This window comes from Aspergillus foveolatus, assembly GCF_047715535.1.
Source record: "Aspergillus foveolatus strain CBS 279.81 unplaced genomic scaffold BDW70scaffold_68, whole genome shotgun sequence".
Lineage (NCBI taxonomy): Eukaryota > Fungi > Ascomycota > Eurotiomycetes > Eurotiales > Aspergillaceae > Aspergillus > Aspergillus foveolatus.
In genome coordinates, this window is record NW_027396132.1 from 1 (window position 1) to 65,833 (window position 65,833).

Here is a 65,833-nt window from a genome sequence, read left to right on the forward strand (position 1 = left end):
CTCGTCCTGATACGAAGTTGCAAGACGGGCGAAAAAAAAAAAAAAAAAAAAAAAAAAAAAAAAAAAAAAAAAAAAAAAAAAAAAAAAAAAAAAAAAAAAAAAAAAAAAAAGAAGAAGAAGAAAAAAAAAAAAAAGGAAGAAAAAGAAAAAGACAATGGAAGAGGAGAGAAGAATAGCCAACCAGGTTGTCAAACTTGTGAGGCCCGAAGAGAGCAGATGATTCGTTCAACTCAGTATCCCCTGGTATTGTTCAGCCTAATGTTTCCTCTTATCAAGATATTCCAGCATTCTAATCTGGACACGGTCACTGTTTCAAGGGGCCCAGATTCCCTTTGGCTGGGCTTAACTGGCGACATCACTGAGCCATCCCCTTTGTAGACTTTGTAGATGCTTCTCGGCAGCAGGGGTATACCCCGCCGTAGGAATCAGCTGGATCATCTTTCTACCAATTGATTCACAAACTTTGGTTAGTGCCGTCTCTTCTTAGTGTTCTGCAACCTGACCTTATTCTCTCCTCAACCCCATATTCAAGCGCAAATGCCCAAGTTGCATCGACAATGGACTAAGCTCTGGCTATCGCGGTAAGTGCTGGTATTAGAGCATCCCTTGAAGCCAGTTCTCACAGGTAATTGGGCTTTTTTTGTCCCCAACTTGTACCGAAATGCATCCCCTAATGTGTATGAGACGTTTCTGAAATACCCTGAGTTCCCATTGTCAAAGATTACTGGAGCAATACCAATGTTGGGCTGACACGGTGCATGGAAGACGTGACAACTCATCCCCGCCTACGACCAAGTCCTCGGTCCATGATCCTCTGCCTTGCTACTTTCTAATCGGACTGGTTCTGTACAAACGTATCTGCGTCATTGCACGCGACAGTGAGCCTCCACCGCCATTCCTCAGGAGACCTGCGGCGCCGACCAGTCCAGAAAAACATCAACCGCTGGCTCGATGGTGCGACTGCCATTGCGTGCGCAGCAACTCCTGGATGAAGGGCTGAGTCAGAAGGCAATCAGCAAACTCACTGTGCCGCTGCACAAACTCGCCTTATCCCTGAATGCAACCCCGTATCGCTCGCCGAGAGCGAGCCTCTGGTACTCAGTGGCGCTACTCTCCAGTGCTGACTACCAGCAGCATTTCTACGGACTGCGGTCAGACTGTGAATACGTGGCACAGCTGCTCTCCAGCCATTTCAAGCACAGTCCGTATTTTGAGGATAATGAACAGTTTCCTTGACGGGGCAGACATCTGACATTGGAAACGGAAGGAGGATCGCTGCGCCGGCGCCGGCGCCGCCATTATTCCACATCCAAGGCTAGATAGACGAGTACTCAATTGGCTCTCAGGCAGTTCACCTCTCTGCTCCCAATGGCGCTCTCGCTGTTACAGTGGTACGCCAGAACTATCCTAGCCTCCCATTTCTGATATGCGCATCAACCGCGCCGCAGCTGTCCTTTCCAGAACTGCGTCAGTTCTCAAACTATACCTTTGGGCCCAATATAGACTTTCGGCCTCTTCTATCTAGAGTAAACCACTTGGGCACCTTTGCTTCTTTTGCCGCAACTCTTGCCGTCTGCTGTTGGGTTCTACGCTCTGCAAGAGTGGCAAACCAGCCGGAAAGAAGTCATACACAACAGACAGTCAGCTGAGACAGTCAATCATTTCTGTGAGAAATGCGATTTTGAGTCAAGTACTGGATACACGCAGCCTCGCGTCGCTTCGGATGCAGGATCCCAGCATAATCTGACACCCTGCATGAACACTTGACAGATTACCTTCGGCCAATGCCAGAACAATTGCAAGGAGACAGTCAAAGACTCTAACCAGGTCTAGAGTCTGACCATTGGTACCACTATTCCAAGCGTTACCGCCTTCATTAAATTTTTCGGAGGTTTGCTGTCTGTACGAAAGGCAGCAGCTTCTACTCCCGACACCTAAGAAGCAAATGCCTGAGTACCATAATCGGCGGATGGTATTATGAAATAGGTATCCCCAACAATAGCATTACATCACCCAATGTGTAATATAAATCAGTTTGCTGGTCTCCAAATAGACAGAGGAACAGACATGTCGCTTTTGGTATCATTAAGCTTCCGAAGATGCAAGGCATAATTAGCTAATAGCAGAATACTCAGGTATAAACTACTGCTATTACTGCTACCCACTAAAGCGCAAGCGGCAGAGTACCGCTGGCAGGGACTGTACCACGCCATTGGTCTCACAGGAGTGCAATCTGGTTATAGGGAGGCATTGATACCTAAGTTGCCATGTTCAACCGCATGCTAATCCATGCGACGATAGTATATTTCAAATGACACAATACGCGTCGCAACGCGCCTCATCCGGAACTCTTCATCAATACATAGTGTCTGACTGGAGCTGGCCGCCAAATCACCAGGGTCATACCTATCAACTTGACCGCCTGTAAGATTTCTCATCCTGGTGGTGTAACTTCTTATACCTTCCTGCGGCATGGCCCATATCATGAAGGTTCCAGACCACCTGTGATGGCAATAAGCTTTTTATAACATCAATGTTTAGTATCCCTCTTGGGTTATGGTATTCAGAAGTTTAGACTGCGAGCTTCACTTGGACTTTGTGTTTGTCTGAAATGTTACATTGTGGAGTTCGTCATGAGAACCGTTCGAGCTCTATATATCTAGCGGTCTCCAAGCAGTCCATCACTTTGAAATTCGCATTCAACTCGTGATTCATTTGCCAACTTACGCTCAATGCGACTAGAAACCATGACGCGCTGGCATCTCACACATTGTCTGAGAAGATATTCCTGCGAACATATATATCATAGTAATCAATCAGTCCTGCTTGGAGTCTTTGCTTTGTCCGTTTGCTTGTTCCTGATAGGTAAATCCGATTCGTCAGATTATACCCATCCTTTAAATGCTTCCATTGCTATACCAAGAAAGTTTGCATGTAGTTTCCTTGCACTCGAGAAGATCATGGTAGTTGCCGCTATCTACTATTGATATTGGACGGCCATGGAAGCCATCTGAAAACCCAATTTGACCAGATCTGTAGCCAAGACAATATTCCGGTCTGCATGTTCCAAGTTCGTTGCACTTCTTACAACCGTATCATTGGTTGCTTTGATCTCTTGAAGCGAACATATGGAGGCTTTTCAAAAGTCGGACGCGGCTTGGATACCGCCATATCGACAAGCTTGACTCTTGAATAAATCATTTCGGAGCCGAAATAGCTGCCGAGTCATGCGGAGTGAAGGTCAGGTTCAAGAAGTAGTGTGGGATCCATTTGACAGTGAATTAATGGAATTGGTAAGACTCGTGCTGGTTTTTAATACCAGATGAGCCCTGAGCACAAGGATAAAACCTTTGTGTATCACTAAATCAGTAACAGAGTCTCTGTGGTCATCAGCAAAGTCCTTCGATGCTTGAGTGGGAACGGGCGGGAAATCTACATCTTGAATCTTCTCGTTTTGTTTGTTTACTTTCATTGATGTCGCGTGGTGGAATTTGGGGAGTCATATTTTGTAGTCTGAGATTGCTGGAATAATCAGGTATATCAGATATATCTTTCCTCTCCATTCACGTGTTATGCGATAAAACTGAATCAGAGTAATATACAACAGAATAAGTACATTCGCCGCCAGGATGTTCAACATCCCTCTTCTCAAAAATGAGGATTTGACTCCTCAGTCTTTCGCGCTCGTGCTGGGAATTCTAAAACTAGCTCCAGTGCAAAGGACGAGTTGCGCCATTCTTAATCACCCATTCACACTATGAGATGCTCTGGGGGTGGATGTATCGCGCGACGCCTACACATACTATTCACATTACCCCCCTACTCACCCCACGAGTTCACCTTGCGGCTTGGCTCGTGCGAGCTCAGGGCAGTTTTACTCACCTACTGAGAGAAGGTCTCTAGAGTATGTCCTCATGTTTCTTGCTGGGTACGCAAGAAGACGCTCGTCAACCTGTTTGGGCGATTCTCTCAAATACGCCCACCGTATGCTCCCACACCAGATCGACCATTTCCTTTTTCCGCAAGGTGTCCAGAAAGTCCAATGTCTCCATAGATACACACTCTCCATCCAATCCCACAGCGTACACCCCGCTTCCAAGTTTACCGTCTGTACCACGGATGACGTCGGCATCCGACACACCATCGCCATCCAACTGCACCAATCCAGCATCTTCATTCCTGGCCGGATACCGCGAACTGGTCAAAAGATATATGTGCCGCTCGCCGCTCTCAGTCGGGCTCATCCAGCCCCGGTACCGGACATGACTCTCCTCGTCAAGGGTGTGTCCACCGTGCCGGGATAGCTGTGGACAATGGAACTGAGGGCGCATGTCGAGCGAGAGCCTCCAAGTCGAGCGTTATGAGGGTTGCCACATGCCCGCGAACTTGTCTCGGAGCCACATCGAGGGCGCCAAAGTCCGGGGTGTCAATGGGTCCCTCGAAGCCAGCTGCGCCGACGGTCACCACGCGGCGGAGGCACGAGGCGGGCCCGAGAAGGGGCAGGAGTTTGGCAATGAATTGCGTGCGCGAGTAGTGGGCCAGTGCTGTCAACAGGTTTGGCCTTCGGGTGTCTCTGTTGCGACTTTTTAGCCGGGTACCTCTGAAGACAAAGGGCTCTGGGGAGTGTACTGTTGCGCTCCAGACTCGCAGTTCCCTGGCTCAAGAAGAGAATATCTAACCGCGTCTTCCTCGCCTTGATGCGCGCACGGACTTCGTCTACCGTGCGGATGAGGCCAATATCCGCTTCGATAAAGACATACTCGCCCCCAGGGTTAAGGGCCTTGCATTCGGCAATAATCGAGTCTGCTGCAGCTGGCAGCGACCGACAAAGTGCGCGCGGGGGACACCTTTATACTTGGCGAATGCCTATAGGGTTGCTGCTCCGATGCCGCTGGTGGCGCCACAAAGACGGCTACCGTATTAGGCCCGCAGGGAGGGAAGAGCGGATACCCGCATTGGGAGAGCATTGCTTGGAGGAGACCATTGTTGATTTAAATGGTATGATCGGCGCACAAGGCTGAATGTAATCGACGCGAGGAAAGCTTGTCTATAGGATAAATGGGGCTCCTGGGCTAATTGTACGGTTGACCATTGAACGATACACGCTTGTTTATTCGCACTTCATTTTGTCAGCATTCGTCCATGGATTAACGTAATCCACAAGCGAGCCGCACAGCCTGAGCAACCATACTGTACCTAGACATTTTGAAGCTATCCCCAACAACCAAAGCACGCGTATTTTATTAATTTCTATATAAGATTACGTGTAGGACATTTTACTCTAGTATGGCCTTGAATATTATATTCTGAGCAGGTTGGTGGAGCGCGTCTTGGCATGTCAGAATATAGATGTGTAGAAACCCTGACAGGCACCTCCTTGATAGTCTGAGCCTCATTTCTCTGCGCTATACGGTCCCTAGCTTCCTGTATAGATAGGCTCTGTTTAGGGGTCATCTGGCGTTTAGAATGTTGTTTTTACTGCCTTTCTTTTATATTTGCAGCCCGTAACTTGTTGACTTCATCTGTTAACTGCGCGGCACGTAAAGTGCTAGCTCAGCAGACTTTTCTAGCTGGTTTACAGCCTGTTTTGAATGTGATGATGGGCTTCGAGAGCCTTGCCTTAACACCTTTCTGAATAATGATGCCTTTTTCTTCAGTTGGCGAACTGTTCGGGGCGTTGCGAGCGCTAAGGAGCTTACAGAAAGTGTCCTACCACTCTTGGGGGTTGATGGAGCTGGCAGGCTGATATTTAGATTGTCAAGGACTCTCTAGGCATTTAATGGCTGTATTCCAGCTGCTGCAAAACTGCGCTGCATATTTTGAGATGTAAAGTCTTTGTGATGAGCTTCCATGTATGCTTTAAGAATGTCATGCTTGTCAATATGGTTGTATCCAAGCCTCATCCGGCCCTCAACAAGGCCTCCATATGCCCTCTTTAAGGGTCCAAATCAGCCAATATCAAGCAGCTGTAAAAGGTATGATGAACCTGCAGGCATGCAAAATGGAATAATATCTGCTTGACTGCAGACCTGGTCAAATTCAGGTGTTAGGTGGCTTCCATGGCCGTCCAATATCAGCAGGCAATAGCGGCCGACTTTACGGGCCTGTGATGATGGAATAAAGACCTTTTGAAGCCATTGGAGGCCTATCGCATCTGTTGTCCAGCCATTAGGGCTGACTTCGATCCTCTAATCTGGTGGTAGGTTGCTATTCTGGTACCAACCCTCCAGATGAAGCCTTCCTTTAAAGATGATTGTTGTGGGAAGCGCCTAACCACTTGAATTGATTCATTCAATTGTTGTCACCCATTCCTGATTGCCTGGCTGTACCTGTAACGGGCGTAGGTAGTATTGTTTTTAACTAGCTGTCCTGTATAAACGAGTATCACAAGCTTAGAGAAAGAAACAAGAGATAGAAGCGCAGATATCTTCCTCCTCCCTTTTATCAACCTTTCCCAATCATACGTCAAGACTTCCGACTTCCCGGACTTGCATGCCGACGGATTTCTTTCCCGAAGTTACGAGGACGGATCTCTTTTCCTACGAGGCCGCAATTCCGAGGCTGTACACTGATGTTGCAGAGATCTTATTTAGAACCAGGTTGAGGGCATGGCCGACAACCAAGATCCAGGCCATAGCCTGTGACAGTACGAGGCGCGGTTTGCCAGTTTCTTTGTGTTGTAATATAATCTTTGCAGTGGCCGCAATCCCATTGGCAAATCCTGTTTCATCAAAAATTAGATATTGTTATCTACAATGCCATACTATATCCGGACCTTCTGTAGCTGGTCAAAATATGCTTTAATAACCTTTGGATTCTCACATTCTGCCTGCCTATAGCTGATCTTTCGCGCAAAGCAGGTTTGCAAGTCTTTATGGCATCTGACAAAGTTGCCAACCCAGTTTACACCCACTGGTGTATATCTGGTAGGATCAGCCTCTCTAAGAAGCAGATCTGCCATCTCCTTGACCTGAGCATGTGTTGGGGCGCTCCGCGGCTATCAATTGATTGTATCCATTGTACTAATGCCTCCTCCTGGGTTTCAGATAGCTTATGACCATTGGCGCGTTGTTCGCTGCGATACTGGCGTCCTCGAAGTCGGCCACGGAGAGTTGACTCTGGGATATCAAAAACTGCTGCTGCTCGACGAATACTGGGAATTTCATTTGTTTTTTAGATAAAATTGCAAGTGCAATCCTCCCCTTTTGCTCAGCCAAATTTTGACGCGATTGGCCTTTTTTTGGAGTCATGATGACAGTTTGAATAACTTCAGTATGAAAGGTTGAGCGGGGTGTGCGGCTCACTTGTGGATTACGTTATTCAGACAAAAAGACTGCATTAGAAAAGCACGCGAGTCTGAAAAAAAAAAAAAAGGAAGGCTCTCGCAGAATCAAATAATGGCCTTGAATGATTTCTTATTTTTCCGTCTCATAATTAATATTACCAAGACCCTCTTGTAGGCTCCTCTGAAGGATACTCTACTGGAGGGCTCAACTAAAGACTCTACTGAAGGATTCATTGCCAGGAACCCCTTGATAGAATTTGACTACATTCTCAACATTCTAGACCCTAATCCCTGACCTCAGCCATCCCTAACCCCGCTATTGTGGACCTGTCCCTTTCGAATACCGAAAACTTTATATTGGTTTAGTTCACCGGTTAATGGAGTCAGACCAGCTGTCAACAGACTTGCTAGCAAAGATCCGCCGAAGATCAGCCTTCCACTGCCCAGCTGCTAGACTAATTAGGAAGTTCGGCAGCTCATTGGAGGAACAGAGCGCCGGTTGACTGTGTTCCGATTGGATGATGGGGAAGCCAACAATGCAGCCATCAATGTATTTGGAGATAGCATGCCCGTTACGTCAGATTCGCCAGCGGCAGTCACCTTGGGAGGGAATAAATGGTGGCTGGCTGTTCCCTTACTTCCTCCTGTATCTGATTCTTCAGGAAGCCGCCATGCCTCCCGGCTCCAGCAACGCCATTTCACTGCCGCGGAAGCGAAAGGTCAGCACTGCATGTACGAATTGCCAGAACTTGCGGATAAAAGTAATGTCTTCTTCGAACTGTTCTCGTTCATTCGGTTGGCTTACCAGGGATCATAACAATTATGGATAGTGCGCTGGACAGCAGGACCAGCCTTGCGCCAATTGTATCGATACCAACGTCGAATGTGTACGAAACCCTAGTCAAGATGGGCGCAGCAAGATTCCCATCAGGCAGAGGCTCAAAAGCCTGGAAGAAGACCAGGATCTCTTTTTTCGATTGCTCCGCACCCTACGTCATGACAACCAGCAGGTCGATAGCCTGCTCGAATACATTGTCAACGAAAAAGCTTCATTAAAAGAGATCAGACAGTATATGGATCATCACTTCCTGCCCGAAGACCTTGAAAGGAGCTTCGATCTACTGGAGATGGATGATGAAGAGGGTGGGTCTGGTTATCCTGCGACCATATCCACGCATCGAGCTCTAAGTATCTCTCGGCTCTGCGACATCCCGCCCTATACCGGACCCGCTTGTCCGTGGACGACGGTCACCGACGATAGTGGATTGGTCTCTCACCTCATCTCGCTCTATTTCACATGGAACCATCTCTTCTTTAACTGGATCGATCGCGACCTTTTCCTCCGAGACCTGAATTCCGGCAATGCCGACTCGCCCTTTTGTTCTCCGTTCCTGGTGAATGCGATCTTGGCGGACGCCTGTGTAAGTTGGCTCGCCCTGACCCAACGGGCTTTTACCGTGTTAACGGCCGTGTCCAGTGGTATTCAAGCTATCCGGAGACCTGTGCTTTGTCGGGTGATATCACCACCAAGGGCCAGCACTTCTGGGAAGAAGCTCGGCGCCTTCTCGATGCCCAGGGGGGCAAGCTGACCTTGCCAACGGTGCAAGGCATGGCGATCATGTTTCCGACGTGAGGGCAGCGCGCAGCATCATTTTATTGCAGACTAGTCTGACAAACACCCACAGGTCATGCGTCATGGGCAAAGATGAAGTGGGGTGGCTCTATGCTGTCCAAACATCCAATGCCATCCCAATCCTGCGCACCTATCTCGAAGATCCTTCCAACATCGATCTCCATAGAGAGGTAACCTCATCTATGCTAGATCAGCTTGAGATTGCATGGTTCAACACCGCTATGTAAAACCCAGCCAACCCTCTGCACCTGGCGCAGCAGGCTGTATGCTAACCACCAAAAAGCGCAAGATGTTTTGTCCTACGCCGGGAGCCCCTGGTGGACGTGCCCCTGTGTGCACGTCTCCCGGTCCATGGGAAGACCGACGAAACCTGGTTTCCATACCCCCAGCAAGTAGAGCCAGTCTCGGCCATTCATCGAAACTGCGTTCTTAATCACGCGGCTGGGTTGGGGGAGATCATTTGGCACCTGTGCGATGGACTCTATTCCAGCGGACAAGACGGCCGAGTACCAGGAGCGGATATTGAGCAGATCGTGAGCAAGGCTTATGATGATCTACTTCGCTGGCGGAAGAATGTACCCGCGTGCATCGAATACGATGAAGACTCTTTGCCGGACGTTTTGAGCTTGCAGTGAGCTGCTTCCAACCCTACTTCCAGCATCACCAAATCTCGTTCTTTTTCTTTTAGTCTCTTTCTGACTGTCAAAGCATGGACTACCACACAATCATAATCACAGCCGTGAGCTATCTCAAAACGTCCATTCCCAATACCGACTCAAACGTAGCGACGCAGGGGTCAATTGCGTCCATACAGGAAAGATGTATCGCCTCGGCCCACGCCATCAACAGACTCATCACAATTACAAAAACCGCTGGAGCTACAGATACCAAGCAGTGCACAACTTCCAGCATTTCCACGCCGCTCTCTTTATTCTCATGGAGGACTTGAATAATCCAGCCAGCCACGACGCATTTCTCAGTATTGCCAATACCTTTGCGCTCACATCTGGGCGCTGGTTACTTACCAGAGGAATGTTCAGACATGTCCAGATTGCGGCAGTACAGGGCAACAAGACCCTGTCGCCGGCAATTGTGAGGCTCTTTGAGAAATTTGAGCGCCGCCTATGGAGGCTCGAAGACCGGAGGAGGTTTAGCAACGCGTATCCAGGTTTCGCAGCTGTGCTGCTGCAGCAGGGCGACGGTGCGATGGATATTCTGGAGAATGGATGACCGTTTGGAAAGGAGAATCAGTCTCTGATTATGGCGGCTGGGAAGGGCAATACGGAGGCTATAGAGAGAAAGAAATAGCCTACACCCAGGCATATATGGCGCTGGAACAAACATTCGTTATCCTCCTCGTTTTCTGAACGAAGCTGTTTAAGGCTTTAGTCCCCTGTTCAGATCACCAGCCAGGGCTTAGTCTTGGAGTGACGGTCGAGAACGAATATTAACGGATGAGTGAGGGGCCACAATTGAGGGCCATGATACGGATGCGTACCCATTTGATAGTCGTGTCCTTCCAGAACACGGTCTCCCTCTCTGTCCTTAAACCTTGACAAATATCTCTTGATCAGGCTTCTGGCGAGGACGTGGCATCTGATGGCCATAATCCGGTTCAATTCTAATCTACGTCTAGACTGTTGCGTATGCAAAAAAATATATCTATCCAGTCTTAGACAGTGCAAAGAAATTTTAGGGTTATCATTGAAGTTCCAGCAGTTTTTCGGCTCAGGCTCATTTCGGCGTCGGGTCTGCCGTACACGTATATACCTGGGGAAACCTTGCGCAGCAATCGCAAGTCACCATCTGACCTCAGAAACCGCTCAATACTCAAACTACCGCAGATGCTGGATACAGTTCTCCTGCAGAGGCTTGACTACTAGTTCTGCAACCGACTTGCGGAAGACAAGATCATCCCAACGCGGATCTGGGTTGCTGGTCGCAAAGGTGTTCTCTATGCACCTCATAATCAGATCCCAGTGAACCTTGAGGATCAGATATCTGATCTCGTCCATCCAGGCTTTGGCCAAGTCGTATCGGGTTGCGCTGGCCGACAGACCCTTGTTCTGCGCGCCTTTCCCATACTCGTCTATCGTATTCCAATGCGCTATTTCCAGCAACAGGATCCCAAGCTCGAGCATGCACTCTTTGACGCCAGATTCAGAACATCCTGCACCTGTTGCAGTAGGTCTGCAGATCCGTTCTTCCACAAACGACTCCGGAATGGATGAAAGATCCAACATGGCTGAGTGTACAGCGCTCTTGGAGAACACACAGAGCTGCTGGTCAGAGGTGAGCGAAGCCACGGCGTTGAGACGAGTTGAAGCAGTGAAGACGCAATAGTGAGCGAAAGGGCTATCCGATGGTACGGCAGCCACGACGCGTCCGGCTCTTTCAGCAGCTGCTCCAAGGTCACAAACCCGTCCGGATCGGCCGCGAGGTGCATTGAATTGCTGTGGATGGAGGCCTGTGGGTAATAGTACATCAGGCGAGTCCCTTCCGAGACCTGCAAGTCGAATGCCACCTCTCCATCTCTGGCGAGCCGTATAACCTCGCACAGGTCATCCATCGCGGTAAGCCGGGGTTCGGCTTCTTTGGCGGAAGGGGTTGCTGAACGACTACCCTGCTGTTCGCCATTCTTTGCGTATCCCTAGTGGAAGAGTTAGCCGATTATCCCGCCAGCCTGTGAAGGGCTCCTACTGCTCATCCGGGCCGTCATCGCCCTTCGCCACTTTTATATCCGTCCGGTACAGATTCGTGGGACCTGAAGCCGATATTACTGGGGAGAACATCACTGTGAAGGTGAAATCTTTCCAGTGCTTCTCTTCCTCGGCCCGTTCGAGAAAATATGATCGACTTCGGAGAGCCAGTCGTGCTTCGTGGCAGGAATGACAATGGCTGGGATATGCGGCTGCCACCGCCGAGTAGAGGCGCTTCGCGTAGTTTTAGACGGTGCTCAACGCCCGTGTGAGTCTTGAAATCTGCCTCGACTTGGTTTTTGCAGGGAAATTTGGCTCGGAGCGCCGCCATGTTGTCGCTGATTCTCCTCAGCATCATGGTCGCACTGTCTAGGCCCTGTATCTGTTTATCTAGCTCGTCTCGCTTGAGGGTGAATCGGATAGTCTCTGGCAGCTGGCACTGGCCTCCGTACGTTCTCACAAGGCTGTCCAGGTTCTGTTTGTCCGCACCGTCATCCTTTAGCAGGAATTCCCAATTCTTAAACCCAGCTCAGTTAACAGCGTTAATTCAACTCACCGAGGCCGATCCGAGACCTTTGATCCTTCTCACCAGCGCGCGAGCACAGCGTGACACCTATCGACAGCCTGGAAGTACACATGGGAGTCGCTTCCCAGATACTCTTTGACTGCTTCCGCGATATTGTGGTCGCGGAAGAGTGCTGGAAGTCGGTCTGTGGACAACGTATCGTAGTTCACGCCAGCACCATGCAAGGTCAATCTGATGTCGCTGACAAGGTGGTAGTGCTGGTCTCTGAGAGACTGGATTAACCGTATGACATAGACCTCCTTGTGTCGAAAGGTAATGAGAGTTTTCCTTCACCGATACTTCTCGACATCCATGACGACGATTGGGATTGCACCTTGGACAACACCAAACGACCTCCAGTCCGCTCATCGTCGTAGTATAGCACCATGACAAGAGCGGTAACGAAAGAGATACGAGGCTGAGATGCTTTTTGTCCAGCCTTGTGGCCAACGGTTCGTAATCTATAGCTGATACTGACGAATCGAATGAGAGGGCTGAAGACCAGCACACCAACTGTTTGAGCCGGTGACCTCTCTTTTAGCTGTCTGCGATCTTTGTTCATCATTTTTCCGCACATTTCAAAAGTGATTTGAACACCAATTCCCCTCAATTGACGTCTTGAGGGTAGTGTGACTCCAGAATCGCCCCCAAATCTGCCAGCCCGTAGATATGGATGAAACTACAAACCCTCAATCTTCTCTTCGCTTGATTGGCAATAAAATAAGTGCACAGTTTTGCGTTTTGAGCTAGACCCTGAATACGAGCCATCTGCGACGGTTTCTCAACGAGGCTCAACGGTTCGATATATGGGCATCAAACCTGGGTGTTTTCCACGGTGGGCACAGCTCACTCGACTACCGGTTTCGAGACTCCTCCCCATTGTTTGAGTACACATTTAACCTGTTATGCGACCTCAGTGAAGCCCTGTCTGCTTGTAAGCTTACCATGCGTACATTGAAAGGCGGCGATACTGGCCCACCTGAACTGAGGGGAAGTCGCCCTGCAGGTTGCGCCAGCATCCCATTCCCAGGAGGCAATTGTTGATGATGTTGATGAGCTTACCCTGAGTGATGGCGAGTCTGAAGGCTTTTCATCCTAGAAAGAGGAGTCACTGCCCAACCAATATCTGACAAATATCTCGACCACGATCGATCGGCTTTACGCACTCTCGTTCAGGGTCCGCAACCCCAAAATGCGAACTGGGCTGGCTCTCAAAGGCTTTGTCCTACAAGGGGGTGGACAGTGAGGCGGGCGTTAATCTAATGGAAGCATATATGAAAACGGATTCCGGTCGCCTAGAGGAACTCTTTCGAAAATGGAGAGTAGACGATGAGGCTAGTCCTCAGTTTATGGTCGAGCGCCTGGCGAGAGCCAATATGAATCGCAGAAAACAGTTCAAATACTGGGAAAGGCGGAAAATCAAATACGACTATTATCACCGCGCTGCGACTGGTCCTCGCTGATTGGGGGAGCTAGAAACGACATCCACCCAGAGGAACACTCGACCTTCAGAGCCGTCTACTGCCACCAGTCCAAACACAGCGGTCATTCTGGAGACTGGGTCGACAGTGTCAACGGATACGTTTGTTGTCACTTTCGGTGGCACCTTCGATCCTTCTAAACTTCCACCCCCTCCAGAGGTGGACGCTGACAGCCCCGAGTTTGAATGCCCCTACTGCTTTACCATGTGTGCAGAGGAGACAGCGAGACCCCATGCATGGAGGTGAGATACATGCTTGCGCAGGGGCTGGCCGACGATAGCTGACATATTGCTAGGAGGCATATTCTGCGCGATCTTCGACCGTATATTTGCACGTTCAAGAATTGCAAGAACGCCGACCAACAATACGACACCTTCACGGACGGGTATCCCATGAGTCATCCAACCATGGCATTCAACCTACAGCAACACGAACCTGTCCGATTTGTGCACGCGCAGACTCGACGGCTCACCACATTGCAAGCCATTTACGGCACATTGCTTGCTTTGCCTTTTCGGGAAACACAGAAACCACTAATACCGGCCAGGATGCAGCGGGACACTCCAACAGTGCCAATATTGGTTCAATAGATTGGGACAGCAGTTCGGAAAACTCTGATTTTGACGATGAATGGGCAGCACACACAAAGACAGTACACCTGGACCTCACTGCGTGTGGGTTTGGTGTGACGCGTATACAGCTCCGTCCCGAAGACGTGGTGGAAACAGTCAGTGCAGCTCACCTGAGAACGGTATATAAACTGCCTCCAGCGACTGTCTTTCAATTCTCAGACCCGAATGGGCACCCGATTCCCCTGGACTACGACAGTCTGTATGATGATATAATAGTCCATATCGATTTCGTAAGGGACGCAACGAGCAGCGGGTGAGTCATATTGTTTTCTCTTGTTCCAGACCTTAAAGGAGTGGTAAAAGAGATATAAAGAACAGGGAGTATAAAGAAAAGAACAAGGGCCGCTCTTGTGCCATTTCCTGGTCGTTCCCATAATAAACACCCTTGATATCACACAACAGTTGTGCAAATATCAATATTTGCTAACCTATTTTCGAGTGTAGACTCCTGCAACCATGGATGTGCTCGGGGTATGGATATCACGCGAACCTTCAATTACTCATTGCTCACATTTGGTGCCACCGGACAATAGAGCAAGGGACCATCCAGTGCCACCTCAGCCGGCCGTGAGCTTCAGCGAGACTTCGTTTTTAGAACAAACACAGTAAGTTACTGCAGCTTCCACACATGAGCGCCAGCGGTGTACTCGACCCTCGTCAGTAATGCGGCACGTTCCATTTACTCTCACGATTACTAACAACGTCGTAGGATACGCCGTCCAGTCACCAGACTGCTTTCGCCCCGGAAAGGCAAGCACTTAGCGTCCCCGGCCGCCGCAGTTTTCCGGGTACTAACTTGCAAGTATAGGCTTTTGCGATCTTGTGGCATGAGAGTCTTGGTCATGGCTCAGCTGCCCGTTCTTCTGTCTTGGAGCGAGACCCACAGTACATTGGGAGATTCCGGGAACCGATATACAGCACCATTCGCCGCATGGTGGTGTTCAAAAGATTTGAGCATTGTTCGTGGTGCTTGTAAGTACTCGGCCACCTCAAATACACAACTAATTCGGATTCAGCGCAATCACTACGTATGGAGGACGGGGGCTGAGGAAGCCTGGCCTCAATCCGTCACAGCATGTTGTGCTCTATGAACGCGGGACAGTGCCAATTGTTAGGGCGGATGAGCCGCCTATCACCAAGAGGCCATTGCCAGTAGTGCTGCAGCTGAATCTGGAAATTTTGGTTCGATGTCAAGGCTCAACTTTGGCAAGGTTTATACTGTCGAGCACAATGTGAGTGAGGATCATGCCTATTGGCGAGATCGCGCCCGATGCTATGGAGATGTTTATACACTATGCACAAGAAGAATTTATTCTCTCTTGATCCTGATATGGCTGTGCAATATTGCTGGGTTTATGCGGGTTTACTGCTGGTGGGCCATGATCTGGTTTGTTTGGCGTCATCCCTATTTTTTTCTGATTTTCCTTGATAATGAGATCAAAACTCTTGGCTAAGCATTCGCATTGATCTGTGTAAAGCAACTAAGGTCTTTAAAGGTGGCGTGATGTTGCCTTATGGAAAATCTATATTAAAAGTCTTAAGACATTTCCCTACACACCTTGCGTTCCAGCACAGCGTGCGAGAGCGACCAACCCCTACGGGGCTCTTGGGGATAGGAGTCAGCCCACTAGTTCAGTTTGCTGGCCCGGGTATAAATTTCCTATTCTAGATTATGGGGTTAGTGTCGGATTTTCTCCGAGCTGTAGTTCGGGCAAAAACTACCAGGTCAGGACATTAGGCAATAAATATCCGAACATAGCGTCACTAGATACTCTATTCGGTTACATAGGGAAAAAGCACCAGATGATATGCTCCAACGTACAGGAACCATGACGGCGATGCATGACAAGGATGCATGAGGCAGGCCTCGCCAAGAAAGCCAAAGCTATAAAGCCACTCATGGCTCCCGCGCTGCTCGTCCAGATCAAAGCTCTTTCAGCACACTATATAAGCATTTCAATCTCTCTTCTAGAACAAGATGCCCCCCAAGAAACTGCAAGTCGGCGCCGCTGGTCTCGGCCGCATGGGCAAACGCCATGCCCTCAACTTCCTCAACCGCGCCCCACGCGCTGAGCTAGTTGCTGCGTTCTCCCCTGATCCTGAGGAAATCCAATGGGCAAAGCAGCATCTCGAGCCGTATGGCGTTACGCTCTACACCAAGTACGAGGACATGATCAGCCACCCTGGTCTCCAGGCTGTTGTGATCGGGACTGCGACGTCAGTCCATGCAGAGGAGGCAATCAAGGCTATGGAGAGGGACCTCCATGTCCTTTGCGAGAAGCCGTTGAGTATCAGTGTTGATATTGTGCATACCACCTCTCCCTCTCTCTATAAGAGATGCTAACTGGCATATGTAGTGTAATGAGGTCGTTGCAGCAGCAAAGAAACGGCCACACCTCAAGGTGATGTGCGGATTCTCCCGGCGCTTCGACGAGTCCTACCGAGCCGCCTACAGAAAGGTTGAAAACGGCCTCATTGGACGCCCGTCTATCCTGCGCTCCCAGACGTGCGACAAGCACGACCCATCTGGGTTCTATGTCGAGTACGCCTCCTGGTCTGGCGGCGTCTTTGTCGACATGGCCGTCCATGACATCGACCTGACGCTCTGGTTCTTCGGGTCTGATATCATCCCTAAGTCCATCTCCGCGTACGGAATCACGGCGGTGACGCCTGATCTAAAGAAATACAATGACTTCGACAACGCTGTCGGCGTCGTCGAGTTTTACGGCGGAAAAATCGCGTACTTCTACTGTTCAAGGATGATGGCGCATGGACAGGAAGACGTGACGGAGATTATTGGAACTGAAGGGAAAATATCTGTGAACTTGAACCCGGCCAATGACTTGGTCAACTACTACCATGCTGGTGGTATCACGCGTGAAGTCCCTGCGACGTACTGGGGCCGCTTCGAGCAGGCCTTTGTGAAAGAAACGAATGAGTTTGTGGCCGCTTGTCTGGATGATACGCCTCTTCCCATGAAGCTGGGCAACGCAGTCAAGGCGGTGCAGATTGGTGCTTGGTTACAGGAGGCGCTCGTTACTGGGAGACAGATCAAGTTTGATGAGACGGGGAGGAGGGTGGAGAGTGCGAAGATCTAGACCGTCTGGGGCTATGGCTCTGAAGCATACACGGGTGATGCGGCTATGTCTCTGGAGATGGATACCTAGGAATTGTTCTATATCGTCGTCTTCCAAGTAGCCCTTCATGAATAGATAACTCCAAGCCCTCTTCTATATACTGAACTGCTTCTGGGCTGCTTTCTCGTACACAAACGCCCGAATACCCTACGTTCTCTGTAACGCCACTAGTGCTATCGCGTCGTCTTCACTGGTATGCGCTCTGTATATTAGGCCCTGTCTACGGCCACCCCCCATGATACTTCTAACTGGTTTCGATAGCTTGCTATCGGCCATCCATGATGGTACTCCAGCTCGTCCAGCAATCCCAGCAGCGCGCATTGTTCGTCCCCGTCCTCGATATGCTCCCCGCAAACCACGATCCCAAGGAGCGCCGTCGTCAGAGAGGGTGGATTCTGACGGTTAGACACAGCTATTCCGCACAACCTAAGCACTGCTGTCCTTAGTTCCCTGCTGAGATCGCGCATAGTCCCCCGGTACCCGATCCCCAGTCGCGGAAGGGCGGGATTATAGACCGCGAGCAAGATCCGGGCAAGCTCAAGGTGCTGCACGCCCGCGACGTGGATGTTGCTCAGGTAGCATATTTCGGGAAAGACTTCACCGTGCTGCTGATCCGCTTCACGGCAGTAGATTGGCTCGAAACTGGAGGGGAGGCACTCGGCCCATTTCTGTGACAGGGCGTTCAGCTCCTCCCACCTTTCCCTTGTGCATCCTTGTGCTGGCGTGTGCGCAGTGTTCCCGTAGCAGAACTCGAGCACGTCGGCGCAGAAGACAACAAGACGGGCGGTCCAGAGTGCATCTTCGCCAGGGGCGAATGACCGGAAGAGGTCGCAGCGGGAAAGCGACATGTTGAAGGGCCGCTGCTTGAGGAACGCCGAGTAGACTTCCTGTCGGAATGCAACCCAGAACGCGGCTTGACGGAGACTCGACACGTACCAGCGGGACTCGAGAGGTGGGATGCTCGCTTGACCAACTAAATCCGATGGGGAGCCGTAGCCTGTTGAAGAGTCGTAAAGCCCATCTGCCGTGGCCGGTCTCTCCGCAATCCCGGCGCAAGTGCTCATTGTGGCGACGGATACCTTGCGCTGCCGGCCGTGGGGGAGATCCGGGATCTGCGCCTCAATGAACATGTTGAGAACGCGGAGAAAGAGCTCGTTGTCGCAACTGTCCTCTTGCAGGGGATAGTCGACCTCTTCATAGAACCGCAGGATGATTGCCGCCGCCAGCAGATCCTCGTTTCTGGTCTGCTCGGCGGTCCCGCTGAGCTCGAGGAGGCTGTGAATACACTGGTTGTGATAATGCAGCGCAGTCTCTTCGGTGAGATCATAAAGGATCCTCCCCTTATATTGGATGGCACCGGCGGGCGTCCTGTACTTGGGCACTCGTGTGAGATGCCGCGCGGACGCTGCCAGGATCGCATTCATAAGCGGTGGACAGTTTCTCGCCCTGTGGGGGACGAGCAGCTGGAAATGCCGTTCGGGGTCGCAGAGGTCCAGCCACATGCTGAGATGGTCGATGAAGTAACCCAGCAGGCCGAACTCCAGCGTGCCGTTGGGCGAGCGCAGCATGGCCGATGGAGGCTTGACCAGGCCGTGCAGTACGGGTCTCGCCGATGGTGTTCGGCCATTGTCTATCGCGGCGGCTGACGATGATGGCATGATGCCATCTACGGTCGATCCTGGATCTGCATTTCGCGATCTCGGTGGCGTCTGGGAACCGAGTCCAGTCGATACTGGCTGGATGGTCTCGTCATCTTGCCGATACATGGCCGTCAATTCCGCCGTCTCGTCGACGTATATCAGCTTCTCTTTTGCAGTCAGGGACTCAGTGATATTCCACGTCATAACCAAGCTTCGTAGCAACTCGAAACTCACTAGGTATTCGCGGCTTTGGCACCTGAGATACCAGGCTTCCCTTTTCGGTCCTCCAGTTCGCAGATACATCGCTGAATCGGATGCCCCGGCGGGTCTGAATGCACGCCACCTGGTCCTTGTGGCATTGCTTGCAGCTGGGGCCTCGTGTAGTCTCGCATTTCAGATGTTTCTTTGTACTGCTCGTCAGCTTGGATCGTGAAATTCCATGGGAGACTTATTTGCAACGATCGCATGTCGTGCTCCTCCTTTTGCGAGTCACGTTGGCATTGCCGATACTGTTGCCGTTGCTGTTGCCCTGCGCTGTCGATGGCTGGGTCTGGCCGCTCAACGCGGTTTTTTCAGTGTTCTTGCTGGTCTCCATGGTAGATATGGCCCTTAATACTCTAGCAAGAGACACTCACTGAAACTGAAACGATGTCGAGCGGGGGATGATCGGCTGCGGGGTATCCTTCCCCTGTGGGGGGGCGGAGATGGGCCGAATTTCCTTAATAGCTGACACCTCATCGTTTAACCACCGAAATATTAATTGATAACTTCTGTGACTGTAGGAGGCTAGACGACGACTGGTCTGCCAGTCCAATGAAGAAGCATGGTAGTGGGCAGAGCTACGCGAAGTATACCTATTGGCATCAGATATGGTCCATTATAGCAGGAACAGCAGCCAGGCCCACGACAGAGAGATATACATATAAATACCAAAAAATAAACAAAATTAGTTCTTTAAAGCCCTCAGCTTCTCCTGCAACGCCTTGAAATTCCTCTGCATTGCATTAGCATTAAACCCTTCACCTGTGACCGGCGGATACTTCTTCAACGGCCCCTGAATCACCGCATCCTTGCACGGCTGGTTGAAGAAGGCGATGCTATACCGATCCCCGAAGTAATCCACTGCACTCTCAGGCGCCTTGACCCGGTGGAAGGTGCTCTTGAATCGATCGTCCGACCAGCTCATCAGCAGATCGCCGATATTACACACGATCTCGCCCGTCCTCGGCTCGATCTTGGTCCATTCGTCTCCAATCCCGAACTCAGTGACGCACTCGCGTCCCGGGCAGATCTCCAGGCCGGACTGACCCTCTTTCTGGAAGAGGAGGGTGAGGAAGTCCCAGTCGGCGTGCGCGCCCGCGCGGTGGTAGGGTTGGCCGTCCGCACCTGCTCCTGCCGGTGACTCGGACGGGGTCGGGAGGGCAAAGTAGTGCAGCAGGCGGCACGTTGTCTGAGCATTCGATCTCGAGACATCGTGTGCTTTGACGAAGGAATCATCTGGAACGCCCAGTCCGCGTGCGAAACAACGCATCAGGAGCTCCGAAACCTCCTGTACTCGATGCATGAATGCCAGACACGTCTCTCTGAACCCGGCGAGATACTGATCATCCAGCCATAGCCCGTCCATATTCTCGCCAAACTGGAGCTGGTACGACTCCTTTTGGTCGGGTTGGCCGGTCGACGGCCGCACCTGGCTCTTCATCTCCCAGCCGACGTTGTTGGGGTTCCAGGGGACAGTTGCTTTGACGGAATCGGGCAGTGAGAAGAACGACTCAGCGAGAGCGAACATGGATTCGATTTGCTCGTTGGAGATGCCATGATCGGTGATAGTAAAGAAACCGACGTTCTCAGAGGCGGAGACGAGCTCGCGGGTGATCTCGTCGATGCGGGAGTTGAAGTTGGCGAGAGAGATGGCTGGGATCGGGCGGGCTATGTATCGCGTCGCTGTCATTCTACCTCACTGGGACCAGAATATGCAGATCAACGGACGTTGGTTGCGCTGGAGGGTGAAAGAGGGGCTATATAATAAGGGCAAGGACTGACTTATCACGCATCGGCATTTATACAGTGCCCCGCTCGCCGTGCTGATAAGTTGGAGACGCTGAAGCTATCTATTCTTTTCTTATCTTGATTAACTCGGGCAAATACTGATAAGAGCAAATCAAGACGTGACCAAGTATTGAGAGTAAGGTGACTTTACTGGGCCGCCGGCTTGGGTGCTCTGGAGCACGGTTTCCTCAGTACGAGTGGACTCCAGCAGCCAAACTGGTGCATTCACCGTATCTTCTTCAGATTATTCCTTTACTATAGCTTCTTCTGCTACCTCTTGCTGGGCGGTTACCGCCATCATCCCGAGGCCATATATTTCCAGGTCCAAACTCGACCGGTACAGCTACACCTTCGCCTTACCACCATCGTGCCCATTCGCAAGTCTTTCATACATATAATAGATGAAGCTTCGATCTCTCATGTTTAGAAATAATGCTGAGAGCTCCATTTTCTCCTAGTTAGCCCTGCTCGATCTTTCTCTGAGTCCCATTCTCCGCTCTGTCCTGTGGTCGCCCAACCCTAGTCTAGCAATACATCCAGACATGGCTCTCATGGTAGCTGCTCATGCAAAGCCTTGAGCTGCAAGCTACGGCATTTACAGGTTTAATCGCAGAGTTTATTATGAGCTCACTCGCACCGTTATCAGGCTCTCTCTATATCCCTATCGAACGCCCATCCCTGGGGCCTGGAACTGGCGGCTTAAGGTTGTCTGCAACGAGGCTGGCGACATGATGGTTGGCGCTGGGGGTGATTTTCCGTTGGCTTTTTTTTTCTTTTTCTTTTTCTTTTTCCTTTTTTTTTGTTTTACCTTTTGATTTGACACTTCATATTTCTTTTCCTATATTGAAGGAATTTAGGCTAACTGATAGAGTCGGAGAGCCCTTGCCCTTGATCGAACCTTTGATGCTCCTGGAGCCTTCCTGGCTTCGCAGGTGTATCAATAAGGCAGAGACAACAACGCATAATAGCGAGACTTGACAACCGTCTTCGCTGAGAAGTCATTTCGCGAGACTCTAGAGCGGGACTGCTCACCTACCAGGAAAACTACGGGCAGACTACTGGTGGAGCGGGAGGGTTCCGTCAACGAATTGCACGAATATAGCCAATATAAGCCTCGTGCATTGACTGTCCGCAGTCCGGGGTGACCGACAGCTAGTCGCTTCGACGCCGTGCTGTGCTTTCCGTCGACCCTACCTGTCAAATGGAAAATTCACTGGGCTGCGCTGACGGACGCCAGCCAGCCAGCCATCGCGGCCCAGCTCGCTCGGACTGGCAGTGCAGGTTCCTGCGATCTTCTCATTCGCAGCCATTGGAGGTCATGTTTGAAGTCAAGGATGCTAACTGGCTGCCTTTCAGACTCGAACCATAAACCATGCAGGCAGTTCCTCCAATATGCATGAACATGCAGATTTCCGTTGCCGTTGGAGCTGTTTGCTTATAGCAACGTTTATGAACCCCTCCCTCTCTCTCCCTCTTTCTCTCTCTCGCCTCGCTCGGAAGTCCGCGGCGCTAACCTAGCTTGCAGAAACTTGGGATGTCCGCCTATGATATCTTAGGGTTTCGTTGCGGCATGGCCAATGGCGTCGTCCTGGTCTCTGAGGCGGCTAACGCCTCTGTTTGCATTGCGCCATACGAGCTCGAGTCAATCGGTTAGAATTTCCCTTCTTTTGAACCCTTGTATGCGCATTATGAATACGACCACAAACCCTCTTATAGTTCAGCACAGCGGGGATGTACTCCAGCCAGCCATCGATGCTGTTGATGCGGCCGAAATGGGCTGGCTGGCTGGCTGGCATTGTTTGTGCCACAGAAAAGCAAAGAAGCGAATATCAAGCAGCCTGCGTATATATATGAACGATTTGCCTGGGATCAATACATTTCAAGTACCTAGAACAATTTACTGGATTAGTTGCTTTCTCTCTTTCATTACTAGACCTGCCCGGCATGTCAACAGACAATCCAGCTACTCAGGCTACTCCGGCTACTCCAGCTCCTCCAGCTTCCCCAGCTCCCCAAGCTTCTCAAACCACCCAAGTTCCTGTGAGCCAGCCTGAGCTACTGGCTACCTCATCCGAGCTACAGCCCGTCCAGACGTTGCACCAAGTAGTTACCTACGTTGACAAGCACAAGGGTAGGTTATCTCTCGGCGTGGTTTTATACAACCAGTCATGACGCCGTTCCACTAACTGTAGCTCCATGTTCGTCCTTAGTCGCAAGCCTCATCCTTCTCGCGGTTTTCTACCCCTCTATCGGAAGATGGAGTACGGCACCGACTGCTTCCCTCCCGTACTGGGGACCATATGACCTGGTGCTTGCTGCGGTCTTCGGGGTCATCGCCGTCCATCAGAACAGATATTTCTCGTGGCAGGCCCGGTTCGCCTACCTGCAGTGGACCTCGCTCGCATCGACCTTTGAGAGAGTCCTTGGCGGAAGTGCCGTCACCGTCGGCCTCTTGGTCAGCTTCATCTCGCCCTTCCCTGTTGCATCTCTCACGGGTGTCGTCCTCGTCGCATGGCAGTACATTGTCGTCTCTTACCACAAGGAGATCCGCCGCATCGCCGCCGCCGTCGACGAAATAACATCTCAAGCCAGGGCCAGTGTCGACAGCGGCCGTCTCTATGCTTCGTCTGTCACCGCATACGAGAAGTCCATCTTGCGTCTCGTCGCCGTGCTCATCAACGACACGGGTCGATACAATCTTGACGTATACAGACCGACACCCGGCATCGGACCCCTTCTTACAGAAAACATTGACGCCATCACCCCTGCTGCGAAAGAAGTGGCTGCCCTAGTCACGACCTCGAGCGCCAACCTCCCAAAGGCCCTTCAGGCCCTCGAGCAGGTCAAGTACTTAGGCGACAAAGCGAACCTGCTCGCGCGACACGGCGAGATCGCCGACGCAGCCGCATTACTTGCCGAGCTAGGCACAGCCCTAACGACCATCCGTGACGTCGAAGCGCAACTCCTCGATGCAAAGACGACATCCCACGACATCGCTGTCCGGATCCATCTCGACGATCTCGTCGCAGCCCATAGGAAGATTGTCGAACAACTCCAGGCGGCTGCAACGCCTCCACCAGCGCCGGAGCCGGAACCTCAGCCTGAACCCCGACGGGCAGACCCGGATGAGTTGCCTAACGCTGTGGTAAGCCCACACATCCTGCCACATATCGGGCGATTCGCATGGCAAAGGCTAACCTGCACCCTCCTCTGACAGACCCTCCACAACCCCAAAGTCATCGTCGGCGGCCTCTCCGGCGCCCCTGAAGACGTCGACGACAAGGTCTTCCAGCTCGATCTCCCGTTCACCGTCTCTCTCTACGGCCACTCCAGCTCGACATTGTGGGTCGTCGACAACGGGATGATCTGTCTGGACGAAGCTCCTACTGCAAGTCCGGCGAGTGTGCGAACAGGACAGCAACTTCCATTCCGTGAAGGCCTAGCTCCATACTCGCTATTCCCCCTCTGGAAAGACCTGAAGATCGTAAAGGGCAAACCGCACGGAATCTACTACGACATCGAAGGAAACGCACCCAACCGCACCCTGACGATTGAGTTCTATGTGACGAGGTATAACATGGAGGACCAGTACTTCCACTTCTTGATGATTCTGGAAGAGGCGAGGCCCAACATCGCGACGTTCCGGTACTTTGATGTCCAGGATGAGGGGGCTGAAGGGACGGTCGGTGTGCAAGGACCGCAGAGTACGTTTCGCACTCGCCCTTTTCGTTTTTTGTTAGGTCAAGCTGATGCTGATACGCTGCAGACTACAAACTATTCTCATACAACCAGCGCAAGATCTCTCCTGGCTTGGAGCTGGTGTTCGATACCACGCCTAGTGTTAATCGCGTGGAGACGTCAACCTTCCCCTTGCCCTAGGCTAGGAACGGCTGCCATTGCTCTATTTTCTGACTGGTACGCGTTCGATCTGTCAAAACTATCAGTGGTTCTGGACAGGATGCATCGTTTAGATCTGCCTAGCCGTCAACTTTTAGTTAGGTGGGAGCCACGGCGTCCCCCACTCAATGCACCTTATTCACTACCTTCATTTGTTAACTCGATGAACTGGCGTCAATGAACCATCGATTATATGTAATGGATCACTTACTGCGTACTCTATTCTTCTTTGCCTTGAAGTCATGGTAGTAGTGAGAGTAGACAACAACTTACAACCAACAGGCATTATCCAATCTACGAGAAGGCAAGACTTAAGGCTCCTTGCCTCATCATCATACTTCAATTGCGGTACATCTTATAAATACCGCGTTGATCAGAGTTGTTGGTCTTCTAGGTTGTTAGGGTCAGCCCTAGAACCCTACTCTCAAGGGTATGATCAGCAGCAAATGGAAATCAGTCCTCTGCATCCCACAGCTTCCAGCCCTAATTCTGAACGGTTTGATCTCATGCAGGGATTTGCGTCTTGGACAAGTATCGGGTCCTCAGGACCACACCCTCCCAAATAGAATTTGAAATGATCTCGACGTTGAGCTCTAGTCAGAAACGTAAATTCTCACCAAGCAACTAGCCAATAATACGTAGCAAGGCTGTGCGCTTTGTAACAGTTACAACGTAGTTGAAAATTCTTCCTTATCAGTCAGCATGTCTGCTTCGTCGATCATACCGCGAGTAGTAGTGCCCAGTTCGTTGCTGTCTTGCAGTCTCTGGCACACGAAGAAAACAGTTCCACTTATCCAGAACTGGAATATCAGACCAGCTTTAACTGGTGTCTTCTAATCAAAGATGTTGACTCTCGCAGAGGTTGATTTGGTTGCGCTATGATTTCAGAGTAGCAACTCTGGGGAACCCAGCTTGGACCACAAGGTCATGGAGAAAACGGACCTGTCCGCCCACCGTTCTTTCTCTTTGGAATTCACGAGCTGATGGTTCCAATCATTGTCTTCCCTGCACAGAAGCCTTGGTCCTTCCTTGCATCTTGCGAGGACAGTCAGCAGTACCCTGGAGGGTGTCTATTCGGCCAGAGAGCGCATGTGATATCTAGGCACGCCTATAGATTAAGCAGAGTTCATCCTTCAGTATGCCGTCGAAATTGCTCTCATTTTTAAATTAACCAAGCTGTTTGTGTGAGGTACGGTGTCACAATATCTACGAATAATAAGTAGTAATTAAAATAATTTCTCTGCCATGAGTAGGAAAGCTAACTGCCTAATCAGGGAATGCGCCTACAGCAAAAGCCATAGCTACGATGTCCACCAATAACCTCAGCCGGAAGGATTTCATTATTTCAAACCATCTTATTATGCAAAAAGACTGTGAGGTCATTTCTTAGGTTTAGGCCAACTGATAGGCACAGATTTCATGTTGGACCATCAGTCGTATTCGCCGCTAGGAAATAAAGTTCGTGGCTGTGCTTCGTTTCTACCTCGACCATCAGGGAAAAGTCCAGCTAGAGGGATCTCCAGAAATGAGAGGTTATCTGGAAGACTTGTTGGGACAAATTTTATCTCAGTAATCACTGTATCGTGGCTCTGGGTCCTGTGTGCGCACGCATACATCGAACACAGGGATATAAGCTGCAGTAATATGCCGCCAATGGAAATGAGGGTTAGTAGTATTGATGGAGCTATATGAGTTAGGCATGTACGTTAGAAGTAAAAGTGGGGTGGGCAGTCCAGCACTTATGAGCAATTGAAGGATATAGACGGTCTTGGATATCAAGATAGATTTATGTATTCTATCGTCTTTCTATATGTAGGTAAGCATAAAAAATAGGAATGAAACGATAGACGATGAATCAGGCACACTCAGCAGCAACAAGGACCTCCGTCAAGCTATCCTAAAGAGAAGCAAACAGCGCTGGGGTATTGCTCGCCAGACGAATTTATTATTACATAGAAGAACAGAACACAAAACACAATCTGTGGGTATTCGGACAAAGAGTGTACTAAGAAAGCCACGGTGAACGAAAGCGTCTAATTGGCGAGTAGCAGCATCGCAAAGGCGCCAATGGCTACAGACGCGCTGATAGAAACTCTGCTACCTACACCCGTGAAGACGGGGTTGGACGGTGTCGTCGGGGATCCAGCTGTGCTGTAGCTGTCGGCTCCGCCGCGCACAGCGTCCGTAGGCTCGAAGGATGAAGGGGCCGCCGTAGGGACAGTCACGAACTGCGAGGAGGACGAGACGATCGTGAACAGTGGAACGGACGAGCTGCTGGTCTCTTCTGGCGCTGTGTAGACGATGCTATCTGGGGGAGTCGAAGAGGCTGAGTCGCTCGCCGGGTTAGGGGTATTTACGGCGACGGGTGTCTCCGTGGTTTGGGCAGTCACGGCGTCTGCAGAGCTCTCCGAGTCTGCGGGGGTCTCCGCTTTGGACGGTTGAGGTTCAGCTGCCGGAGTTGTGACTGCGGCTGCGTCTGTTGAGGCCTCTGCACTGGGAACGGCATTGGCAGTCTGTAGGCTCTCAACCGGGCAGAGCGTCGTCGTGATCGTCACGTAGCTGGTTGTCTTTGTCTTGGAGACGGATTCCGTGGCAGCCGCCTGGGAGCTCTCGACGGGGCATAGTGTGGTTGTGGAGGTGAAGTAGCTGGTGCTCTTAGTCTTGGAGACGGGTTGCGTGTTGGTTGCGTCAACTTCTGAAGCAACACTGGCGGCAGCCGTAGTTGCAGCGGCAGTCTCAGTTGAGTGCGTGGCGCTCACGGTCTTGGTTCGGGTAACGCTGTGGGTGCTGGTGGTAATCTCCTCAATTGAGCCCCCATTCGTCGTCTGCGTCGCAGCAGCAGTCGCTTCGGCAGCAGTGGCCTCGGCGGCAGTAGTCTCGGCGGCAGCGGACTGGGTGCCCTCTACCTCAGCGGTCCCACCAATCTGGTAGATCTTAATAGAGTTCAGCTCCCAGTAAGCGTTCTTGTATACAGCCGGGTTCTCGGCAACGTAGTTCTTGCAACTCAGCATCGGGTCGCTGGGGTCGCTGACGGGGCATCCGCTGTCCCCAAAAACACCACCCGCCCAGTCACCGCAAAATGTTGTGTCGAGGATGAGCTTCTGATGGGTGAAGCGCTCCTTGAAGTTGCAGGAGCCCTGGAGGTGAGCCATGGGAGTACCAAAAGACGAAACGTCGGGGGTGCCCGCAGTGAGGGACTCGGGGATCGAAGACCGGGGGAAGTACCAGATTTTGAGGTACTTTTCCTGCCATTCCATGGCATAGACTCCACCGCCTTGCTCGTTGAAAGGATCGCCGGAGGAGCCCTGCTGGCCTTGGACAACGCATCCGATAGTACCTGAAGCCTCGCCGCACTCGCTTGAGGTCATGTCGCCGGTCATCTCGTAGCCCCCACCAACGTCACAGGTATCGCTGGTGTGCAGCACGATCTTGTTCGCATCGTGCTTGTTCACACCCTCGATAATATCAATCTCACCGTCCGTCGGCCAGTCGGGGCCAACAGTCCAGAAGGCGGGCCATGTGCCACAGATGCTGCCGGGCATGTGTTGGATATCGACAACATACAACCCCTGGTCGTAATACTCGTTGCTCTCGATGCGAACAGATTCACGGCCCGGGCCATCTACGGTGAGAACGCTCTCATAGTCAACACCCAAATAGAGGCTCCCGCTGTCGGTGGTCTTGACGAGGCCGGCGGACTCTGCGTAGCTCTGATTGACGTAGGTGACGAAGCCGTTGGTGGGGTCGGCATTGTCAAAGAAGTGGAAATGGTTAAGGATTTTCTCGCCTTCCCAGGACTCCTTGAGTTTGTAGTTGCTGGCGGCATGGGCAATGCCGGGGAAGATGATCGCGGAGGCGGCGAGGGAACCCACCCTTCGCATGAGGGAAGAAGACATTGTGATAGGAACTGGAATAGTGCGGTTCTAGTGCTGCAGTAAATGTGTAATGCTATACAAATGAAGGAAGATGACTAGCAAAGCTGGTCGATCGGTCAAGATCAGTATGAAGAGAATGGAAAACAGCCGTCAAGGCCGTCGAGTCAGATAGAAAGGAGAGAAATGCAGAATCGACCTGCGATGACGAACAAGCCCCCAAAGAATGTAAAGGGCAGAATGGCAAAAGAAAAGACAAAGAATACCGAGAAAACAAGTATGTGAGAAGAGAATTGCGGCAGACCTGGGCAACGGGCCTATATACTAAACCAGCCCACATGTTTGGGCTCTGGAACGGTCGCGCATTGTTGAAGAAGGTGAAAGGCCCAATATTGACCGTGGCGTTTACCAATCCCTGGCCGTAAATGAACGCTCAATGAAGAATTTGTCGGAGAATGCGCGAATCAGCGAGCTGACAGCGGTCGAGTGCAGGAACACGGCGACTAGCCACGCAGCATCATTCCTAATCGAGGCATGGAGTGCTCCACCGTGGCACTTCTGAAACGCGGCGAGACTTTGGGATGTCAACTTGAAACAGGGGAGCTGGCAGACTGGTCAGCACTTAACACAGGATTAAAATTCAACAGCCTTGTCTTCTTACAGCGTCGAGGAGAACTGGATGGATGCGTTGATGTGTTCTCTGAGATGACGAGGTATCGCGGTCGAACTGGCAACAATCAAGTGTTCAACAGAGGCTCGCGGCAACGAGCATTCCAACCAGCGCTTGCCGCCACCCAAAAGGAAAAATCACCGATCGGGTCGCCAACCCCGAGCCCAGCGTCGCACCTTTGGCCTAGGACTTCTTGGGAGCCAGGGACCGGGAGCGTTTGACCGAAGCGCCATGGTCGAGACTCGGGAGATTCGCTGCAGTGGAGCATGCCGGTCAAAGCTCTTTCGATCGCTCGCACCACCACAAGCCATCCAATTGGCCCAGATGGGCAAGCCTAAATAGGAAAGTAGTAATTCATAGTAATTCTCAATGTCAAGCAGGTCAAGAAAGGGTCTGGTTCCTGTAATCTTGTTTCGTGTTCTCAGAATCCCTGGCAAGGAGTGTGAGCGGAGGAAAAGCAGAAGAGAGTCAGAAGCGGAGTCGAGTAATTGGTGCCTGAGGCTCCACTGTCCGATGGCATCTGCGCACGTATCCTTTACGAACTACATCGGCCTTTGTTGTGGATGCTCAGAGGGGAAAGGGCAGGAGGAAACTGTATCACTACACCAACGTAGCCTACTAAGAATCGGACGTCATATGACGATTGATTATCTATCTCGCGACGATAGATCGCTTCTTCAATATCTCTCTGTAGGATACCTACGATATTATGAGGGGTCAGATCAGGGGTTGGAGATTAGACCGCTTATATCACGTGGTGTAAGCGAGCCACAGAGGCTCGTGTACACGATGAAGGTCACATGATATTTCCGTATCAGCCTCCAACCATGGACTGCACAGCCTGTTCTATGGGGCGCGACGGATGGGGCTTTATTTATCTACGCCATAAATAAACCAGACAGTTAATGTCGCAGAGTTGTGGTAAAATCATTTAGCAATCCTGAGCGTATTCAATGCGCGTATCTTGGCAATATCTGAGCTTTGCATGCAGTTATATATTCTTCTCGAACAACTTATATCGTCGCGCAATTTTCACCGTCACGACAACTTTATGAGGATTTTAGATCCAAAGGCAAGCCACCAAGCCATGACTTGGCAAGCCGGGTTATATTTAGGTCGTAAATAATGTGGGTTCTCAGTCATTCATGTATCAAGTCGGCTGAGGGCCACCCTACAAAGAACAGAAGGATTCATCTTTCATATCCAAACCACTTTTTTCCAAACTAAATCGATAGTAAATCGATAGTGAATGAACTGTGTGGATAATCATAGACCGATGGGCTCAGTTGTAGAGTTACGAGGTATGATATTGTAAATACCTTGTTTGAATGGATTGTGGAACAAGTCAATGCCTATACTAATCCTACCTTTAGAATCCCAGACGCTAAATTACACTTAGACCTCCGCCAACATTTTTCCACAGCACCATTTCCTCCATTAGTAGTCTTCCACTTAAGAACGCCGGGGGCCCAAAACGGTAGCCCTAGAAACGCCCGCCCTGAGCACGTGCACTAGGACCACCCGTCTCACCGCAGCAAAGCGCAACTGCATACGTCGCTTGGGTATGAGCACTGGCGGCCTCCAGTCGCTCTAAAAGCGAAGGAGGATGCGCCTCTGAGTGCAGCCATGTCAACACCAGACGTCACACCATTCGCCCTGCTCAGCCGGAACGTAGAGTGTGTATTGCCGAGCGGGATTCTAATGTTCGTGCCGACATTGAGGGCATATACCCCTGCATACCGCTGCAGGAAGGTATAATCTCCTTATGCTTTCAAATGCACTGCCGGCGGTTGTGACTTGGCTCAAGAGAGAAGGGCATGTGAGCAGCTTGTCAGGGCCAACTCAATTCTGCTAACTCGGATCCATCAGACCAATTCAGCGGGGAGAGCATTGCAAATTGTTGCATTCCAACAAGCCCGTCTGATTCAAGGAACCCGTCTGATTCAAGGAAGACACTAAAGTCTTATATCATATCAGACAGAGAAAAGCCCATGGGCCTTATGGTTCCACTACTCATTTTACGCTCATCCTGGCAGCGGCTGTGGTTACGTGGTTACTATTATTCCAATGCACTCTACGATAGCTCAAACACCTACGCTGGGCAGTCACCCGGAACTGACGGTTTGCACAGTATGTCCGCGATATCAATCTTCTTGCGGTAAAGAGCTGGCACGGGGAAATGGCGGCTTGACTCTCCCTTCCGCTACCTTTCCAACGGCGACGGCGGCTGCCACTTAGACGTCTCTTCTATCTGATTCGGGATACGGTGGCTGCATCCGATACCGCAAGTGTACTCGGCTCGATTTGCTGCCTAACACCCAATGCAACGCAAGATCATAAGTGTAGCTTCTCACGAGTCCAGAAAGACCATCTCCGCGGTTATCGCTCACAACGTACTTAAACGACCTGGAGGGTGCGCCGGAAGGTGAGTCTGACGTTGTTTGAGCTTGCGGTGCAGCATGGCATGTGAGCTTGTTGAGAATTCCTGAGGCAGGGTCGAGAAGGGAGAGACAATTCAAAAGCCTGCTTGACACTCCATTAGAATAAGAACAGTGTCAAAAGAGGGAATTTGGAGACGTTATCTAAATAAATACGAATCTGAGCTGGCGGATTGTAATGTGCGGCGGCTTGGCTGAAGTGGCTAAAGCAAGATGAAGCTATTCAGAAACCGAGATCTTGGTGGGCGGCACTAGTCCTGGAGAGGAAAGCGGTCGCCGAGGGGTCGTTCTGACGGACTAGTCATGTCGGCTAAGCTAGACTGGCAACTAATCTCGCGGTAGTGAAAACGATGTATATCCATCTCTCTAATATCCTCAGTCGAAATAAAGACAGTTAATTTCAAGAAAGTTTCCAGGATCACTTACCTCATGGACCCCAAGCACCGGGACAGAAGATCGTGCGCACATACGACTGTCTTTTCCATTTCTCGCTACTGTTCTGCATTTACTGGATGTATGTATTTGGCAAGACTGCTTAAGCGAGGCCCGCCTTAACCTGGAATATGGAGTACGCCACGGGAATTGTTTCCCGCCGGTCCCTTCCATACGGTATAAGGAGCGATTGAGAGTTCAATAGTGATGCTACAAGCGACGTAAAAAGTGATAGTTGCAGTCTCCATGTGTACCATTATTCTAATACGTAGCACAATACGAAACTGCACGGTTAACTAGGCCTCCTAGTCCTCATTCTGGAACAAAACTCTTGAAAAGATTGTTGGACCAGAGATCGTACTAGCAGTTTTGCGCAGTAGTATCATTTTCTGCTTCCTGATTGTTGGTCGCGATCTCGACAGCCAAGCACAGCCAAGCTCCAAGGTGGCATTGACTCAGAGTAGTCTGTACTATTTCATCGCACGTTGGTGCCAAGCTTAAGCATGTGACCTTGTTCGGTTCTGCACAATCCACTTGTGCCTGATGGCAAACTGCCCTTTTGCACGCGGTCGATCAACCCCTCCAACTCTGGGCGTTTCCAAGTGTTCACACCTTTTGTCTACAATGGGCCGGGAGATGAAGCGGCATATCCCTTCCAAGCTTGATTCGAAGGAATCGAGCCCAAGCCAACTCCTCCATCCGCGAATCGACCACGGGAGATGTTGGTGGTGGGTCGGGGAACTGTGCGACGGTGGAGGCTGGAAAGTTGGCGGTTCCTCAGCGAGTCGGCCGCCTCTGCAGCAATAATGATTGCAGCATCGATTTTTTCTAGAGACGTATTCGCTGCATAATATACCTTTGGCTGGTTCTACCCTACAATTGAGTTCCGCCGGTTGTCGGAGATTGTCGGCTCCCGTGATCGCCCTTGTGGAATGTTGATATCGTTTCGACTCTCTGCTGCTTTCCGCGTACCCATCTGATCTACTGATGTCTGATAACGGCTGAATTGCCGTCTCGAGATTCGGTCATTTCCTCGTCTGCCTTGGTCTCTGGGCGCTATGGCAGATTCGCGAGCACCAGCTTGCAGGAGAGTTCCCTACCATTCCCTTCTGGGTATATGTATACTCTGGAGTATTCATCCCAGAGTCTCGGCGGTCTGGTACTATCTGCGCCATCGCCGGCGGCGCCGCAATGGCAAGCCTCGTGGGCTCACGCCGAAGCAATCATAAGCGAGGTCGATAGTGGGGACTGGAGAACAGCACAACCGGTACTCCGGATTCCACCTTGGGTCGATAATCAAGATCAGCCACATTGAATAGCGCACAGGCAAAGCCTTCAGCACTGGAATCTCTCATCGAGTGACGCGAGTCAGTGACGGCCAGCAAAAATAAGTCAAATACGAATTGAGAAAGTGGTAGGCTGCTTAAACGATTTGGAATACGACGCTGTCGTGATTCTGGCCCGAGGTCGGCTGGAGAACAAACTTCAACTAGCGGAGGCGCACCGGGACGATTCAACCTACCTGAATAATGTGTCCCCAGCACACCTCACCAGGATAGGCCAGCGCTATTCGACGCTTGTCGTTGTCTAGCCTGCTTGTTTTTCGTGGCCTCTTTGCGACGTCAAATTGTCGAGACATGGGTTTTCGTATAGAGCAGGACTCGAAAAACTGGAACGAACCCTGGACTTAGTAGTAGACCATGTGCCCGTGGCAGGCCTGAGTTATGCAAGATGTTGGCAAGCTGAAACACGATTAGAATCATTGAGGGACCCGTCACGGACCCGTCACAAGATGCGTGAACCATGGATGGACAAGTTCCGTGCTGGCCGACGTTTCCGGATCCGGGGTCATGCCTAACGAATGAAGTGAGACAGGGATTGCCATGGCTCCATCGTTTCTGTAACGGGCTTTTCACGAATGCCTATCCCCCTGTTCAAGATGCGATCCATTGGACATTTCTTCAGGAACCCCGGGGACAGCCTGCTGGATAAATGCGATTTGACATCTGGATCCTAGCTTTCTCTCTCCTGAGAGTTCGGCGCAGGCTCGGTGGAGAGGCGTTCACTAATAAGCCCCGTCGACGCCTGGCCTGGACGCCGGCCGTCCTGCTTTCGAGACCACATCTACTCACATCATGTCGATGGCTGACCTGGACTGGGATACCACCCCGGCGCTGTCGCCGCCGCCCGGTGAGCATACCGACTTTGTCCACCACCCATATGACGGCAACCGCTATGTCATTGTCAATGCCGTCTTCTTGGTCATTTCGTTATCATCTATCCTTATTCGACTATGGACTCGCATATTCATTGCCCAGGGCTTCCGGTTGGATGACGGTGAGTTTGTTTACATTGTATTCGTGGGTATGCTGTACTGATTACCCCGCTAGTTTTCATGATCATTGCATTTGTATGCTTCTAGATCGAGGATATACTGACCTTGCTAATTGAATAAGCTATGTTCATGCGTTATAAGTGCCGTGACATTAGAGAGTAAGTAGGTCAACTGCATCTGCAAGTACTTGTCTGACAAATGCCAGTGCTTAACTGGGGCCTCGGTGTTCACATGTGGGATGTTCCTCTTTCTCATCTCTCGCCGTGGTTTTTGAAGGTGCGCCCAACAGCTCCTCGCTAAGTGTGACACTGGCAACTGACCAACGTAGCTCAACGTTGTGGCCGCTATTATCTACTGCGCTGGCACTGGATTCCTCAAGGTCTCTGTGCTGCTGTTTTACATGCGCATCTTCCCCAGTCGCAACTTCCATATCGCCGTCTGGGTGCTCGTGTTCATCGCCGCCGGTTATAGCATTGCCAGTGTACTGGCTAATGTGTTCAGCTGCAACCCGGTTGCGAAATCCTGGGACATGCGAATCGTGCATGGTTCCTGCATGGACCGGCCGACCTTTTACTTTTGGAATGCCGGACTCGGTATATTTACAGATTTTGCCACTGTGCTCGTGCCTGTGTATGTCCTGCCGGCCAATCCCTGACTGCTGTTGCTGATCGATCAGGCCATGGCTGCGACGACTGCAGATGCCGAATCGACAGAAGATCGCCGTCGGCTGTATTTTAGCGACTGGCTGTTTGTGAGTACGCCCAAGTTGCCTTTTTGGTGACATGCTGACCAAGGGGCAGCGTCGGTATCGTGAGCTGCATCCGGCTTTCCAGTCTGTACATCCTTCAGCACACTGATGACCTAACCTGTATGCGACCTGCCCCATCCATTGTTCCGACAAGCTGACAAAACTAGGGGCTACGACCAATGCCCTAATGTGGTGTGTGATCGAACTGAATCTAGGCATCTTTGGCGGCTGCGTGACAGCCATGAGACCGTTCATGCGGCGCTACTTCCCCCGCCTGCTCGGTCTGTCATCATACAGCGGCGACAAATACCCATCACAGAGTCGCGGCAACTCACTCCCTCTCCATTCAATTCCCCGCAGCAATCACCCAACCTTTTCGAACCACGGTCACAATCACTCGACCGCGTACAAGTCGGCCCTGGACAACTCGAGCGAAGAACATATTCTATCAGGCGCCTCCGCCCCGTCGGGCGCAGACAAGGGAATCGACGGGATCGTCCGAACAGTGGAGGTCGATATCAAGAAATCGGGGGGTTCAGAATGAGCTTAATTGGGGCCTACAGCTCGGGATAATTTCGGAGCATGATCATAGATATGGATATGCATGGATATGGATACGGATACGGATATCATGGATCAGCGATCGTAATAATAGTAATTTCAATGTATATATTGATCAGCCACGTGCAGCAAACCCAGCAGGGCGGAAGCAGCATCCTTCGACGCCTTAAATCCCGCCACTAGGGCCTGGAGAGCACACTGTGCCTCTTCTGGATCCAAATCCGGGCCTTCCAGGAACCCCCAGGGCGATCCCCACGGCGCTACTGCGCTAGGGCGCCGGCGCTGACAAAAACCTTGAATAGTGTCTGATTGCGATCCACCACAACCCACCAGCCCAATTTGAAGACTGACACTAGTCGTTGGCCTGAGGACTCACTACTGACTCGAGATTTGCTGCGCAGCCTCGGTCCCGGAACCTGCGGGCGCAACGGCTGCCGCCCCTTGTTCTTGGAGCCCGCCGCCATTGTATTTGTATCTGTCGCTTACTTTTCTTCGCGTCTCGCTAACCTCGTCTCTGTCAAGTCCGAGTCAAAACCATGCGCATCGTCAATGCTGCGCCCCTCGCGGGCTTTTTATCCCTCGCGGGCTTGTCGCTCGCAATGGACCCGAACGGTACGTACGGCTGCGCGGCGCTGAAGAAGGATATCCCCAACTCGTTGTTCGAGCGTAACTCGACGGTCTACAACGATGAATCGAACAACTTCTGGTCCAATACCGAGATCATGTCACCCGAGTGCGTCTTTCGTCCGGAGTCCGCGACCGAGCTTGGTACGGCGATCAAGCTGCTGAAGGAAACGGACGCTCAGTTTGCTGTGCGCGGTGGTGGCCATATGGGTATCAGGGTGCGCATTCCAATGCAAATTGCACGGTACGAAGCTAATGCACACCAAATAGGGCTCGAACAATATTGACGGCGGTGTCTTGATCGTAATGTCAAAGCTGAACACTCTGGAGCTGAACGAGGACCAGTCCATCCTGCACCTTGGTCCTTCGCACCGGTTGGTTCCCCTGTCGCATCTTTCCTCGGTATAACGAGGCTCAGCTGACTGTTCCAGCTGGGGCGAGGTCTACTCTTACCTCCAGCCTTACGGCCTCGCTGTCGCTGGCGGCCGTCTCGCGCCCGTTGGTGTCCCCGGTCTACTCCTGGCCGGCGGCGTCAACTTCTACGGTAACCAGGTCGGCTGGGGCTGCGACACGGTCGTCAACTACGAGGTTGTTTTGGCCGACGGCTCCGTCGTCGAAGTCAACAAGACCAGCTACCCTGACCTGTTCTGGGCGCTCAAGGGTGGTAGCAGCAACTTTGGTCTGGTGACGCGCTTCGACGTCGAGACGATCAAATCGCCGCTTGTCTGGGCGGGCTCGTACACCGTGTCGGAGGAGTACATTGATGACTTCCTCGAGGTATGATATCGCGGGAGCTGGGCGGATCCGAGTTATTAAAGACCATGCGCAGGCCATCGCTACCTTTGCCGCCAACATCTCCGACCCCAAGACGCACATCGTCCCCGCTCTGGTCCCTACCCCGGGCTCGCCTACCCTTGCCTCCGCCATCCTTTTCTACGACAGCGCCGACACCTCCTTCCCCGAGGTCTTCAAGCCATTCACCGATATCCCAGTCTACGCCAGCACTCTTGGCTTCAAGACGCTCGCCGACTTCGCCCAGGAGCTTGGCCAGATGGTCGTTGACGATATCAAGTACATCTTCCCCTCTTATTCTTCCACCAACGAGCCCTTACTAATAGATCAGTGACGTCTTCGTCGCCGGTACCGTCAAGGGCACGACCTATGGCGAACTGTACCAGGGTATCAGCATCATCAACAGCACCTTCTTCGCCCGCCTGCCCGAACTATACGCCAAAGTCCCCGCATCCGCCATCTCGACCATCCAGCTCGACTGGCAACCGATCGGCAAACTCTGGCTGGACGCCTCTGCCAAGGCCGGCGGCAACCCGCTGGGCCTCGACGCTTCGAAGGTCTACCTCGCGTACGCGGAGGTCGTCGAGTGGACTGATTCGCAGTACGACGAGGTCGTCATGCAGTGGGTTGAGGAGACGACCGATGCGATCAACGCCGCCACCAAGAAGGCTGGTCTGTATGATCCATTCAACTACATTGGCGACGCGGCGGGCTTCCAAAAGATTTTCCCAGGTTATGGGGCGGAGAACCAGCGCCGACTGGTGAACATTGCACATAAGTATGACCCCCATGCGGTCTTTCAGAGTTTGATGCCGGGAGGGTTCAAGGTTTTTGAGAACTAGACTAGATCTCTTTCTTTTTAAATATTGGATACTCAGGTATCATACCAGTCTGTGTAATATTCTTTGTGAACTAGAGAGGAACCCAATACCCTATCTACCCTAACCGCCCCCAAACCCTTCCGTAACAGAAATCACTCAATCTGAAACCGGCGAAACCGCCACTAAGCGCCCTGAATTAAGCAAACCCTGCAGCTCGGCAGTTCTAGTCTCGGGTCCATGAACGCTGCCATCCAATCCTGTTCGTGTTCCTTACTCGATCCCACAAGTGATGTCAACTAATTGGCCCAGGGACCAACAGCACCGCCAAAACCGCCAGATCGAACCATCATAGCCAAGAATCGACGAGCCTTAATATCGGGCCTGTCATATCCTACTGCATGGGCGGCCTTTAAAGACGCAGCCACTGTCGGAAATTTTAGCCATTATCTTTGTTGGCTGTCCTGTTATCTGGCAGAATGAAGCGATCTCGAGCGATCGATTCGGTCCTGAAACGCCTTTAACTTGCTTTGGAATTGGCAGGGCGGGTGCATGCAGGGTCCCATTTCATCTAGTCTTTGGACCTGAGTCTAGTCCTACCTGAGGTAGGGCTGGCGGCTATAGAGTACACTAGGGCAGGTAGCTATATAATGCGGCAGACCCCGATCTCTTCTCCGTTCCCCTCTTCCTAGTGCGTCTCATTTCTTTCAATTCTAGTCATTCCTTTTCCCCTGTTTTTTTCTATACATTCCTTTGATAGGAATTGTTCTTCAGACATGCGCATATTCAGTCTTGCATTGGGGATTCTCCCCCTCGTGGCCGGCCACACCCTCATGACCACCCTCTACGTCGACGGCGAGAACCAAGGCGATGGTGTGTGCATCCGCATGAACCGCAACGCTGAAAAGGCGACGTTTCCGATTAGTCCGCTTGCAAACGATGCGATGGCGTGTGGTGCGCACTTGCCCCGTTCCACTATTGATACCACCAACCTTAGGAATATTGCCTGTGCTGATTGTATGGATGCGTGCAGGTTATGATGGCGAGATCGCCTCCGCGCGTACCTGCGCCGCCTCCCAGTCCTCAACACTTACCTTCGAATTCCGCGCCTACCCCGATGGCAGCCAGCCAGGCTCCATCGACGGATCCCACAAAGGCCCCTGCGCGGTATACATGAAGCCCGTCGCGAACGCCACAAGTGACAACAACGCCGCCGGTGACGGGTGGTTCAAGATCTACGAGCTAGACTACGACTCCAGTACAAGCCAATGGTGCACGGAAAAGCTCATCGCCAATAATGGGTTCCTGTCTGTCCAGATTCCCGACGGTCTTAGGGGCGGGGATTATCTTGTTCGAACAGAACTGCTAGCCCTCCATGCGGCGCAGGATAGCCCGCCGGACCCGCAGTTTTATGTTGGCTGCGCGCAGGTGTTCCTGGAGGGCTCTGAGAGCGGGGATGTGCCCGAGGGCGTGGTGATCGATGCTTCGACATATAGTTTGGATGTTCCCGGCCTGACGTACAATATCTATACGGAACCGCTGGAGCTGCCCTATCCGAGCTTCGGGCCCAGTGTCTATCAGCCGAACGCGAGCGCCTCGACAGCGAATGCGAAGGTCAGCGGTGCACAGGCGACTCAAAAAGATGGGCTGCAGCCTGAGGGATGTATTCTTGTTCGCGACGATTGGTGCGGATACGAGGTTTCTTCTTATTCTGATGAAGCGGGATGCTGGGCGGTTCGTCTTCCCTCATGTCTTCCTTCCCCTTCTCCATTTTAGTAACATACTGATCGTATATGCGCAGTCCTCCAAGGAATGCTGGACTCAAGCCGACGAATGCTGGGGCACATATCTGCCAACAGGCAACAAGAACTGCCAGATCTGGCAGGACAAATGCACGGAGATAGATACGCAGTGCAGCGAGGGGAACTGGAATGGCCCCCCGAATAAGGGGAAGGTGCTTACGCCGGAGCTGGAGGGTGTCGGTGGGAGTATGAAGGTCTTCAGTGGAGGCGCTAGCAGTGCTGATTCTGAGGGAAGTGGAAGTGGGAGCGATGAAGCGGAGACTGAGACGAGCACTAGCCAGGGCGTGGCGCTTAATTCGACCCCTGTTGCAGAGACGGCTGTTGCTGCTGATGCTACTGCTACTGCAACCACGGTGTCGGCCGAAGATGCTGAAGCTAATACTGCGGCCGAAGCTGCGGCAACATCTGGTGCTGGTCGACCGGGTCGGGGTCATGGTCATGGTCGTGGTCGTAAACATGGACGGTGCAAGGCAAAGCGCTCGCACTAATATCTTCCATATGTAGAAGATCCATGTTAGATAGCTGGAGTATACGCCGAGACCTATTACTGTATATGATGACAACGACCACCTCTCTCATATCCGTTCCCGTATACCCTGTTGCAAGGTAAACCTTGGTCCCAATGATAGTGTCTTTCGCGCAGCGAGATTTGCTCCCATATTGTCTGGCAGTCATGGATTGAGAATCGACTACTTAGACACGCATTGCTACCTGTTTGCGTGGGTTCCTTTCCTTCCTTTCCTTCCTTTCTTATTTTTTTTTTTTTTTTTTTTTTTTTTTTTTTTTTTTTTTTTTTTTTTTTTTTTTTTTTTTTTTCTTATGAGTCAACCGAAGCCACACCTCTCATCATCTTCCAAACCCATGTATTATAAGATCGCATCACCAGTATATGTAGTGAGCTTCGATCGATGTTTGTCACAGTCCGAAGTGTCTGGTAGATGCATTATCCACATGAGCTTTTCATATCACTCGGCAAAGCGTCTAAGGGCACTACTCTGTGCCTATCTAACCAGGAGGACACCTGTACAAGCGGACTACTACCGCTGGTTGACAGTGTGGCAGCTCTGCCAGCTCTGCTTCAACACCGATCCAATTCCATGCGTATCTGGAACCGACATATCAGATGGTTATGACGAAGCCCATTCTTACTGCTTTTGCTTAACCTTGGGATCACCCCTTACCGATGGCCCTGCATTGCTTCCTCAACAGCTAGTACTCCTGGAACGATATAGGTACGCTTGTAGTTCAAGAAGCCCGCAAACAATAATGACGCTTCCCATCAACGTACTCAAAAAGCACCCAAGGTGTCCAGAACTGTCATCCGCCTCTTCGCCTTCGGCAGTCTTAAGTCCACACACCTGCTATCTCCAATCTACATTAATCAAGTTCACTATTATATGCAGCCATTCGACCGGAATGATGCTGAGAAAACTATGATGGGGAGGATATGTTCATCAAGGAACTGGAAAGCTTAGTCTCCTAACCTGTCTCGAGTCACGGTCTTAGAGCTCCCGCTGTGGAATATACCCAGACTCGTTGGTGTGGCGAATGAGAGAGCATCTTTAAAAAGAATACCGTGACTGCCGACTCCCTTGTTATAGATCCGTGCTCCTATATACTCTTACCCAAGCTCGGCGTCAATCTGAGAAACCGTAGCTGCGAAAGCGTTGCACAGAAAGAATGTCCACTTGTAGTCTAGAATTGCCCTCACACAGAGCATGGGTTGTAAACCGACTTAAAACCCTTGAATCAGATACTTCAGGTAAACCTCGCGAGTAATCTGTAACCATTGATCAGCTTGTGCAAGCTGTCACGTAAGGGTTTGGTTCTCAGAAGGCGTTCATGGTGGAACGATGCCTGAGTACGCAGCTGACCAAGGGTAGACCCCCCTACTTTACCAGTTTTGATACCATCGCAGTTGGCAAGATGGTACTAATACAGCGCATAGAGGCCCCAACATATATATCCGCCTCGTTACATGCGGAGTCAGCGGGCGTGCCTGCCGCCTAAAAGTATGGAGGATAGTCTATTGGCATTGGTGAGCGTGAATACTACGGAGGGTATAGATGGTGAGAGAGCTGAGACAGCTTTCCCGCATTAAACCAAGATTGGAGTTTCCGCAGTTGACGGAGTAATTCTACATAGATCGTGATGGTTTGACTAGGCTAATGTTATTCTCTGCACCCATCTATCGCAAGTTCCACCGTAACCGTCTATCACCGCCGATGCTGCTGGCGCATTGCGCCCTCAGCCTTTAGAACATGTCATGGCGACCTCTATAGCAACTTTAGAATTAGGGTGACAAACATGAACTCGAGCTTCTCGTCTAGGGTTGATCTACTCAATTGTCACCCGGCGAAAAGAGCCACGCTGCTTAAGGGACAGCTTCTTCCCCCTAAATCAAGCCAGTCGACTCGCACTCATCCGACCCTCCGACCGCAACTGCAACTCACATCTCAAATAACCCACACAGACCGGACGATCAGAATTACAGAGGGTATCCAATACGAGCGAGGCAATTGGCCGCAGTACCCGGATCCCATGTCAATACGGAGCATCCTGTACAAAGAGACTACGGTTGCGCCGCCTCTATTGTTACTTGACGGCAATACGGGCCTTTACGCGTCACATCGAGGATGCCAAAATAGTGGCTCTAAATGGGCGAGCAGAGAGTATAGATCTGAATGACCAGATGGTTGGTGAAGCGATAGTGGAGTGACCGATCGTCTGGTATCAACCAGACGCCATAGTGACTGAAGAAACCATCTCCTCGGAAAGATCGTATTTTGAAACTAGGCTTCGTACTCCGATTCCTGAAAAGCTTGGATCACAAGGGAAAAATAAAAATAAAATGAAATACAGGAAGAGAGAGAAAAAAAAAAAAAAAGAAGAAACGAACCGTGTCTCCACACGGGCCAGTCTGCACTGCCTCACCGCTACTTACCTATAGAACAGCCCAGGGGAGAGTTCATCTGTTTGCTCGCTCTCGACTTTCGTGGAGGGAGTCGTTTCGCTTTCAGCCCACGGAGAGCTGACGGCTGAATGAGCTGTCAACTGTCAAATCCGTCAAGGCGTGGGCTCTTGCGGATTGCCAACGGCACTGAAGCTTAAGTGGGATCGAGCCGCGGGCCGTTGGCCTCGGGGCCAGAGTCTGACACACGGCGTCGGTGGGACTTGGTTGACTATAGGCGGCTTGTGAGTCCTGCAGAAGATCGAGGTCGAACCGATCAGATGGAGAGTTGGAGATGAGATGCCCCGCCAACTGGGAAAGATGGGTGCGATCAGCACGAGCCTGTCTATAGATTGGTCTGTACTGTGCCTACATAGGTATGCCGAGTAGATATGTCCTCGTGGATCACGATCACAGTGACAGGATGTAATGAATCCTTCATGGGGTAGATTCGGCAATTTGTACGGAGTACATGTTCTCTGCTTCAGCTGCTCACGATCGTCCTTGCACTGTGCTGTTCAAAGCTCAACCCAGCCGCAATGGGACCAGATCGCCAGGTCCTGCCTGCAGGAGCCCAGCTAGCCCTAACTTAGTCCTCCAAGTCAGCAGTAGTCGGCGCTGTAGTCGACGGCGGCAGTCGCTACGCGCTAGTGGAGCGCTTTTGAAATCGCTTGTCTATCGAGCTCTACTGGCCACTCCCATTCGTCATGTCGAGTGCAATATGCACTCTCTCCAGTCAGGATTCTAGATCAGGACTCCAGAGTTCTGACTGGAGAGCTCACCCACATGCTGTGCTTTGCACCCGCTCATCTCCTGAAGAATGTAGTCTACCGTCGGCCATGTATATCGCCTGCGCCAAGCAGCAATAGTGGACGAGCTGCTGCTTCAGGGGAAGTGGTCAGCACCACGCCGGCAAACCCAAATCTCGTTGCCGCGGATGCGTCAGGTCAGTGTCTGAGATGTAGCTCCTGGTCTGCTCCTCTCGATCTCTGCCACTCTGCTTTGACCTGAGACCCTCTTCGATTTTTCGGCTTGTATACTCCTCTCTACATACACTCCCCGGTTTTCCCTCCCACTTCTCTCGGCCACTTCTCCGGCACTATGTCTAACTGCGTTTCTTCTATAATAGAGAGCCTTGCGGCTGCCGGCAAATCCTACGAGCAGAATGAAGCCGGCTCGCGCGAGATGCTCATCGACCTGGGTCGCGCTTTGGTGACCCAGCTCGAGATCCCGTCTGAGTCCCTGCAACGGACCTTCTGGGCTGAGGTGAGTCTCTACAGCCCGTATGTACGCGGTCTTGTGTCTGCCTGCATCTGGTGCACACCGGAATGCCCTCTTCTGCCTCCTCTCTGACAGGATGTCTCTAATCCCACAGCCCGCGCAATCGGCCATCCATCCGCATGGCGGTCGACACGCGTCTCTTCCAGCACCTTAAAGAAGCCGGGCCGGACAGCCTCTGCGCTGCAGGTCTCTCGCAGAGGACGGGAATCCATGTCCTTCTTCTTGAACGTCTGGCACGTCACCTGGTAGCCATGTACCTCACTCTCTTTCAAGGACGGGACATTCCGCGCGACGAGTCTGTCCGACGGACTGGCGGAGGAGAACTACCAACACAGCATCTCCCTCTGTTACGACACGGCGCGCCCTTCCTTCAATGGGTTCCCCGCGGACTTCAAGGCGCGCGGGTACAGATTTCCTGAGCCGGGCACCTTGGACGGGCCCTTCCAGAACGCGCATAGGACCACGCTGCCCTTCTTTGAGTGGTTTGTTGTGAACCCGCCGAACCTGCAGCATTTCGACTCCTCCATGAGCGCGTATCGCGCGGGCAAGGCGAACTGGTACGATGAGGGATTCTACCCAGTCAAGGAGCGGTTGGTGGACGGGTTAGATGAGCGGGTCTCGGACGTCCTCCTGGTTGATGTCGGCGGCGGACGCGGCCACGATGTTTTCACTTTCGTCGCGAGACACCCCCAGCGTCCAGGGAAGCTGGTCCTGCAAGACCGCTCACCCGTCATTGCCGCAGTATTGGAGATGGGGTCCGAGAACGACCGCCCCTTCATCGCGGCAGCGCACGACTTTTTCACGCCGCGGCCCGTCGTCGGCGCGCGTGCGTATCCCCTGCACTCAATCCTGCACGACTGGACCGACGAAGACGGGGTCAAGGTTCTGAGGAATCTGGTCCCCGCACTGGAGAAGGGATACTCGAGGGTCCTGCTGAATGAGATTGTGGTGAGTGAGGAAAAGCCGACGCTGGCTGCGACGAACATGGATCTCATGATGCTGGCGCACTTTGCCGTGCGCGAGAGAACTGAGAGTGAGTGGGCAGAGATCTTGGCACATGCTGGGTTATGCATTGTGAAGATTTGGAACTATCCGGGTGTTGCAGAGAGTTTAATTGAGGCAGAGCTGGCGTGATATCGTTAAGTACTAGTAAACTACAGCTGTAAATAGACGCGTTTTTTTATTTTTCTGGTTTGCACATTCGACGGTGCTGTTTGACTGAGGACGTTATGAATTTGAGACAACATGCCCACCTTTCAAAACAAAGAGACAAGGGGTATGCATGGAAGTCGCTGGGGCAGCATAGGACGGAGTGGGAGTACGGAGAACTATAGAAAAAACCACCCACGGTCTCAAACACGAAAGCCGGAAGGACAGCATCATTGGAGAGATGAGTGGACAGCAGGATAATCTCCCTTTACTCCTGGTGAATACGAGTGGTCAGACAAAGTAGGCCGAGGGAAGTGGGCATGCGTATGCGTGAGGTATTGAGGCCACAACCATCTTTGGCGAGACTGCACAGGTACAGGACACACGTGCAGGAGCGGAGCTGCCTGGGATCTTACCTTTTTTTTATTGTTTTATTATTGGATGCGGATGCCAGGATGCCAGTGGAAGGTGAATTGTGCCAGGTGCACTGATCAGCGCACCTAGACCAATAACCACTATCCTGGGCCCGTCTGCGTGGAATCATAGGCCGCATCGGACACGAAACGGACCCAATTGACTATAGACTATCAAACAAACCCTCTGAGATTGCGACTGAACTCTGCATCGCCAGCTCGAAACACTGCGGGACGCCAACCGGTGTCCAGATCCGTCCCGACTATTGGGATCCAATGGTCATTAGTCGTCGGCCCGCGATGGAGACGGAGATGGAGATGCGATGGGGCTCTAGGATCACTCCGACAGGTCCAGAGCTTTAGTTCCTCCGCTCCTACGGAGTACGTACTTCGTATTTTACGGTGGTTGTTCTGTCGGAACCGGAAATGCTTTGCACAATCCATGTCAACGTCCTTTACGTCTTTAAGACTAGACTGACCCATTCATGTGTCAATGGGGAGATGACTGGACTTGCAGGTGGCGCCTAGAACGAACCCATTATGTGCTTATTACCACTAGGTAGGGGAGAAAAAGCAAATGGCATGGGTAATCACCGCGCCTCCGCTGCAGTCTGGCACGGCTGGCATGGATTCGGCGGTTGCTGCTCATGCTGCTGCTGTGGGCAGGAATAGCCCACAGGAATAGAGCTATTCTGGAGACATTCACGGGCCGTCTACTGACAGGTGATCCGATCTACTCTTGCCAGCGGTGACAGCTGGAGCACTATTGCTATATATCTCGTTTTACCAGTCCTTACCCTGCTGGTTGGACCCTTCATCCTATCCCCCGGTTGTTCATTGAAGGCCCCTGCACCCTTCTCCATGATCATTCTGGTCCGTACCTTCATTATGGCCACTATCAACACAGACGCCGACTTCAGCCAGAGCCGCCAGACAGAGGTGCATCTTGTCGGATGGGTCTTTACAGGCATCTCCATTGCCACGGTAGGATTGAAGGTCACGGCGCGACACATGGTGCACCGGCTCGGGTGGGATGACTTCTTCATCTTCTTTTCCTTGGTTGGTTACAACCGGACCAGTTTTTTGTTCATTTCAGTTTGTTTCTTTTTGTTCTAGATTGAACGTCTGACTGAGCCTGGCAGGCACTGAGCATCATTGCTGTAGCGCTGGTCTCATACTCGGTCACGCTGGGGCTCGGTCGACATACGGCAGCGGTGGTGGCAGAGTATGGCATGGAGAGGGTCAGCACGACCTCCAAGTGGCAGATTCTCGGATACCCTTTCAATATTGGTCTGCCATATCTGTTCCTCTGACGATTTCACCACGGGGCCAGTTACTAACGGTGCGTAACGTGGGCCAGGCTCCTTCTCCTTCCCCAACATCTCCATCGCGATTCTCATCAACAACCTGCTGGACCCGAACCCGGTCCGCGCGCGCCTGCTGCTCGGCATGTCCATAATGCAAATCGTCTTTGCCATGGTCTCAATCTTCCTGGCCTTCCTGCAGTGCAAGCCCACCGCCGCTCTGTGGGACCACACAATCGCCGACGCAACGTGCTGGAACCAGGCCGCCTTCTACGTTTTCTCCTACTGGGTCAGCGCGTACACGACCATGGCCAATACCATCCTTGCCCTTGTGCCGATCACCGTCTTCTGGAAGCTCCAGATGCGCCAGTCCACCAAGATCGGGGTCTGTATCATGATGGGCCTGACCTTGCTCTCAACCATCGTGACGATCATCAAGGCGACGTATCTGCCGCTGTTCACAGATGTAGAGGATCCGTGTAAGTTTTCCTTTATTTTTGCCCCTTACTATTCTATATTTTTTACTCTCTTTACTTCTTATCTTTTTGTTTTTTTATTTCATTTTTTTCATTTTCCATTTTACCAAGTTTTCGGTCTCTGCCCCATGACCGTCTGGTCATACGGTGGGCTTCCAGTATACAACGTAACCCCCCTGGTGATCTGGGGCCTGATCGAGCCGAACGTCGTCATTGTCGCAGCGTGCATTCCCACCCTACGCCCGTTCTTCAGACGGGCCTTTGAATCGCGAGGGTCCGCCGACAGAACTACCTCCCTCAGATCCGGCATCAAACTGACCTCGACGTCGCGGTCGAAGCGGCATATGACGGCCATGTGGGTTTCCTGGAGCGCGAGGAGCTCGCAACCGAGACGAACATGACATAGGGTTTGGGCTAGAATTCGATGCAGAGAGAGGCAGGCAGGAGAGTGGAGGGCGGAGTCATAGCTCTCAGCAGGGGATCTGGCAGACAAGGGAAGTGATTGTGGAAAGCGAGGAGGAGCAAAGTGAGCTGATTACGGGTTTGAGGAGGGTCGTGGATCTCTTTCGTTTATATCTCTTTTTGGGCTATGTTCATGTTCTGTACCGATGACTTTGACAACTCCATACAATTCTATCTATACATTTTGGAGTTTGAAGCACTATCGGAGCATCGCCGATCCCCGCACTCTGTTCTCTGGTGACTCAACGCTCTCCCCACTTCGTTTCTCTTCCAACCTCCATCTTCGCCCTCGCAATGGCCCACTCAACCTCAGACTCAGTAAATGTTCTTCTCTACGGGCTTGGAGCGTACGTGGCTCTTTAATTGATCATCAAGGCAGCAACAAGGGCCGCCCGCTGACCAGCTGGTTCCGTCGAACAGGATCGGCTCCTTCTACGCCTTCATCCTCAACAGGTGCGACCGTGTCCGTCTGACGGTGGTCGCGCGCTCGAATTACGATGCCGTGCTGAAGAACGTACATTTCAGGCCATCCGTATAGGCATATAGGAACAAATAATACTGACAAGAGCATAGGGAATCTCGGTCGATAGCAAGAACCACGGGAAGCACACATTCCGTCCGGATCGGGGTATGCCTCCATGACCAGCCTTTTAGTCCCAATTGTCCTATTTCCTTTCTTTCCTTCTATCCAGAGATGGTCAGCAAGCTGATGAGACGGTGGGACAGTAATCCGCGCCCCCTCCGATGTAGCGGGGAGCCACTTTGACTACATCGTTTGCACGCACAAAGCCTTTGACCCACGCGGCGCCATAATCCCACTCGACCCCGTCGTTGATGGAACAACTACGATTGTTGTCCTGCAGAACGGGGTCGGCAATGAGGATCCGTTCCGTGAGAGGTGGCCCGGTGTCACGATAATCTCGGGGGTTGTATGTCCTTCATTCCCATTCTGTGGATCTTCAGCTTTCTCTTTCTCGCGCGTCTTGTCCTTCCATCTGTGTAGACTGGGCAATCTCATATCCGGAAGCATAAAGAGTAGTGCTAACTGAAAGAAGGTCTGGGTCGGCGCCTCCCAGCCTGCTCCAGGAGTCGTCTACCACACCCACTCCGAACACACGGAGCTCGGCCTCTTCCCCAACCGCTCGCTGAACGATGCGTCGCTCGAAGAGTCCCGTCTGCAGACATTCACATCCCTCCTCACCGCTGGTGGAACATATTTCACCACCTTCGCGGACATCCAGCCTCGGCGGTGGGAGAAGGTCATCTGGAACGTCGCGTGGAATGCCATCACCGCGCTCACAGACCAGGATGTCTCATCCTGGCTGTCCTCTTCGCCGGATGCAGTGCCGTACACGAGACAGTTGATGAATGAAGTTATAGCCGTTGCGAAGGGATGTAATGTCGAGGTTAAAGACGGACTGGCCGATCAGCTGATTGAGCGTGCACAAAAGTTAGGTACGCTCCGGACGAGCATGCAGGCGGACCGCGAGGCCGGCAGGGAGATGGAAATCGAGGTGATTCTGGGTGTGCCCGTGAAAAAGGGACGCGAGCTGGGTATTGATACGCCGCGTTTGGAAGGGCTCTATGTGCTTCTGGTGGCTATTAATAGGCAGATCAAGGATAAAAGGGCGAACTAGATGAAGTGCCGATAGGATGAAAGGCGGCTGCCTATAGTAACAGATTTTCATCTTCATGCCCTGCTAGCATTTAGGCGCTTCCTCAACCACAAATCTAGTCAGAAATCTGCACGAAATACTTGCTCCCTTGGCAGCTTGATCCATTCTCCGAATCCCTCTCGTAATCTTCACCAAGCCCGGCTATGCCTATCGCGATATGGCTTGTATATGTCTAAATCAGTACCGTTTGCATCCACTCTCTCGACATCTATGCAAGGTCTCAAATCATTGGCTTGAATCGTAGCCCCCGTATCCCCTCTCGCCGATCCAGCAATGATACGAACACCCGTCCAGATGATGCCGCCGTATGCGGAGTCCTCCTTTCAGGACTTCCTAGGAATCGGGAGCGAGCCGGGCCTATTTTTAGTAGAGGGCGCGGATAATGCGAGGCTTTTCAAGGTACTTTCTTCATTAGCATGATCTTTCGCGATTACATTAGCCCTGGTCCGTTCTCCCGTTTCTCTCTGCTTTCCATGGGTAGACCTTGCACGCCTTGAAACGGTTGCTGGCGCTGGCTTGTTAAGCCCCTTCTGCAGTTCACGATCTTGATGGCGGAGTTCAATAAGTTTGGGAGTTGATTAATTAGAGAAGGATGTAGATCGAACTGATTGTTGAAGACTTGTATGCTAACATAGCCCTATCCCATTCACATGCCATGCCTCATATATCTTGCCGCATTAATCAACCGCTCATCAGAGCCAGGAAAACGTCTGAGTCGGCATGCCCCAATGATAGTAGAGATAAAGAGAGCTCGAGCTGTCCGTCAGAAGCGTCATCCCAAGGGACGGGCAGAAGCTGTCTCGCTCCGAATGCTCGGGTAGTCCAACAGCCCCATGAGCCCAGTAGTACAATACCAATGCGCTCTTTGCGCGCCGCATATTTACTGCTCAATGATCTACATTCAAAGGTCAGGCAGAGTGGATGAGATGCTGGAAATGTGATCCGCTGGCGGAGTATTGGGGTGGCTTTGCTGTAGCGACGGCCCAGTAGGTCTGAAAACTACTCATAGTATTGGGGAAACGCATCCTCGCTGATTAGGGTGCTTCATGAATCTTCTGAGAGACAATAGGAGGTGTGGATTTTGTAGGGCACGGCAACCGTTGGCCTGAGGTTTTTGCTTTTTAAGCCCTAACTGTATACCTTATTTTGGTGTAAACTGACGCGCTGACGGCAGATGACTTGGCCGATGTCCCCATTCGGCCCACCAAAGAGACAATAAGATGGCTGTGCTAGCGGATAAGTCTGTGCCATTACATGCTTAGTCTTCTGGGATTCAGTTTTTTCCTTTTGATTCACGATTACAGTCTTCCAGGTGGTTTAAAGAAGCATACTTGCACAATCTCCCATCAGGCCAGAGGGGTTGAGGTGACATGTATTCAACCGGATCGATTCCTGATACGTGACTAACCAACCTGGGTGTCAAGAAGTTGCGGTCAAGCCCCGGTCTCTCTCTAGGCGACTTTTTACTCGTACGACATCTCGCCTTAGTGTCCCGTCCCGCTCCTCCGGGCCTAAGGGGACCTTGACGTCTCGGCTCCCGAGCTGGAGGGGTTCTGGCCTGGTCTAGTTTACTGCAGGAAGTACCTAGCTGATTGATAAACGCCGATATCCCGCCGATATCACTCCCTCACCTGTCTCAACACCCTCAGCGCCTGCATCACAATGGATATTCCCACCCTCAATTTTAAAGACTTCACTTCCGGCACGCAATCCCAGAAAGACGCCTTCTGCAGCAATCTCTACGCCTCCCTCTCGACTCTTGGCTTCGTCAAGATAAAGGACCACACCATCCCCGATGAGATCCTAGACCAGGTCTTCGACTGGGTATGCCATTCCCGGCCAAATAAACCTCGCACCATGCTGAATATACGTATCTACGCACCAGAGCAAGCGCTTCTTCGCCCTCCCCCTCGAATCCAAGACCCTCGCTGCCCACCCAGCCCAAGCAAACCCGCACCGAGGCTGGAGCTGTGTCGGACAGGAGAAGCTCTCGGTCATCCGGCAGGGGAAAGCTGTGTTCGATCTCAAAGTACCGTGCCCCCTAAGTCAGGCTTCGCGACGTGCCATGCTAAGTGGAATGTGAACCGATCCAGGAGTCCTTCGACCTAGGCCCCGAGAACGACCCCCTCTATCCCAACATCTTCCCAGACGATTCCGTCATCCCAGGCTTCCGACCATTCATGGAGTCCTTCTACGCGCAATGCCAAGCCCTGCATCTAATGCTACTTTCCGCGATCGCGCTCTCCCTGAATCAGGACGCTTCGTTTCTCAGTGACCGCTGCGGAACAAACAGCTCCGAACTACGGCTCAACCACTACCCTGCGACGAAGATCTCGGACCTGCAGAGCGGGGAGAAGATGCGCATCTCCTCGCATACAGATTTTGGGACCATCACGCTGCTGTGGCAGGATGGGGTTGGGGGGCTGGAAGTTGAGGATCAAAACCACGAGGGCGTTTATCTTCCTGTTGGACCTACCTCCACCGAGACGTCTAGCGGTGCCGATACCGGTTGCGACTCTGAGAGGGAAATGATCGTCAATGTGGGCGATTGTCTGCAACGGTGGACGAACGATCGCTTGCGCTCGGCGAATCATCGGGTGACGTTACCTGCTGAGATGAAGGATACGTCAAGACCTGGGATCAGTAACGATATCGTGCCGGATCGCTACTCGGTCGCATACTTTGGGAAACCGGATCGGGGCGCGTTGGTGGCTGCGATACCGGAGATGGTAGGGGAAGGAGAAGAGGTCCGGTATGAGGGTGGGATGACGGCTTGGGAATATAATCAATCAAGATTGCTGCAGACTTATTAGTTGAAGGATCCAAACCATGCGAATAAAGTGGGAGGGCCAACTGAACGGGCCCGTCCTGCGTCACTACGGCCTGCAGTCCGAGTCATCGATGCTTTAAGAACTGGCGGTCAAGATAAGATAAGCGCACCGTCTATTATAGGATGAAACCTGATAGATAGGTGTATTGGCAAGTGGATAATGCCCGTTAACTATCCAAAATTCTTATTTGAACATGTCTATTATATACAGTTAGATCGTATCACGTAGCTCGCGAGTCCTGCTCACGAGTCTAATATCTTTCAGAAACTGATGTCGCTGAAGGCTGCTCTTCATAATCTGGAGGGGGTGTCTCCGAACGGACAGCCTCAGGCGTAGGCTGCGCCGGCGGCGTTCCGCGACTTTCCATCACACTGAGCTCGATTTCCTCGGGTGGCTTACTTGCCCCATTCATCGAGTCAGGCGATAGATTTGTTTTCGTAGCAGCCACCGGTGGCTCCTCGTCAACCGCGTACCTCCACTCATTGTTCTCACGTAAAAACATGCGAAATGTGTACCGCTTCTTGAGCCGCTCGAGATGCGTCTGCCGCTGCGCGTTTGTCCACCCATACGTACCGTCAAAATCGTGAATCATATGGCTATTGGCGATCCATGGAATCACAGACCCGATGGATCGAGGGATCCGGGGCCCATTGAATCTCCCACGGCGGGTGCCGAAAACAATCAACACCACCACCGTGTCGAGGCCAATGATAGTCATCGCAATAACCAGCGAAGATACTGATGGCTCCATCCGCCATGCGCTCCATATAACGGTGGCGTTCTCTGCCAGGACAGGTTCTCGAAGAGGTAGAAGATAGATCTCTCGCCAGAGCGAGAAGTACGTACTATAAACCCACTGATATACAGTTTGCGAAAGAGCCATCAACCGGTCGGGATCAAGACGCGTGATGGGTGCGACATCTTGCTTATACAGCAGGGCAACAAGGAAACCCGCCCAATCGTAGGATGAGACGAAGCTTGAGCTTGTATTTGTCGAGCCGTAGAAGCTTTGTGGGATAGCCGCAAAAACCTTATTGAACTGTCCTAGACTGATGGTCGCATTGTCGTACATGTTGCCAGATGTGATTGACGTGTTTGGGATTTCATAGTGGTCAATGATCTGACCTTTGTGATCGAATACAATGGAAAAATTTCTCAGCAAAAGTTGCGGTTCGCAGTGCAAAGCAACCGTGTTATTACTGGTAACCCCGGATGCTGCGGTGTAATTCCATCGGCCCACGACGAGCACCGTTGACGACTGGCAAATGTCCGCTTCTTCGTTCGCTATTGGCGAAAAGAAGTTGATGGATAGGGCGTATCTATCGTTTCCGTCGCGGGGCGGTGTCATTTTGACCCAGCAATCGCGGTCTGGCTCTAGCGATGGGTGGTAGGTCCAGTACGGGCCATCTTCTTGCCATACCAGATTGTCGGGGATGGACAAGGCCCGACAGTTAAGATCTGCTCCCACACCCAGAGTCGTCGCGCTGTAGGAGGAGTCTTGGTCGGGATCACGAATTGCGATGGGAGCAAATGAATGGTTTGTGCTTGTCCAAGGAAGTAGCGGGACCCCACTGGTGATACTCGTTTGAATCAGGTCATACTCAGTAAAGTCTGCCGCAAAGTCGTTTTGGCGGAAGACAGAATGGCTGTAATTTGCGAAGAGAGAGTCCGTTGCAGTTTCTGATTGGGTCAACTGCTGCGTGAACAGCCCACCAGCAACTGTAGTGAGGACAGTATTGGCGATGCACGCAATTGAGATCAGACCCAACAGAACATGACGGTTCTTGGCAGCTTTCGGCAAAACAGTCCACGGATTTTGGCACGAGTAGTTCATGGTCAACGACGAGCTTGCGCTGGCCATTCCACGTTGAAGATGGACCCATGGTTCGAGAATGCTGAGGTTCCGATGAATGGATGTACACAGCGCGCCAACCGCCGACGCAACGACAGACGGAAGAAATGACAGGACCACTTGGAGGAAACTCGAACTGGACTGGTTCAAATGTTGGAACCCGCCGTTTTTGGCGAACGTTGAGATGACCAAGCTCATCAGAACGATGACCGCGGCGAGAAGCAGAAACTCAAGGATGAAGATAGGAATGACCAGGAAATGTGGCCGAGGGTCCGCCCGTACGCGCATTTGATCGTCTAACCGCACAGGATTGCCTGGACTAGTTAGAACAAGGTCTTTAATTGACAGGGGAAAACTCACCGTCTACTGTGACAATCTCAAGCCGGCTTCCAAGAGGACTGTGGTACCATTGAAGCCGACAGTCTCGCAGGAGGCGACGAAGCTGCCGGGTCGAAAACTGGTGAAAGCCAGACCGCGCGTCGGCCAGGATATTGTTGAGACCGAAGACATCGGTTAGCATACTGCACATTGCACCAACGGACCCCGGATCGCTTTGCAGAATATTTGGCCGCTTGTGATAGTAACGTAGCATAATGAGGGTGAGGACGGTGCCGATTCCCAAGATGGCTTCCGCGCAACGAGCAACCGCTGCGACTATGGCAAGGGAGACCTGGCCTGTGGAACGGACCGCGGCGGCGGTGGTAGGTGAGACATCCGGGTTGAATAAACGGCTCATTGTGAGGATGAACGTTTGCTTGACCCCTCGGGTAACTTTGGCTGTGAATTCTTCCGAGCTCATGGTCTTGGACGAGTCGAGGACCAGGACGGGATCTAGGTCACCGAGATACTGGCTAATCACGGGCAGCTCTGTCAGTGTTCGCTCTCCTGTGGTCTCGTTGGTTTGGACAAAAAGCATATCGCTAGTATATAGAGCTCGATGCGCGAGAAAACTCTGGAAGGCGTCGATATTAAATTCACCATCAGTGAGTTCCTGCGTGGTTCCATTGAACACTCTGGCGCTTGTGATTGAACTGTTTGCGTGCATAGTAATCTCTGCTTCACCCTTATAATACTCAATGTTGCAAGCAAACATTGTGGCAGACGATGTGAGTTCCCCCACAACACTGCTGATAGCATTTGAGCCATGAGAGGTGGCATTGATAGATAGCAGAACACCATAAAGGTCAATTGAATTACAGCCGTCCGGTACGAAGGTTTTATCTGCACCGGTGAACGGAGTTCTGGACCACGTCGGTTCCCAGTATCGGACTTGAAGAAAATCAACGTTGGGAAATATCACGTTATCGTAGGAGAAATCCAAGGTGCACTCCTCGCCCAAACCAGAAATCGAGATATCTGTGACGTTCCAATGCAGCAAACCCTCGGTCTCATCTATGGAAACCGAGAAATCTTGGGTAAACAGATCCTGGCAATCTAGCTCAGTCCAGTATATTGTCTGATTGAGTGACCAAACGGTGGTTTCGCGTCGGTCATCCGTGGGAATCTGAACCGGTGCAACGGCGAAATGGCCTGAGCGAGTCTGTTGGAGTTCTGCACTGCCCGTAAAGTACGCTTCGAAATTGTTGCTTTCGTTGTCCTCCTGTGCGGCAAACCAGCGAGCCTGGGTGGATAAATCTACCAGCTTTGACCAAGTCTTCATTGATTCATTCGAGATGGTGGTTACTTCTCGTAATTCCAGGAGCGAACTTTGCAACGCGGGGTGGAAAATGCGAATGAGTAACGTGACCAGAGAGACCGCCAATACCAACCAGTGCCGTCGTTTGGCAGAAGCTATGGGTGTGATGAAGCTTTGTCCGAAATTATAATTAATAAACAAGACCGTCGCCGGACATCCTTCCGGACGGGCCATCTGAAAATAAGGCTCTAGGCGCAATACGTCGAAGTCGATAAAAGACCATAGTGTGGCAAGCACGAGGGCAACGATAACGGGGACATAGTTGTAAGTGAACGACTCGAGATTGCTCAGATCGTCGGTATCATCGAAGAAGCGAAGCCCTCCAGTTCGTTCGCTGTACTGACTCAAGGCTTCAAGTATTACCATCAGGAACAGCATAAGGCAGGCGATGAAGGTGAGGAAGGTAGGACGTAGGGGGATTGGGCGCCATCCCGTCGGGTGAGTAAGTCGGGCATTTGGAGAGCCAGGTTGACGAGTGGTCCAGTAGTAGTCTAGGAAGAGACACGGTGAGCATTGATCAGCAGAATTAGAACAACGGTCCGCACTTTTGAGGTGTAAGTAGACATGGTACAGATTGAATCGCCGGCCTCCAGACATGGTCTGGTCGCATGTTCCGCCGGGTTAGCGATAACGTCCCCCAGATTCACTCCGGTGTCAGACTCGGGAACAGCGTTATCATGATAGTTCTTTCTGAAAATATAAAGCAAAGTCCCGCATGCCGATTTTCTAATAATTTCCAGATGAGACGGACCGCACCAGGCGATGGAGAGGGGTGGACGAAGCAAGGTTGAAGGGGTGAGAGTTGGACATCCAACGGCGTCAGTCGGTCGAGTCTTTCAATCGTGGCTCAGCCGTTGCAGGCCTCAGGCATTTAGAAGTGGCGCCAGGGACAGCCGCTGGGTGCCACTGGCTCGTTGTGCGAGGCGCCAAGCTTATACCCACTATCTGGAGCATCCTCATTGGTAAATTGCAGGAAACTCAGCCAATGAGCGGAGAGATGACGCAGCTTCTCATACGTCTGCGTAACCTATACCGAAAATCTAGGCAGCCGGAGCTGATCAGCGTGTATTCTTTGTACCGGCTTTACAGCTAGTTGTAACGCCCGCGGTACTATCTATTAGGCTCTAAGGACCCTGCAGGTAAAAGCAACTCAACACCAGCTCAACAAGCCTATGTAAACTTGGAGTAGTTCCATTCTGCAAAGAGTGGTCCCGTCAGTAGATGATAAGTAGTCTAATGGATGCCTATTAGCCCAACTCCAGGTTTATGCCTTCTTCATCCGTAAGGCTTCGGCCTGCCGGTCAAGCGGATATATAAATCCGTACGGAGCCTAAATCAATGCTTCAATGCCCTGTATTTGGACACCTACGACAATAGGTGGATTGGCCTGCATGATTCCGGCACCTTCGTGTGCCCATCGTACTTGAAGGTGCTATAATCTTAATGACGCACGGCCGTTCGTTCTTTCTAGGCTGAGGCTGTTCGCCTGTCCCAAGCCTCTCGGTATAGGATCAGTTGAGAAAGGCATTAAAAATAATAATATTATAACTGTTAGTACCGAGCATGGGTCATGAATAATGCAATTTTGCCATAGTACATGCATTAAGGACACCGTTTTATCTACGTGGCTGAGAGTAGTCATCAATAGACCTCTATCGATTTCAAAGAAAAGGACAAGAAGATGGTGACATCAGCCAAGTTGAGTGAAAGCACATTCTTGCATTGGTTCTACTGTGATATTAGCCTGTTGTAACGTTATGCACATACTGGGTAATTCTCACTCTAAAGGGTTCGGAATGTTGGTGCTCAAGGTAGAAGAACACTCATCAGCCACCCACGGGCTGCGTCGATGCGAAAGAATAGCTAATCTGAAGCTCATCTTCTTTTATCCGTACCCACAATTAATGCGAGGAAAACATGTGTGGGGTGTGCTTAGATCCAAATTCCAGGACTGGTCAGGTGGTTTAGGGAGCCAAACCCTCTGGAAGCGGATCTGAGATCCACAAGACTAGGTCCCTATGAGAGCAAATATTCACTTGAAATCAGGACATGTTGCCAAATACTATCATCCTCGCGAACCTCAAAATGATAAATTGGACCAATCTTTTCGGCTGCGTTCATATCAAAATTAGGCTTATTCTCGCCACGCCGGAGACCATACGCATCCGTATATACACCCGCGCTGATCATGAACGAGGTAGTTGGCCGGTAGTTATAAAATATGCGATAAGCGATCTTTAAGACAATTAATAAATTAGTGAGAATACTTCTCCGTAAGCGCACCAGCCTTGATCGGCTCGTTGGAGACGGATGAGGGAAGGAAGCCGAGTCGTTCTTGACGACCTTCAGCTATCTCTAACCTTGTTAATGAGGATGGAGTATTGGCTTCTGGTCATCTGAGCTTTCCTTATTTCCTTTTCTTTACTATGATTTTCTCTTTTTCTTTTCCTTTTTCCTCTTTTGTCCCAGGCCCCGCTCCGTAAATGAGCATGGGTTCCCCTAGAGTGTTTGTTCTGATATGGTTGGTTAGTTAGCTTTTAGAGCCATCTTCTAGGGCTGCAATGAGTAAATCTAGCTTCTCCAGCCTCTAATGTGCCAGTATCTTTCTGGCTAGACCCACGAGCGCATGGCCGTTGTGCTCTTTCTTCTTAAGATTGTCTGACTGAAACTCAATGTATACGATATACGACGGTCTGGCTGAAACGTCATATGCGGTATATACTGCGGGTTACAGCCTTGACCGGTCGGGAGCGGAATGTCTGGAGCGAAATGTCTCGAGCACGACATTCACTGTCTGTTGGCTTTCGGGCATCCACACTCAAACTCCGGACAGCAGACTGGATGGATCATGGCTGGCCACTGACCGGCTAACGAACAAACAACGTTATCTGTAAGTTGCCCCCTGTGGAGATGGCGTGCTTGACAGGCCGAATGTGAGACGTCTCACCTTGAAACCCTCTGACAATGACCGTTGTTCATCACTGCCGAGCACGGACATTGGTTCCAACGATGCTGCCCCGGCACTTGCTCGGTATCGCCCCGAAACCCGGCATTAGGTCGACGCCCCAGATCGCTTTGCGAGGCGATAAACAGAGGTCACTATCATTGGAGTGGTCCACTGGAAATCTGAAACCAACGGTGACTGAGCAACAGTTTAGACTAACCCTAGGAGTTTATCCATGATGGAGACTTCAGCACGGTCTCCGGTCACAGAACATAACCGCACGATGTCTCTCATGAACGGCCCAGAGAAGGGCCTAAGAGGGCCCTCTCAGGGCCCTGAGGCTCCTAACATGCGGGATCAGGGGCTCGAGGAGCAGCGCCGAGAAGAAAAGGATTCTTGGACGTGAGATGTCCATGCGTGGGATTTCGTATTGCTATACGAAATCCGCAAAAGCCCACTATAACGTAGGAGAGGCTCAAGGAGGCGACTACTGAAATTGGTTAGGCGGAGGAGGTAGATGGAGCTCAACGTTCTAATACTCCGGAGTATCGCCGATAAGAGTGGGCCTGGATTCCAATTCTTCAGGCAGAAGACGGAGGAATTGCCTGAACCGGGCATCGGAAAGTGGCCGCCAGACGACAATTAGCCCTAGAAACTCCGGCCGGCCCCTGGCTGCACCGATCGAACGGTGGGGCCGGGCAGCACATCAGCGCATCTTCAGGTCTTGGTCTTGCCCTTGGATCCTCCTACCAGTGACCGCTCGATCTAGACCAGGCACCGGGGTACTCTTGTTATCTTTCTCACTTTGAGAATCCTGGTGAGGAAGTGGATGGAAAATCTGAGCTCCTCATTGGTCAGGCCCTATTCCTGGCCTCGGAAGCTGGCCGATTTTCTGGCCTGAGGCACCAACGACCTTCGATGGCTTTCGACAGGAGACGTAACCAGCATCAAACGGCGGCGGATATGAAACAGATGGGATGCTGTAGAGTGCTTTGCTCCATAGGTCGACCAGAAGAGAATACAGAAGGACGAGGTAGAGGACCTCTGGTCTCCTATTGTGATGGGAATCGGAGTGCCAGAAGTGCGGATGGCTATCGCAACAACTGCCTAATCGGGCAGCAGCGTTTGAGGATTCGGGAGATCGTGGATCGCCAGCCGCGACAAGGGGGGCATGGCGTCCCAGGCGTCGTGACTTTTGTTTTCCAGTGATGGCATTGTACCCACTCAGGACTCAGCGAACATTGGCTGCTCAATTTTAGCTTTGCCTTGACTGTGCATTAGCAGCTTTGGTTGTTTTGTGTCCGAGTCGACCGACGCCTAATCTAAGTATACTACGGCAGGATTACGGTAGGACTACGGCAGGGAGTTAGGATGACGACATAGGAGACCGTCCAGCATGGAGAATCAATGGGAAACGACAGGACAAGAGCCGGCCGCTCTGTCGAAGCTGGTCGAGATCTGTGGAATGCGTGGACCTGTGTATTCCAAATCATATTGGCTCAAAAGGAGCAAGGAATAGGCCCAGGCCGGCGGATACGATACTCGACGGCGGATCGCCGTGGATCCCTTTGGCGTGAAAATCTGGGAGATTGAATTGGGCGCTGATCCATGTCGACTGTAAGACTAAGACTCTTGACAGACCCCTTGGCCCTCATCTTGCCTCTGGCTCCTCATTCGTATTACGTCTGCTGGTGATTGAGATCCCCGCTCCTAGCGGGCAGGTGACTCCCGAGTCGTCTGGGAAAAAAGCTAGCTTGTTGCCCTTCCTCTGCCTGCAGATCATGGTCCTTGTTTTCCCCAATTGCCTAACGCCACCATCACCACCACTCACAACTGCATGCCCCGCAAACTGTAAGAGCCTAGAGTGGAAACAGTTAAATTGGCATCCAGAGCTTTAACCCTTATCTGGTCGATCCGGCGCCGGGCAATCTCCCCTCTTTGACCACAGAATTCCGGATGGGGTATGTCGCCGTTGAAAGCATAGACCAGGCTTCGGGACTTATTCCACATTCACACTGGTTGGCCTGCTTGGCCCAGTTTTGCTGCTTTTTGCTTCTTTTTGACGTCAAATTTATATACCACGGTGGCCCGCCTGTTCTACAGTGCCGGGCTTAAAGCTTCAACGTTCATTGTCCTCTTGTTTTAGTCTACCCCGTGATCCTGGGCTCTATTGACCTCAAATCCCTCCATCTGTCTACTGCGAGTCACATCCCAACACCCCTCCCCGCTGTTCCAGTTCGACAGTCTGCTGCTGTGAGAGTTCCCATGGCCATGGCCTCTGCGTTCGAGCCAGACTACCGGACCTTATCCTATTTCCCTGTCCCTCAAGCCCCCATCTACAGAGACGCACCGTATACACCACCGCCACCGCAACACTATGCGATACCAAGCGTCGGATGCGGCCCAGGTTTGTCTAACGGCTCTTCATCTATCCAGTCCAGCCATTGCTAACAAGCCAAAGCCGTCCCATTCGCACCATACTTTTCCCAGACACCGTTCCTCAGCTCAATACCATATGTGCACAACGAATACGACGGCTTCGTCAACGGCGTCATCGGCGACGTCCTCATCCGCGTCGACGACGGCTTCACCTATAAACAACCATACGATGCAAAGATCTTAGCTGCGAATCGGTATACAGTGCCCGAGTCCAACCTCATGTGGGGCTCCGACGTCTCATTCGGTCCGAACGGCTACCAACCGGGCACGAATTCCTCGCCAGAAGTCAAGATGGAGCCGGAACCGGCTCCCTTATATGGAATCCATGCAGTATCGCATTCGCGGGCTGCCACGCCAACGCCGGCGCAGACGCCCGCACTCAAGCCCGAGTCTGAGCCAGAGACGGAGCTGGAGCTGGAGCCCGAGGCAGTGACAGCGGCAACGAAAACACTATCGTCAAGCAAAGAAGAAGACCGCCTCCCTGAGCTGGCAGAACTGAGCCGAACCGGGCTCCAAAAGATTACGGGCAAGAAGCGAAGACGGCTCTTGCACATCATCGCTGAGCGGAATCGGCGTCTGCATCAGAACAGGATGTACGACGAATTGTACAAGATGGTGCCCGGGCTGGAAAACAGTTCGCGTTCGACCAAGCGGGAGGTCCTTATGCGTACTGCGGACTTTTTGGCGGAACTCGTAGAGGGGAACCGAAGACTACAGCAGCAACTGAGGCATCTACAAGTGTTGCCCAACACGAGTTCAGGGTATGTGCTGGGGTAAAGGAAGCCGACCTTGAAAGGGATAGTAATGTGCCAGTTCCTAGCACTGGCAGGGTATGAAGAGATGCAGGCGTTCCTTTTCCTTTGTTTTGATTTGATTTCTTTTCAGGGCTGGCCCTACTGTGTTGATGCTATACCACATTTATTCCCCTTTGTACTATTAGAAGCGAGAGATACCACAATCGCGTATATTGCTTTGTTTATGCTATCAGTCCATACTATCTAGCTTAACTGAAGAGCTCGCAGGGAAAGCCATCTGTAGGGCTTGCAGCACAATCGAAGAGATATCACTATCAAAATTTGTTAGTCAATTTCGTCACTCATGGCATATTTGCTGGGTATATACCCATCAAGAGACCACACTTTGACATTTTCATTCCCCGGCCCCTCGCTTGCTCTGACACTGACAATCCGCGGAAGGATCAGGCCGGAACCTCACGGAATCCTTCGACGCAGGTAGTCGTCGAATCTGGGATAATTTCTTGTCTTTTGCGCTGACCAGAAATCCGCGCCCAACCTCACATGCTGGCCATGAAGCCGAGAATGGTACGAGGTTGCACCCGAGGCCCTTTGGAACTGTGGACGTACGTACGTTTATCCAGGGTCTCATTAGCCCTCATACCGAATATGCTTATGCCTAGCTGGGCCAGTAAGAAAAGAGAACTGCTATCGCAATATGCATCTCTGTTATCTAGAGCATGTTATAAGGGCACTAAGGTCTCGCGTTTTTGGTCGAACGGCTTCGGACCCTTTGTGCCTCGTAGCTCCAATTTACAATACATTCAGCCAGAATTCCGCGAATTGAGAACCAAAGATCGAAGCCACAATTTGGTTAGTCAAGCCACCTGCATAAGGGTTGGATCAATCGCGGTTTTATCGAGATCTTTGCGGCGTGGGCGTTGAATTCCCCAACGCCGGCTTGCAACCGATCCAAGTAAGAAATGGCTTCTTGAGGCACTGATGGAGAATCGGCCGCCGTTTAAGAACGTGCGGATGAAATGCAGGACCTCTTTTTTCGGATTTCTGTATGTTTTTGTATGTTTTGGTAGTGTTAAATTTGCGACGTCACTCGTGGAAAGGTTCGGGCTTAGGCGGCCAGGGCTGGGGGTTACGCTGCAGGGTTATAGGCGTTACTTTTAGCTCATTGGAAGTAAGATTCGCTAGACTTCCAATACAAGGTATCGGAAATGGACGACTTGAAGCCTTGAGTCTGCCGAGACGGCCATTATACCTATGGACTATCTTATTTGGTGAACTAACGTATGAAAAAGGAGATCAGTTTTGAGTTTAGTATCCAGGTCGGATCTGCCTCAGGTTGGACCGGTCTTTTGCAATCAAGATTTAGGACAGACTATTCAGACAGCCTCCATTATTTCGTGCTGTTTGGCGCTTTCACTGCGTGTATACCGCTCAGGTGCATGTTCTAACCCTTGTATCATGACCGAATAATCCGTGTAACAGAATGTACTCTTGTAGATAGTGTTGGGAAGTGTGATTCTTGTTAACGGTGCAACGTAGGACACTAAATCAAAGTACCCTTGATACTTCCTGGCATTTCCACCTGCGAATATGATTGAGCTCGGGTATATCTTCCACGCACGGTTCAAGGAGGCCCAAGCGACAGTCTTCCGAGTTCATGTAGCATCGGACGAGCTCGACAGAGAAGAGCAAGTGAGAAGCTCGTTGCGAACGGATTCCCTCGACTATGTGCAAGAAGCCTATCATTCTAGTCTGCTCGCCGTGCAAAGGGGCATTCTAGCCAACTGAAACTGGTCTGGCGTATCTCAGCAGCAATAAGTTTGCTTACATTATGTTATCGGGGAGCGCTGCGTAAAAGCCGGTCAGAACGAAGCAGCAAAGAGCTTGATCGTCAAATACCATTTAATCGGCAGAAAATAATGGAAATACGCTAAAATAAGCCTCCTGTTAGGACGAAAATGTGTCTTTAAGACAGCAAGAACGTATCAGACCTACACTTCTCGAAATGCCCATGAGCCGAAATTGCCCGTCATCTCCGTAGATCCATAGACCACGGCGCTTGTAATCCGCATAATACTGAAGATTGATGTTGATGTCCGAACGACTGCCGCTGTTTTCTGCGCGATGCTATCCATATGTCTCATCACATAGAAACTCTAGGGCGAGAAGAATAGCAGCTCTCTGAAAGTAGACCGCTGGTCTTTATGAAAACTTGTTCCTAGTACAATCACAGCGCTAGCTCATTCTAAGCCCGGACTCCAGCAATGATGGAGCTTATGGATGATTGCACTGACAATCTCCAACTTTGGAGGACGCTCATCCAGCTGGGCATCGTGGATGTCACGGTTGAAACTACACGGCTTCTTGGGGCATATTAGTGAATGAGACGCAATCGCCACCCAGAATTGACCAATATAGTGTGGCCGCAACGAAGTCATCCTGCAAGCCCTCGACGGCCCGGCCTAAGATCAGCTGGCCACAATTCGCCATCTTATCTTTGACTGCCACGGCTGTCTAATCGATCCGGTTTTCTGCCCACATGTCTTCTCTATGTAGGGAGCATACTAAGCCGGTGATCTTCGGCTGACGTAGCATTTGTTACGGTACCGTTCCCCGTTTTATTGTCAGCCCAACCCTACCATGGATTTTATACAGGCCCTGATCCTGCGACTTCTGCGTAAGACTACTGATTATGAACCACGGCTAATATAGATATAATCTATCCATACTCTGCTCAAGATTCGAGTTATTCAAGTTATACTCCCATTGGTGGTCTTTAGTGGTTGGCTGAGAGTGTTTATTAGCAAGTGAGGCATCCGGAGTAACAGTAGCATGAACTCGGTTCTCCTTCTTGTGATTCCGTACTCTTCAAATACTAGGTACAACGGACAACTTCCAAGCTTTTGACTCATTGATCACTATTTCTTAGTCACCTGGCAGCGAACTGCAGCCTCTATAAGGGTAATGGAAGTGCCATCTAAGCGAGATTTGATTGTATTTACTAAATACGTCATTAGTATGACAGGGAATGATGACTGACAGCTCCACCGAGAGATTGCTGGCATTCTTCAGTACGAGTCTGACGCAGCTTCATCTGCTTTGGAGTCATTATTCAGCCACAGAGCATGCTTACCGCATGAATTACAGCCGGGGTTTCCGGAAGAAGAGAGACGTTCTCTGGCATTGAGATTCTCGTGGTAACTGGTTTTAGATAGATTATGCCTTCTCATAGTATTCAAGGTGTATAGTCTCAGGATGCACGGTCCTCACCTGCTCCATGCTGAGCACTTATGACTGTCATGATTATCCTGATCCCTGCTGCCATACCCCAACTACCTCTATCTGAACTGGAACCATCACTCACGTTAGGTGACTGAGACTTTAGCAGTTTATGTTGATTTATCCATCTACTATTTATCTATTTAGAAAGGCGCACCTAGATCAATGGAATCAGACACTGCATGCTGATACTATGTTCATGATTTTCGATACTCG

At 51.4% G+C, this 65,833-nt stretch overlaps 17 protein-coding genes across 17 annotated transcripts; 12 read left to right on the forward strand and 5 right to left on the reverse strand.

Moving 5' to 3' along the window:
- Positions 1-3,947: 3,947 nt before the first annotated feature.
- BDW70DRAFT_153177 (uncharacterized protein) lies at positions 3,948-5,204 on the reverse strand (the record flags this gene model as incomplete). The annotated part of the gene is made up of 5 exons (XM_073739580.1): positions 3,948-4,266; positions 4,313-4,544; positions 4,630-4,812; positions 4,848-4,866; positions 5,175-5,204. 5 exons carry the CDS (start codon positions 5,202-5,204, stop codon positions 3,948-3,950), a joined length of 783 nt encoding a protein of 260 aa, XP_073592402.1.
- Positions 5,205-7,956: 2,752 nt separating this feature from the next.
- Positions 7,957-10,148, forward strand: BDW70DRAFT_163354 (Zn(II)2Cys6 transcription factor; the record flags this gene model as incomplete). The annotated part of the gene is made up of 7 exons (XM_073741290.1): positions 7,957-8,046; positions 8,116-8,706; positions 8,763-8,914; positions 8,971-9,141; positions 9,202-9,549; positions 9,627-9,739; positions 9,814-10,148. 7 exons carry the CDS (start codon positions 7,957-7,959, stop codon positions 10,146-10,148), a joined length of 1,800 nt encoding a protein of 599 aa, XP_073592403.1.
- A 544-nt stretch (positions 10,149-10,692) lies between these two features.
- Positions 10,693-12,551, reverse strand: BDW70DRAFT_171137 (uncharacterized protein; the record flags this gene model as incomplete). Its single annotated transcript, XM_073743137.1, has 7 exons — positions 10,693-11,179; positions 11,236-11,536; positions 11,619-11,851; positions 11,910-12,081; positions 12,174-12,190; positions 12,221-12,470; positions 12,529-12,551. 7 exons carry the CDS (start codon positions 12,549-12,551, stop codon positions 10,754-10,756), a joined length of 1,422 nt encoding a protein of 473 aa, XP_073592404.1. The 3' UTR covers positions 10,693-10,753.
- Positions 12,552-13,444: 893 nt separating this feature from the next.
- Positions 13,445-14,552, forward strand: BDW70DRAFT_163356 (uncharacterized protein; the record flags this gene model as incomplete). The annotated part of the gene is made up of 4 exons (XM_073741291.1): positions 13,445-13,634; positions 13,695-13,905; positions 13,959-14,109; positions 14,211-14,552. 4 exons carry the CDS (start codon positions 13,445-13,447, stop codon positions 14,550-14,552), a joined length of 894 nt encoding a protein of 297 aa, XP_073592405.1.
- A 1,698-nt stretch (positions 14,553-16,250) lies between these two features.
- On the forward strand, positions 16,251-17,481 carry BDW70DRAFT_106948 (putative NAD binding Rossmann fold oxidoreductase). The gene is made up of 2 exons (XM_073734426.1): positions 16,251-16,600; positions 16,653-17,481. The coding sequence occupies exons 1-2, from the start codon at positions 16,274-16,276 to the stop codon at positions 17,391-17,393; spliced, it is 1,068 nt and encodes a 355-aa protein (XP_073592406.1). The 5' UTR covers positions 16,251-16,273; the 3' UTR covers positions 17,394-17,481.
- Positions 17,482-17,622: 141 nt separating this feature from the next.
- On the reverse strand, positions 17,623-19,667 carry BDW70DRAFT_171141 (uncharacterized protein; the record flags this gene model as incomplete). The annotated part of the gene is made up of 4 exons (XM_073743138.1): positions 17,623-19,037; positions 19,080-19,239; positions 19,307-19,475; positions 19,566-19,667. 4 exons carry the CDS (start codon positions 19,665-19,667, stop codon positions 17,642-17,644), a joined length of 1,827 nt encoding a protein of 608 aa, XP_073592407.1. The 3' UTR covers positions 17,623-17,641.
- Positions 19,668-20,018: 351 nt separating this feature from the next.
- BDW70DRAFT_171143 (isopenicillin N synthase family dioxygenase) lies at positions 20,019-21,023 on the reverse strand (the record flags this gene model as incomplete). Its single annotated transcript, XM_073743139.1, has 1 exon — positions 20,019-21,023. The coding sequence occupies one exon, from the start codon at positions 21,021-21,023 to the stop codon at positions 20,019-20,021; it is 1,005 nt and encodes a 334-aa protein (XP_073592408.1).
- Positions 21,024-23,065: 2,042 nt separating this feature from the next.
- Positions 23,066-25,191, forward strand: BDW70DRAFT_171145 (uncharacterized protein; the record flags this gene model as incomplete). The annotated part of the gene is made up of 4 exons (XM_073743140.1): positions 23,066-23,256; positions 23,474-24,266; positions 24,339-24,825; positions 24,888-25,191. 4 exons carry the CDS (start codon positions 23,066-23,068, stop codon positions 24,998-25,000), a joined length of 1,584 nt encoding a protein of 527 aa, XP_073592409.1. The 3' UTR covers positions 25,001-25,191.
- Positions 25,192-34,155: 8,964 nt separating this feature from the next.
- On the forward strand, positions 34,156-36,115 carry BDW70DRAFT_106977 (uncharacterized protein). The gene is made up of 8 exons (XM_073734427.1): positions 34,156-34,767; positions 34,821-34,840; positions 34,887-34,923; positions 34,971-35,041; positions 35,094-35,395; positions 35,442-35,516; positions 35,566-35,633; positions 35,681-36,115. Exons 1-8 carry the CDS (start codon positions 34,566-34,568, stop codon positions 36,055-36,057), a joined length of 1,152 nt encoding a protein of 383 aa, XP_073592410.1. The 5' UTR covers positions 34,156-34,565; the 3' UTR covers positions 36,058-36,115.
- A 495-nt stretch (positions 36,116-36,610) lies between these two features.
- On the forward strand, positions 36,611-38,332 carry BDW70DRAFT_163363 (FAD-binding oxidoreductase; the record flags this gene model as incomplete). The annotated part of the gene is made up of 5 exons (XM_073741292.1): positions 36,611-36,916; positions 36,969-37,072; positions 37,130-37,475; positions 37,528-37,769; positions 37,822-38,332. The coding sequence occupies 5 exons, from the start codon at positions 36,611-36,613 to the stop codon at positions 38,330-38,332; spliced, it is 1,509 nt and encodes a 502-aa protein (XP_073592411.1).
- Positions 38,333-39,141: 809 nt separating this feature from the next.
- Positions 39,142-40,598, forward strand: BDW70DRAFT_153188 (lytic polysaccharide monooxygenase auxiliary activity family 9 protein; the record flags this gene model as incomplete). The annotated part of the gene is made up of 3 exons (XM_073739581.1): positions 39,142-39,262; positions 39,342-40,042; positions 40,110-40,598. 3 exons carry the CDS (start codon positions 39,142-39,144, stop codon positions 40,596-40,598), a joined length of 1,311 nt encoding a protein of 436 aa, XP_073592412.1.
- A 3,563-nt stretch (positions 40,599-44,161) lies between these two features.
- On the forward strand, positions 44,162-45,475 carry BDW70DRAFT_153189 (S-adenosyl-L-methionine-dependent methyltransferase; the record flags this gene model as incomplete). Its single annotated transcript, XM_073739582.1, has 3 exons — positions 44,162-44,343; positions 44,436-44,594; positions 44,638-45,475. 3 exons carry the CDS (start codon positions 44,162-44,164, stop codon positions 45,473-45,475), a joined length of 1,179 nt encoding a protein of 392 aa, XP_073592413.1.
- Positions 45,476-46,791: 1,316 nt separating this feature from the next.
- BDW70DRAFT_171151 (uncharacterized protein) lies at positions 46,792-48,295 on the forward strand (the record flags this gene model as incomplete). The annotated part of the gene is made up of 5 exons (XM_073743141.1): positions 46,792-46,962; positions 47,046-47,193; positions 47,264-47,686; positions 47,843-48,042; positions 48,116-48,295. The coding sequence occupies 5 exons, from the start codon at positions 46,792-46,794 to the stop codon at positions 48,293-48,295; spliced, it is 1,122 nt and encodes a 373-aa protein (XP_073592414.1).
- A 140-nt stretch (positions 48,296-48,435) lies between these two features.
- On the forward strand, positions 48,436-49,869 carry BDW70DRAFT_143043 (ketopantoate reductase family protein). Its single transcript, XM_073738040.1, has 5 exons — positions 48,436-48,492; positions 48,566-48,659; positions 48,719-48,773; positions 48,872-49,074; positions 49,201-49,869. The coding sequence occupies exons 1-5, from the start codon at positions 48,440-48,442 to the stop codon at positions 49,780-49,782; spliced, it is 987 nt and encodes a 328-aa protein (XP_073592415.1). The 5' UTR covers positions 48,436-48,439; the 3' UTR covers positions 49,783-49,869.
- Positions 49,870-51,252: 1,383 nt separating this feature from the next.
- On the forward strand, positions 51,253-52,774 carry BDW70DRAFT_107040 (isopenicillin N synthase family dioxygenase). Its single transcript, XM_073734428.1, has 3 exons — positions 51,253-51,645; positions 51,707-51,850; positions 51,915-52,774. Exons 1-3 carry the CDS (start codon positions 51,484-51,486, stop codon positions 52,632-52,634), a joined length of 1,026 nt encoding a protein of 341 aa, XP_073592416.1. The 5' UTR covers positions 51,253-51,483; the 3' UTR covers positions 52,635-52,774.
- On the reverse strand, positions 52,683-56,993 carry BDW70DRAFT_143047 (DUF3433 domain-containing protein). Its single transcript, XM_073738041.1, has 5 exons — positions 56,746-56,993; positions 54,865-56,691; positions 52,899-54,818; positions 52,762-52,849; positions 52,683-52,704 (listed from the first exon to the last, which is right to left on the reverse strand). The coding sequence occupies exons 1-3, from the start codon at positions 56,795-56,797 to the stop codon at positions 52,903-52,905; spliced, it is 3,795 nt and encodes a 1,264-aa protein (XP_073592417.1). The 5' UTR covers positions 56,798-56,993; the 3' UTR covers positions 52,683-52,704; positions 52,762-52,849; positions 52,899-52,902.
- A 4,422-nt stretch (positions 56,994-61,415) lies between these two features.
- BDW70DRAFT_153194 (basic helix-loop-helix domain-containing protein) lies at positions 61,416-63,000 on the forward strand (the record flags this gene model as incomplete). Its single annotated transcript, XM_073739583.1, has 4 exons — positions 61,416-61,551; positions 61,606-62,344; positions 62,716-62,815; positions 62,962-63,000. 4 exons carry the CDS (start codon positions 61,416-61,418, stop codon positions 62,998-63,000), a joined length of 1,014 nt encoding a protein of 337 aa, XP_073592418.1.
- Positions 63,001-65,833: the final 2,833 nt, after the last annotated feature.

Bases quoted from the DNA above. Each gene is read 5' to 3' on its own strand.
- BDW70DRAFT_106948 (XM_073734426.1), top strand. From the start codon at position 16,274: ATGCCCCCCAAGAAACTGCAAGTCGGCGCCGCTGGTCTCGGCCGCATG. The intron at 16,601-16,652 runs GTGCATACCACC...TGGCATATGTAG, and splicing joins TGAGTATCAGTGTTGATATT to TGTAATGAGGTCGTTGCAGC.
- BDW70DRAFT_106977 (XM_073734427.1), top strand. From the start codon at position 34,566: ATGTCGATGGCTGACCTGGACTGGGATACCACCCCGGCGCTGTCGCCG. The intron at 35,396-35,441 runs GTATGTCCTGCC...CTGATCGATCAG, and splicing joins GCCACTGTGCTCGTGCCTGT to GCCATGGCTGCGACGACTGC. The intron at 35,634-35,680 runs GTATGCGACCTG...TGACAAAACTAG, and splicing joins GCACACTGATGACCTAACCT to GGGCTACGACCAATGCCCTA.
- BDW70DRAFT_143043 (XM_073738040.1), top strand. From the start codon at position 48,440: ATGGCCCACTCAACCTCAGACTCAGTAAATGTTCTTCTCTACGGGCTT. The intron at 48,774-48,871 runs GTATGCCTCCAT...ACGGTGGGACAG, and splicing joins CACATTCCGTCCGGATCGGG to TAATCCGCGCCCCCTCCGAT. The intron at 49,075-49,200 runs GTATGTCCTTCA...AACTGAAAGAAG, and splicing joins TCACGATAATCTCGGGGGTT to GTCTGGGTCGGCGCCTCCCA.
- BDW70DRAFT_107040 (XM_073734428.1), top strand. From the start codon at position 51,484: ATGGATATTCCCACCCTCAATTTTAAAGACTTCACTTCCGGCACGCAA. The intron at 51,646-51,706 runs GTATGCCATTCC...TCTACGCACCAG, and splicing joins TAGACCAGGTCTTCGACTGG to AGCAAGCGCTTCTTCGCCCT. The intron at 51,851-51,914 runs GTACCGTGCCCC...GAACCGATCCAG, and splicing joins AAGCTGTGTTCGATCTCAAA to GAGTCCTTCGACCTAGGCCC.
- BDW70DRAFT_143047 (XM_073738041.1), bottom strand. From the start codon at position 56,797: ATGTCTGGAGGCCGGCGATTCAATCTGTACCATGTCTACTTACACCTC. The intron at 56,692-56,745 runs GTGCGGACCGTT...GTCTCTTCCTAG, and splicing joins TGTCTACTTACACCTCAAAA to ACTACTACTGGACCACTCGT. The intron at 54,819-54,864 runs GTGAGTTTTCCC...TAACTAGTCCAG, and splicing joins TGAGATTGTCACAGTAGACG to GCAATCCTGTGCGGTTAGAC.